Below are 72,089 nucleotides of genomic sequence, written 5' to 3' on the forward strand. Positions count from 1 at the left end.
AATACATTAATTATTAGCTACGCAAAGCATTATAGTAGCCAAAAAAACTAGATGATCTACATGGTTTAAGCAAAGACTCAATAAAATTTGTTCATTGGTGATAACTGTTGAATAACACTGACCTCAGTGTGAAGTGATTTGCTCAGGATTGAAAGCCATTTTCCTTATTTAAAAAAGAAAAAGTAAGCACACACAACATACACATGTTGAATGGTTTCCTGTTTTCGGAAGACATTCAGACTTTTGTTTTTCAGAAGGGAACTACATACTCTTTTTTTTTCAGATGGGTCTGTCACTGCGGTAAAGAGCAGGTTTTTGTACAGCTATTCTAACTCACAGAGGAGATTTTAAAACCACATCCGTCTTGACAAAAGACTGTCTTCTGCTTTCTCGGGGGGGGGGGGTAAATAGGTTGAAGGAAAGGTGATTTAGTCTAGGACTAGCAGGATTTCAGTTAAGTGAGTGGTGCCAGGTAGATCCAGTTAGAGACAGTTAGGTGTTAATTGGGGGCAGTTAGACAAAAGGGGACTTAAAGCTGCTGTTGAGCTGCACTGTTTCTCTGTGACATTCAGTTGACCATGGACCAAGAGATACTTGAAAAAAAAATACTTGCAAAATTTAGAAGCATGTGGCCACTACAGTTTTATGTTTTCAGAATGATTGCCATCCTGGATGAACTCATTCAAGAAGATTTAATTTGTGAACGTTGTTAGCATGTTGAAATCCTAGAGATCAAGGTCTATGATCTTGAGGCTCAGATTGTTGTATTAGTGATATGGAAGAATTAGTCAATCAGCCTATTAGAGAGATGGTGTGCATGCCAAAACCTAGGAGAGTTGAGACCTTAGAGCAGGAAAGTGTACAGAACTGCAAGGGTTACAGTAGGTCGTAACCGCAGAAAAGGGCACGGACAACCCTTAGAGACATCCCAAGAACTAGAAATGCCCAACAGGTTCCAACAGCTGGAGTTGGCCCACAACTGAATATTATCTAAGTCCCTGTGATGGCTCCAAGGGTGATGGAAGGGCAGTTGAGCACCAGAGCACCATGGTGCCCACTCCCCCCCAGAACAGGGAGGTAGTTATAGTAGGAGACTCGATTCTTAGAGGCGTAGAGCACACAGTGTGTTCTAATGATAAGGAGACCAGCATGGTATCTTGCCTGCCTGGTGCTCAGGTTGCAGACCTCCCTAAACTAGTAGACAGGCTACTGGCCAAAGCCGGGGGGAATCCACTGGTCATGGTCCACATTGGAACCAATGACATAGGAAAAGGTAGGGCAGAGGTTCTGCAAGACAAATTTAAAGAGTTTGGAACAAAACTAAAGAGCAGAACCTCCACAGTAGTTTTCTCTGAAATACTTCCGGTACTACTTGCATGGCCAGGGAGACAGGCTGAGATTAGAAAGTTTAACATGTGGTTGAAATCTTGGTGTAGGGAAGAGGGTTTTAGGTTTATGGAGCATTGGTCTTTCTTCTGGGATAGATGGGACCTGTACAAACCAGACGGTCTACATCTAAACAGAAGGGGGCTATTCCCCTTGGAGAGCGTATGTGCAGAGTAATTGAGAATCTTTAAAACTAGGGACCAGGGCTGACAATGGGAGATGTTCCGCTAAGGAAAGAAAACAAAGGGAAACTGCAAGTAGGAAGGTCCTGAAATGTTTGTACCTCAATGCCAGGAGTATAAGGAACAAGATGTAGAAGCCACAGTGCTGGCATGTGACTAAGATGTAGTAGGAGTGACAAAATATGACTTACAGAAAATGATGGGGATGAATACAAGTTGAAAGGATACACACAGTTTAGGAGAGCAAAACTGAAGAGGGGGTGGGGTAGCATTATGTGTGAAAAATGACATTGAGGCAGAAGAACTCAAATTAGATCCCAGTAACGGAAAAGAATCTTTGTGGGTCAAACTTTTGAAGAAGAGATCCAGAGGATTAGTGGTAGGAGTGTTTTACAGACCTCAGATATTAAGCAAGATGTTACATTGTACAATGTAATCAGGACTGCATGTAGCAAGGATGTGGCTGTTATCATGGGGAATTTCAATTTCCCAAACATAGACTGGGAAAGCCCCGTCGGGACTATAGAAGCAAAAATAGAAATGGTTGAGATGGTAAATGACTGCTTTCTAACTCAATTTGTCAGGGACCAAAAAACATTGGCCAAAATGGTTTAATAGAAGCATGCAAAACAATGGGATAGTTAGCAAACTTGTCAAATTTGCAGATGATACTAAAATAGGTGGCTCAGCAGATACAATCTTGGCAGCACAGGCTATTCAAAGGGACTTAGATAATATTCAGTTGTGGGCCAACACCTGGTAGATGAAATTCAATGTGGACAAGTGCAAGGTAATACATGCAGGTAACAAAAATGTCCACTATAATTACACCATGGAAGGAATAGAACTAAATGAAGTAACGCATGAGAAAGATCTAGGAGTCTACGTGGACTCCTCACTTTCTCCATCCAAACAATGTGGGGAAGCAATAAAAAGGCAAACAGAATGTTAGGGTATATTGCCAAAGGTGTAGACATTAGAATAAGGGAAGTAATGTTAAGACTGTACAATGCACTAATTAGACCTCATCTGGAATACTGTGTACAGTTCTGGGCTCCACACTTCAAGAAAGATATCGCTGCTCTAGAGGCAGTTCAGAGAAGAGCAACCAGACTTATTCCAGGTTTGAAGGGAATGTCCTACTCAGAGAGACTGAGGGAACTGAACCTTTTCATCCTGGAACAGAGGAGACTACGTGGGGACTTGATTAAAGTCTTCAAAATCATGAAGGGCATTGACCACTTCAAACCAGAGGAGCTTTTCCAGATCAGCAGGGACACACGGACCCGGGGACACAAATGGTAATTGGGCTTCAAGGCATTCAAGATGGAAAACAGGAGAGACTTCTTCACACAGAGAGTAGTCACAATCTGGAACAAACTCCCCAGTGATGTGGTTGAATCCAACAATTTGGGAACATTCAAAAATAGACTGGATAGGATCCTTGGATCACTTTGTTACTAATGGACACCAAACGAGCACAATGGGTTGAATGGCCTCCTCTCATTTGTAAACTTTCTTATGTTCTGTTCTACTTTATCAGTGCATCTGTTTCAGATGACTATTTCACATTGCTATCAAAAACCTCACTTTGTCTATACCAAACCTGTGTTTGTTTGTTTTTTTGTGCTGTTAAAATCTTTCATTTGAATGTTTTGGTTTGAACTGAATGGAATTGTTAATATCCATTAACCCTCCTAATGTCATCCATGCCACATCCCTTCCCCATTCTCAGATTTACAAAATACCTTTGCTGATTTCAACAACTCAAATTTTTTTGATAATTTCCCCCCTTCTTATGACAAAGTTTTAAACCATTTTTAAATGTAAACATGATTGTTATTTCAGAGGCTATTGAAACTTGCTTGTACTAAACAAACATCATAGGAAGAAACCTTGCAACCTCTAGTGCAGACAGAACAGTGGTCTAGATTAGAATATATATTTCCTTCAACTTCAATAACAGCAACAACAACAGAAAATGTATAAGTATAATGGTTGCTTCTGCACTACTGTACTTTCAGGAAAAGCAAGAATTGAAAGTTATGAATTTAAATATGCATCTTTACATTTATAAATAATTTTAAAAATACAATACAAGTTTTAGGAATCATATTTTCATTTGAGGATCCTGATAAGTCAGTAAAGGTATTTATTAGTATATTGATAGGTAAATATGAACCCTTTAATTATTTTGTGTATATCTACCTCTTATATATGTAGTCCCCTATAATTGACTATAATCAGGGATGGGCAAAGATCAAAAATAAATACAAAATACAGCAGCCACACCATGTATCAAAATAAACTACTGTATTTTTGTATTTTAAAAATACTAAAAATACTTTTACAAGGGAGCATGAAATCACTTTGCAAACCTTCCATCTATCGGCCTATTTGATCTATCCCTTCACCAGTACATTGACTCAGTTGATTAAGTAGACAATGTTTGATAATAAACAGCTTTTCTCTGCCTAACGAGTCATGTGATAAATCTGACATATGCAACCAGTTAACAGATCAAATATTCACATATCCCTGTGATCGCCCAGATGAAGGTTAGTTTTAAAGTAACCAACAGTTTAATGTTAAATTAACAGTTTGCTTATGACTCATAATTGTATCCTAATTTAGTTACTTTGTGTTTGGTAATGAAGGGCCTACTTTGCATCAGCAACACTGACTTAAGGACAAGTCACTCATAAGAAGACAACTGATGGTAGCTTTATTCATAGCAACTAGTTTCTAAGTAATTAATCATTTGATTGTTAATCATAAATATAATAATAAATGATGTGTCAGGCAGTCATTCATGCAATGGTATGCAAAATCATGATCCTACTAAACAGCTACTTCAATTAGGGTACAATCATTTAGCAATCAATTATTTATTTATCAATCATTGGACACCTATTTGTAAGTTGAAAACAAACATTTTAGCACTTTGTCAACAATTATTAAATAATCAATATGTTTTGATTTTAAATGTAGCCAGAAACAAAATCAGAAAGTAGCAATAGAACTTGTCAAGGACTTTTAAAACAACTCCAACCACTGAATCTATTGAGAGCCTCAGAATATAGGTATAGACAACACATACACATTAATAGTGTAGTAAGAACTCCAAGAGAATACTACAGACCAGGTATTGCAAAACATTTCAAAAGTTCTACCAAAAACAGTCAAACTTATGTGTGAGTGTGGGTGAGAGAGTAAGCATGTGATTGAGTGAGTGTGTGGGTGTGTGTGAGAAGGAGTGTATTGAATGAATGTACTGTGGCCTACATTGCAGAGGTCTCTTTAGCTACTGATGCCTTTAAGCACAACTCACTTTTCAAAAAGTGTGGCATTTAGACGTCGTCGATGGAGCTGGTTGATCAGTCCAGCAAAGGAAAATAAACGCTCTGCTGGAGCTGAGGATGGGATGATTGTGTTAAACCTCACAAAAAGGTGCTTGATTAGGGGATACTGCTCCATGATGCCAATTCCCTCCTTTGATCCTCAAAGTAGTGCAAAGACTCCAGCTCTGCCTTGTTCTGAGTTGGCTTCTGGAAAACGTCCACATCCTCTGTGACATGAACTGTAAATAATTTAAGCAATTTATGCTAAAAATGGATGGAAAGCTGGCAACATACATGTTTCTCACCTTGAACTTCTTCGTGTATGGATCAATTTTCTGTTCTGATCGCAACAAGTCTGGGCAAATTACTGAGTAGGCACCAATCAGAGGCAGCATTTTAATGATGTCATCATGTAGGCTTCTCACAAAGTATTTTACAGTATTTCTAAACTACAAAATACAAAACACTAAAGTATTTTGATACAAAATATGAAGCCATTTTCATCAACCCTATCAAATACAAATTACAAAATCCTATTTTGTATTTGAAATACGTATTTGAAATACGTATTTGAAATACATGCATCATAAATACTGCCCATCCCTGACCATAATTCACTGCCATCTCCTTAGTTCAGTATAGGGGTTCTTCTTATGAGTGTGTGCATTAAGGATTGGATGACTGCACCTAACGGATACAATTTTAAGAAGCACTTTTCCCATTACATTCCTTTTTTTTTATTTACCAAAGGAATGTACATATTGTTGATATATATGTCTATTTCAGTCATGTAAAATATAAGTATCTTCATTATAGTACATATACAATTTTTATCTCTAATTGGCAATTGTATACAGTCAGTATATTACTGCCAATCAGGATTTTATTTTTTATTTTTTATTTTTTTGGTCAAGATCAAATGAATCTCTAGCCATGACTGGAGAACAATAGAAGCGGAAGCATTGTGCTATTGTTGGGGGCCATTGTAAAGGATTTTCAACTCTGGGTGTATAGTGTGATCTATTTGCTTTATTTACTGTATATGTGTTTTCTGCATTCTGCATTAAAACATACATTATGACAAAAAAAACAAAACAAAAAAAAAACAGTTCAGTCTGTCCTCAACTGCAATGATAAATAGTTGCTCAAAATTGCTGTTTAAACAGCCCTTAATCACATACCAGTTAATGTATTACATATACACATGGTAATTGCCTATATATACTTCTATAATGAACGTTCTTATTTTTGCATCCCCCCAGCTCCGGTCACCTGATCACTGAGTTATTTATACAGGGGGCAGCATAAAATTCGTACCCTGTTATGTATGAGTTGAAACCAGTTACATTCTTTATAAGGGAATAGTTCAGTTAAAGCGTTAAAGTAGCTGAGAACTGGGCTGATTTCAGACTCTTTAAAAAAAAACGATTTAGTACTAGTATGATCGTATTCTTGAGTTTTTTTAGTTGAACTGTATATTTTGAAATAAGTACATCGAATTTGATAATCATATATGTATTGTTTAGATAAAATAGGTCTGTATTATTTTCATATAAAACCATTGACCACCTTGTTCCTCCCTCTCTCTATGTCTCTTAATCCCCACCTCCACCAACGCAGTGAAACCGATTGCCAGACTTTTCGTAGTTTGCGAAATCGTTTTGGAATGTCTTGGGAGCTTTGTCGATAGTCCCTAGTTGAAAGTCTCTTTCGTATTTCCTGTTGTGCAGTGTACGGAACTAGAGCACAGTAACAGCTGATATCTTGAAATATATGTAACTATTATTATTTATGGATAATGGGGATCGTCCAGACGTCTATTGCTTTTATTATCATATTACCACAATTATGCACAGGTAAGCAATGTTTTATTTGTATTTAGAACAATGATGGTGTCAGAAAACTAGTGTTTACTTTCGATTAACAATTTAGTTACATTATGACGAACATTATACAGTTAATATATAGGCCAAACTTACTACTATGATATATCAGATACTAGAATGGTTATGCAATTTTGTATTATTGTGTATTTTTAAATGTATATTTCATGTTCATTGTTTTGCTTTTGGTTATGTGCTATTTAAGCTTGCCCTTGGTGAATTGTTGGAGCACATATAAATGAACGTCATTTAATTTATACATACACAAAGAGCAAGTTGCTTTAAGTGATTAAGTGGTTCCGTAAGTGAAGTTTCTTCGTGCAAAATCTCAGGTTAGGTGTACATAATACAGTACAGGCCTCTACACATTACTGCCTCTTACGTCAAACGTTTCGACGAAACACAGTAGCCAGGATTTGTAGTGTAACCAAGTAAACACCAGGACTAGCGCACCGCAGTAACACAAATGACAACAGACATGCCGTTTATTGGTTGTTATTTCATAAGCTTCTCACTGAATTGTTATTTGTATTTTTATTAGTGGTTTAATATAGAACTATATTGCCTGAAGATGCAGATAATAATTTAATTTCTTCCCTCTATCTGTATTTATCTCTCTATATAAAAATAATAATATAGATTCTGGTGAAATAATTAGTTAAGTTTAAATTTTCAGGCTTCACCTTGGTAGAAATGTTGGACTGTTTTAAGTATCCTGTAAGATTTCTTTGTATAATTACAATAGTTTTATAAAATACATTCTCAGAAAATATATACTTCTGAAAGACTACTAAAAGGGATATCACAACTATAATTGAATGCAAAGCAATGAACATCAGCTTTCTATTTTCTAGCAAATGTATGGAGTCACAAATAACAGACAAGAATTAATTAAATGTTTAAATTATTAAGTATAAATTATACTTCAGCTAGTTATTTCATTTTAGCTTATAATATCACCATGGTGTGAACTGTAGTGTGCTAATGATTTATTTTTTGCTTTTGTCACCACACCTGTAAGCATTGATGGTTGGTCTTGTTTACTTTCAGTAGATTCTACTCCCTATGAAAACATTTAAGATTTGACTATCAATATAAAGAACCAAGAATCTTTTGTACTCTTCTACTTAATTAAGAAAACTGCAAAATCACTGTAGGGGCTAGACATATAACTAGAATGTTAGTGCAAGTCCCAGTGGGGGTAATGTACTAAACAGTTGTTGGTTCAAATAAAGCTGGACAAGAGCATCTTCCAAAGTACTTAATTTATTCAATCTAATGGGTCATTCTCCCAAAACATGCATCACGTGAGTGATCACCAACAAAAACAAAAAACATTAGACCTATAACATATCCAAACATACATTGTTAGCATGCATAACAAATTAATAAATAAATATGATAATTTCAATAGTGAAATCCTTACCGTTTTCATGTAATATTTTAGTTTTTTTTCACTAAAATTGAATTATTGTTTGCCTTATTCATTATTAACAGAATTTAGACTGATATTACAACTACCTGAAAAACGACATAAACACTGCATGCATTCTCATAATTTTTTTTTATTAAACTGACCCTATATTTGTGTGGTTATATGCATCTGATAATATATAATGACTGCATAGTTTCAATTCAATACTATGTAGGGCAATACATTTGTGTGCTTAAAGACACAATGTGGAAAAAGAAAAAGTAAATAGGCCTAACTGAAATACCCAATTTACACTGAAAGAATTGCTGGCTTTTTGGTGCCATTTTGTTGCCGGCAAGGTATGTGTGAATGGATTATTGCCGGCATTTCAATACCATCAATTTTCCGGCAATGGGTCTGAGTTAATGGAGCATGAAAACGAATCCCGGCAAATGACGTGTCACATCCTTGCATTGTTGACGCAGTGCATCAATGAACTGATGTAACCAATCAGAATAGGGGCGTATTTTCACCACCACAACACAACATGGTTAAGCCACCTTTGAACAAGAACTTGTGACCGTAACGATAAACGGACTGGGTCGTTAGAAATGGCAGAGGTTGAAAATAATGTAATCGCAGCAATTCTGAGTGTTATTGATGAACCAGCAGGTTGGTGACGTATGTATTGCTAACTATTGTCACACACATGTCAGAAGCTATATATCAATAAATCATGCAAAATATACCGTGAGGGAAAAAAGTATTTGATCCCCTGCTGATTTTGTACATTTGCCCACTGATAGGGCTGGGCGATATGACTTAAAAATAATATCTCGATATTTTTAGAAGTTTGGTCGATACACTATATATATCTCGATATTTCTTGTTTTTATCCAATCAAGCCACAAAATAAGACCAAAGACATTCAAACTACAAGTATTTCGTTAATCCTTCAATAAGCAAAACTAACAAATACTACATGCAGGCTGTCATGGTAAATATATGCAGAATGCAACACATTACAGTGCAAGTGTTGTGTGATTACTATTACGTGTGTTATGTTGTTATGGGATATATATATATATATATATATATATATATACACACACACATAAGTTTAAAAGTAGCTTTTAGTTTTAATAAATCTTAAATGCGGGGTGCCTTATCCCAGGGATTTTATATAGAACAATTATCTGGTCAGGGAAGGACAGCAGCTCCCATCTAAAAACAGTCCATATTCACCGATGTCTCAAAAATTATTTATTAGAGATAAAGTGAACATCATAATGCTTACGCTTTTCGACTTATCTTCCTCAGAGGACATGTATACATATACACATTATGATTTATTGTCACATAACAACAATAACACAAGTAATAGTAATCACGCAACACATGCGCTGTAAAATGGTACAGATTCAGGAAGATTTACCACATCCGGGTTTATAGTGGCGCATTAACATCTACTAGACAGAGACATTTCTCCTCTGACTGTCGCGTTTCGATTCTACTTACAAGTACAGCACGTTGTTAATACAAAATAGTTATAATAATAGTAATAATAATAATAATAATAATAATAATAATAATAATAATACAACTGTTGAACCACTTCACCATCTTAATAAAAAGAAAATTATACTTTCTGCATGTGTTTGCATTGCTTTCCAATTCATTAAAATGCAAACAAACATTATTATTAATTTTATACAAATGATAATCTAAATTAGCGGGGGTGGGGGGTGCTTGCAGATCGCGTTTAGCCCGGTGACGAGAGCGGGGCGGACCGTGTGCGCTTGTGCATTAAAGTATCTCTTGGTTATGTTGGTTATTGTGTGTCACTTCACTCTCCTCATGTCTGTCTGTGTTTCTGATGCACATTTCTTGCCGCATCCGACACGTGTGGAAGAACCAGGAAGAACGCAAAGCGTCCTAATGACGAAAAATACTGCCGTAAAGATTGCAATTTGCTACACCACGATATAAACGATATAGCATAATATGAAACGATAGACGTCATACGATATATATTATCATATTGCACAGGCCTACCCACTGACAAAGAAATGATGAGTCTATAATTTTAATGGTAGGTGTATTTTAACAGTGAGAGACAGAATAACAACAACAAAATCCAGAAAAACGCATTTCAAAAAAGTTATGTTGATTTGCATGTTAATGAGGGAAATAAGTATTTGACCCCTTCGACTTAGTACTTGGTGGCAAAACCCTTTTTGGCAATCACAGAGGTCAGATGTTTCTTGTAGTTGGCCACCAGGTTTGCACACATCTCAGGAGGGATTTTGTCCCACTCCTCTTTGCAGATCCTCTCCAAGTCATTAAGGTTTCGAGGCTGACGTTTGGCAACTTGATCCTTCAGCTCCCTCCACAGATTTTCTATGGGATTAAGGTCTGGAGACTGGCTAGGCCACTCCAGGACCTTAATGTGCTTCTTCTTGAGCCACTCCTTTGTTGCCTTGGCTGTGTGTTTTGGGTCATTGTCATGCTGGAATACCCATCCACGAGCCATTTTCAATGCCCTGGCTGAGGGAAGGAGGTTCTCACCCAAGATTTGACGGTACATGGCCCCATCCATCGTCCCTTTGATGTGGTGCAGTTGTCCTGTCCCCTTAGCAGAAAAACACCCCCAAAGCATAATGTTTCCACCTCCATGTTTGACGGTGGGGATGGTGTTCTTGGGGTCATAGGCAGCATTCCTCCTCCTCCAAACACGGCGAGTTGAGTTGATGCCAAAGATCTCAATTTTGGTCTCATCTGACCACAACACTTTCACCCAGTTCTCCTCTGAATCATTCAGATATTCATTGGCAAACTTCAGACGGGCCTGTACATGTGCATTCTTGAACAGGGGGACCTTGCGGGCACTGCAGGATTTCAGCCCTTCACGGCGTAGTGTGTTACCAATTGTACCCAGCTGCCTTGAGATCATTAACAAGATCCTCCCATGTAGTTCTGGGCTGATTCCTCACCATTCTCATGATCATTGAAACTCCACGAGGTGAGATCTTGCATGGAGCCCCAGACCGAGGGAGACTGACATTTATTTTGTGTTTCTTCCATTTGCGAATAATCACACCAACTGTTGTCACCTTCTCACCAAGCTGCTTGGCGATGGTCTTGTAGCCCATTCCAGCCTTGTGTAGGTCTGCAATCTTGTCCCTGATATCCTTGGACAGCTCTTTGGTCTTGGCCATGGTGGAGAGTTAGGAATCTGATTGATTGATTGCTTCTGTGGACAGGTGTCTTTTATACAGGTAACGAGCTGAGATTAGGAGCACTCCCTTTAAGAGAGTGCTCCTAATCTCAGCTCGTTACCTGTATAAAAGACACCTGGGAGCCAGAAATCTTGCTGATTGATAGGGGATCAAATACTTATTTCCCTCATTAACATGCACATCAATTTATATTGCGTTTTTCTTGATTTTTTTTGTTATTATTCTGTCTCTCACTGTTAAAATACACCTACCATTAAAATTATACTGATAAAGTTTTTTTACTTTAATGAAAATGATGGTCGATGAATATAAGAATGACAGCTTGACAAACGATGGTACATTCATTTATACTTCATTTACATGAAGCAGTGCATATTATCCTTTGTCAGTTATAACTGTATTAATGCCTAGTATCTAAACTTTATATGCAACAACCAATGAAATATAAAACGTGTAATTGCATAAATGTTAACAACATAACGACACAAACCGCTTTCTGTAGCGTCTTCGGCTAAACTCTAATATAATGTAATAGACTAACTACCTCACAAATACATAACGTATAAATATAAATAATTATGATTATTTCCCACGCTGTCGCAAGCTGTAGTATCCTTGCCATTTGAGGTGCAGGTTTGTTGTCTTCTGATTCGGTATCAGACTCTGGATCAAACAAGTATGGCTGAATTTCACCAGCTGCCATTTCTCAACATCGGAAGTTTTCAAAACAATTCCACACATGTACTGACGGGGGAGTTAGCCAATCATACCAGTGGGCGTTTACTTCCGAGTCTACAATCCGCCACGCCTATTCAAACGGTGTGTTCAAATGAGGGGGGTCAAAACAGGACAGAAAATAGCCTATTACTTCTAAATTATGATGTTTTTTGATGTAAAAATCTTGATAACATTATAAGTGGACCTCGGAGTACAGTACAAAATAAAGAAAAGGCAGTTCATGACCCCTTTAACAAAGAAAAAGTAGTTTTGAGCAATCATTAAATTGAAGATCTGCACACCCAGACTTTTGGTAGATATACACTACTACTTAATTTTTTATTGAAATTTAAGCAGTTCAAGTCCAGTGAATACACTGTAAACAGAGTTTTCCATCTTGAAATTTTGAGCTCTCTACGGGTGTGTGTTGCTTCTACCAAAACATGGATGGTCTTGTTTTGATCAGTAGACTGTCTGGTTCCAGAATATATCATAATTGTCAGTGTTTTCTGAGATTTTGTATTCCTGCTTAGACCAAGTATCCCCCCACCCCCTCATTTCAGAATGTGGGTGTGTCGGGGGGGGGGGGGTGTGTGTATAAAAAACAAATATATCACCTCAGAGAATGCTTCACATCATTAGAAGGCTGAGGGTCTCAGCTTTCATGGGATACCAAACACCTGGCAAACAACACAACAGTGAAGGGTACACATGGGATTAAAAAGAAGCACATGAATTTGGTTCCCTTTTAAGGGTACCAGAGGGGTTTGTCAGCTTAAGGGGTTAAATTGTGTTAAACAAAACCATTCCATTATTTATTTTTCATCTCCAATTGTTTATATGTTCTTTGCTTTAATTTCAGAGTAAATTGAGACATTAAACTGCATACATTTCAATAAAAACTGGAAAAATCGAGGTGTTCAAAAACTTGTGTAGATATACACACAATGTAATGTCATGCTTTTTTATTGTTTATTTTAGTTTATTTAACTTTGCTGCAGTATATGTCAAGACCCCATGCAATGCCTCTCGTTACACGACCATGAAGCGAGAACCGAGAGTCTTATACTGGGTTCACTGGTTCAAATGATCTTTGATCGCTGGGTCCAGTGACCACACCGCAAAAACACACAACCATACAACCTGATAAACTAGCGTGACTATGCACCCTAGATTGATGTATCCTTTGCTTTTCCCTCTTAACTATTTGTTCTTGGTGGTGAATCCAAATCGAACACCCACCCTGGTTAGAACCAATAGCCCAGTAAACACAATGGAAGGAAACTTTTACACTTCTAGATAATTGGTCTGTGTCTCCTCCACATGCTTCACAATCCACATGCTTCTCGTCTTGTCCTGTTCCTCGTTACTCTGTGTTCCTCAATACACTGTGCATACCCGTTCGTGGCTTTTCCTAAGTAAATGTATTAAACATGCCAACAGCTTTTTATCTGCATAAATGTGAAAATAAATAATAATAAATAATAATAATAATAATAATAATAATAATAATAATAAATAAACACATTTACCTAGAATAGCCAAATCGATTGACCAGTCATTTAAATACATAATAAATCAAATATAACATATAATCCTGCCTGCCCTTTATAATACAGCCAGTCTGGCACGTGAGCATCAGAACTGGACCACGGAGCAATGTAAGAAGGTGGCCTGGTCTGATGAATCACGAGTTCAAGGTGTTGACTTGGCCTCCAAATTCCCCAGATCTCAATCCAATCGAGCATCTGTGGGATGTGCTGGACAAACAAGTCTGATCCATGGAGGCCCCACCTCACAACTTACAGGACTTAAAGGATCTGCTGCTAACGTCTTGTTCCAGATACCACAGCACACCTTCAGAGGTCTAGTGGAGTCCATGCCTCGACGGGTCAGGGCTGTTCTGGGACCTACACAATATTAGGCAGGTGGTCATAATGTTATGGCTGATCGGTGTACACTCACCTAAAGGATTATTAGGAACACCATACTAATACTGTGTTTGACCCCCTTTCGCCTTCAGAACTGCCTTAATTCTACGTGGCATTGATTCAACAAGGTGCTGAAAGCATTCTTTAGAAATGTTGGCCCATATTGATAGGATAGCATCTTGCAGTTGATGGAGATTTGTGGGATGCACATCCAGGGCACGAAGCTCCCGTTCCACCACATCCCAAAGATGCTCTATTGGGTTGAGATCTGGTGACTGTGGGGGCCAGTTTAGTACAGTGAACTCATTGTCATGTTCAAGAAACCAATTTGAAATGATTCGACCTTTGTGACATGGTGCATTATCCTGCTGGAAGTAGCCATCAGAGGATGGGTACATGGTGGTTATAAAGGGATAGACATGGTCAGAAACAATGCTCAGGTAGGCCGTGGCATTTAAACGATGCCCAGTTGGCACTAAGGGGCCTAAAGTGTGCCAAGAAAACATCCCCCACACCATTACACCACCACCACCAGCCTGCACAGTGGTAACAAGGCATGATGGATCCATGTTCTCATTCTGTTTACGCCAAATTCTGACTCAATAATGGAGGAAGTGAAACAGATAACTGGCACAAATGGAAGTCTCTTGGAAAATGAACAAGATGTGGCAAATGTTCTAAATGAGTATTTCACAGAGGTTTTTACAAAAGAAAAAATGGATAACATGCCACAGGTTAACATCCAGTCCAGTCAAACCCTAAGAGAGATCCAAGATGCCTCCATTTTTGCCATTTATCTGTTTCACTTCCTCCTTTATTGACCGCTTGCTGTTGTAATATTGAAAAAAGCTCTGCATTGGTTTTAGCTCCCAGAGCTATGTTTCTTTCTATTTCCCTCTTTGCTTTCCTGATCCCTTTAAGATCTTCTTGCAGTTCAACATATGATTTGTATTTTGTTTCGTCACCATCCCTTTTGTATGTGCTATACAACATTTTCTTTCTCTTGATATTTTTTTGCATACCTCTATTAAACCATTTTGGCCAGTGTTTTTTGGTCCTCAATTTGCTAAGTTTTGATACAAATTGCTCCTGAGCCTCAAGTAGTATATTCTTAAAATATACCCATCCATTTTCAACTGACTCTGTATCCAATGTGCTCTAGTCTACCTCTTCTAAGTGCTAAGTTTGCTTTTCTAAAATTGTAGACCATTGTTTTAGACTTGGACCTTGTTTTTTGAAAGAATGCCTCAAAGCTAACCATATTGTGATCACAATTTGCCATTGGTTCTCTAACTACTGTCCCCCTGACTCTAGCTTGGTCATTTGAAAAGATCAAGTCAATACATACACTCTGTCTGGTTGGTTCCCTGACAAATTGAGTTAGAAAGCAGTCGTTTACCATCTCAACCATTTCTATTTCTGCTTCTGTAGTCCCCACTGGGCTTTCCCAGTCTAAGTTTGGGAAATTGAAATCCCCCATTATAACAGCCACATCCTTGCTACATGCAGTCCTGATTACACTGTACAATGCAGCATCTTTCTGAATATCTGAGTTTGGTGGCCTGTAACACACTCCTACCGCTAATCCTCCAGATCTCTTGTTCAAAGGTTTCACCCACAAAGATTCTGTTCCGTTACTGGGATCTAATACTAGTTCTTCTGCCTCAATGTAATTTTTCACATATAATGCTACCCCCCCCCCTCTTCGATGTTGCCTGTCTCTCCTAAACTGTGTGTATCCTTCCAACTTGTATTCATCCCCATCATTTTCTGTAAGCCATGTTTCTGTCACTCCTACAACATCATAGTCACACGCTAGCACTGTGGCTTCCAAGCCTAACATCTTGTTCCTTATACTCCTGGCATTGAGGTACAAACATTTCAGGACTTTCCTACTAGCAGTTTCCCCTGGTTTTCTTTCCTTTGTGGAACATCTCCCATTGTCAGAGCTCCCTGCCCCCCTGGTTCCTAGTTTAGATGATTCTCAATTTCACTGCACATACGCTCTCCCAATGCATTAGCCCCCCTTCTGTTTAGATGTAGACCGTCCGGTTTGTACAGGTCCCATCTATCCCAGAAGAAAGACCAATGCTCCATAAACCTAAACCCCTCTTCCCTACACCAAGCTTTAAACCACGTGTTAAACTTTCTAATCTCTGCCTGTCTCCCTGGCCTGGCACGTGGTACCGGAAGTATTTCAGAGAAAACTACCGTGGAGGTTCTGCTCTTTAGTTTTGTTCCTAACTCTTAAAATTTGTCTTGCAGAACCTCTGTCCTACCTTTTCCTATATCATTGGTTCCAATGTGGACCATGACCAGTGGATTCCCCCCGGCTTTGGTCAGTAGCCCGTCTACTATTTTAGGGAGATCTGCAATCTGAGCACCAGGCAGGCAAGATACCATGCGCGTCTCCTTGTCACTAGAACACACTGTGTGATCTACACCTACACCAGAATTGAGTCTCCTACTATAACTACCTACTTCTTCTTGGGGGAAGTGGGCACCATGGTGCTCTGGTGCTCAACTGCCCCCCCATCACCCTCTGAGCTGTCACTGTCCAATCTTGGATGAGTTCATCCAGGAAGGCAATCATTCTGCAAACCTGACACTGTAGTGGCCACATGCTTCTAAATGTTACTTTTTTGTTTAGTTTTTTTGTTTCTTTATACTTCTCTTGGTTCCTGCTGCTAGTCAACTGTCTAACTTTTGTCAGCGAGAAACAGCACAGCTCTTTCTCAACAGCTGCTTTAAGTAGCTTTTGTCTACCTACCCCCAATTCACACCTAACTGGCCCCACCTGGCTCCTCCTGCAACAGAATTCCTGCTAGTCCTAGACAAAATCTCCCTTCTCCAACCCGTTTACTTTCACCAACTCAGCAGCTGAGCTGGATTGACTTCAATTTAGGCAAACTACAGACAATGCTAATGTCAATTAAGGCAAACTTAAAACAAAATGAGCAATGCTAAGACTGGTCTGAAACTAGTCAAACAACAAGATGGCTACCTCTCACCTGTACTCTCCTGTCTCCCTCTGTGGTAACTTGTAAATACTTCTGTTTGGATAATATTCAGTTGTGGGCCGACACCTGGCAGATGAAATTCAATGTGGAGGTAATGCATGCAGGTAATAAAAATGTCCACTATAATTACACTATGGGAGGAATAGAACTAGAAGAAGTAATGCATGAGAAAGACCTAGGAGTCTATATGGACTCCTCACTTTCTCCATCCAAACAATGTGGGGAAGCAATAAAAAAGGCAAACAGGATGATAGGGTATATTGCCAAAGGTGTAGAATTTAAAACAAGGGAAGTAATGTTAAGACTGTACAATGCACTAGTTATACCTCATCTGGAATACTGTGTACAGTTCTGGGCACCACACTTCAAGAAGGATATTGCTGCTCTAGAGCAGGGGTGTCAAACTCGAGGCCCGCGGGCCGAATACGGCCCCCAAGTGGTTTTAATCCGGCCCCTGTAAAGGTGGTGTATCATTAAGTAATTAGGCCCTTGACAGCTTGTGAATGAGGAAATTGCAGGAAACTACAATTCCCATCAGTCATTGCGAATGTCATTGGTGCGAGGTAGGGTTTTAACAGCCAGTCACAGAGTCACTGTCCACGTTCCTGTTCTTTCAGTAATCTGCAATGAACTCAACTCTAAATGTCCAAGAATAGGAAAATCGACAAGGTTAGGTAGTGTTTCAGGAAAGCTGTGAATATCTGTTTGTGGAACAGAGTTTAAAACCTCTATGCCTCGTTTGGAGAGTTTAGCCCTGATTTAAATAATTCTGTATATGGCGGCACTACAAGACTAAACACAAAGAGAAGTATGGGTGTATGGAGAGAGAGCATAGGCTGCACAAAGTGGCTGAATTAAAAAAAAAAGTATTAAACTACAGAAAACCATGTTCAAAAGGGCAAAAACAGAGAGTGATGCTGCCATTAAAGCGAGTTACATCGTATCCCAAGAAATTGCCAAAATGCCATGGTGTTTCTCTGAGGGTGCTTTTTTAAAGAACTGTATGCTGTATTAGCTGCTAATCTCAAAGAACAGCTATCCGAAAAAAGCAAGTAATTTCATTGCCTGCTGTTGACGAGAGTACTGACATAATGGACACAGCCCAGTTATGTTTTTATCCGGGGGTAATTTCAGATCTAAATGTTACTGAAGAGCTTTTGGATGTTAAGCAATGCACAACACCACCACAGCAAATTACACATTTTAGCAAGTTGTGAGATGCGGTGACTGAATAAAGTTGCCGAGGGAGAAATGAGTAGATCTGAGCACAGAAAAACAGGTCTGTTTGCTAGGATGCAACAAAAGCTACGGGAAAAGAGATGTATGACAGTGTGAAAGCATTTCAGCTTAAATTACGTTAATGGTAGAAGGAAATGAAGCAAGGAAACCTTTTCCATTTCCTGACGTGCCAAGCCATCTCTAACTCTCTCACAAACGTCACTATTCTTCAGCACAAGGTCTCCTCAACAAATGAACCCCATCAGAGCAGCAGTTAGATCAGATGCGTGTTTTGAATAATCGTGTTAAGTATAATTCAAACAAATTAATTTAAATTTAGTGCTGGGAATTTTGTTGAAACGATGAAATTAATTATAAATAGGGATGAGCAAATATTTATGCGGCCCTCGAATGAAACTTTAAATGATCATATGATCAAATTGAGTTTGACACCCCTGCTCTAGAGGCAGTTCAGAGGAGAGCAACCAGACTTATTCCAGGTCTGAAGGGAATGTCCTACTCGGAGAGACTGAGGGAACTGAACCTTTTCACCCTGGAACAGAGGAGACTACATGGGGACTTGATCCAGGTCTTTAAAATCATGAAAGGCATTGACCACATCAAACCAGAGGAGCTTTTCCAGATCAGCAGGGACACACGCACCCAATTGGAAATTGGGCTTCAAGGCATTCAAAATGGAAAACAGGAGACACTTCTTCACACAGAACAAACTCCCCAGCAATGTGGTTGAAGCTGAAAGTTTGGGAACATTTGAAAATAGACTGGATAGGATCCTTGGATCACTCCATTATTAATGGATACCAAACGAGCACGATGGGTCGAATGGCCTCCTCTCGTTTGTAAACTTCCTTATGTTCTTATATATGAAAATCAAATTCTCCTGTCATGTTTAGCCTTCCTGTTTCTCTTTTCTTCTTCAATCAACTGTCATTGGCTGCTGCTGGTCTCCATGCGACATTGATCACGTCACCCTACACAATTGGTGCCAATCGAGTCATAAATATTAAACATGTTTAATAAAATCATAGGGTCTCCAAATAGCTTACGATTGGATTGGAGGGCACACAATGGAATCATGCACCGTCTCACACTTTACACGACCATCAGCAGCGGGGACGTGCCCCGACCAAGCTGCTTGTTGTGATGATCAGTGCAGATTTGGCGGGAGGGCCAAATCGGGCTAAAAATCATGTAGATTTTTAACGTTTGCAAGTTGTCCTTTTAGTGATATTTCAGTATTCATTTTGAATGTTTAAATGCTGCTTAAATATGTATTTGTTTTGAAAGAGTGACTAAATAAAAGGAAGCAGCATAAAAGTAAGCATAAGGAGTACATATACAAACAATACAGCTGGCATATGCACATCTGGAGGACATCCAAGTTGATTTGAAAATGCCCCTGAAGCGTCTGCAGCAGGACCTACATACAAGATAGAACAGCACACATTACATGGTTGAGAGCCTCCTTGAGTGGCCATTGAGTGCCTATGCAGCTCTTTTGGAGAAAACCATTATGGTTCTATAGCCCTTTTAGGAGTTGACCAGGGAGATAATCTGCCTCTGCAGTTGATGTGATCCCTGCTATCACTGTCCTTAAATCTTTTTTTGCTCGCGACCAAGGAATCAAAAAAATGAGAAGCACCCTTCTGGAAGCGGTGAATAGACGATTCAGCAATGTGGAATCTGACCCAATGGATTTTTTGGACTCTTTTGGATTCCAGATACAAAGACAGATAGGTCTAGTAGTCATATTATAAAATGTAATAATAATAATGACTTGAAGAAACAGCAGTAATGAACATAAGATTTAGACTTACTCTAAATGTTGTTCAATTTTAAGCCTGCAATGACAAACTTCACCACTGGTAGCAGCATATACCACAAACAGCACTCAAAAAAAAAAAAATCCGCCATCTTGGGCATGTACATCGTAAAAACTAAGAACTATCAGTCACTTGCAACAGTATTACAATGGAAAGTATCTGTTTAAACACACAGACACTTCTGCAAGAAAATATAAATAGTGTAAACTGAGTTTTGTTATAGTTAGGGATTGTTTCAGCTATAGAGAAGCCGTGAAGAAATACGAGAGAAAATGAAAGTGAAACTAAAACATACAATTTAAATGTGATTCACAACACACGAATATACAAGTTATTAAAATAAATACATGAATATGAACAGTGGCAATGACATTGCTGAAAGTCATTTCAAACTGAGATCGAGTGCCACCGCGAGTGCATTACATCGTGTTTAATGTTAACGCTGCAACACGGGGGCACGACTTTGTCCTCTTCTCTTTCAGTGAAATCGTATATTATGGTGACATGTTATATACTGAACAATGCAGAATCGCTGGCTCAATAAAGTAGAGTTGAAAGGGTGAACATAAGATGTGTACTGTGCAGGCTACACCCGAAAATACAGACCTACTCTGTCTTTGGCATGTACATTGTAACAGCAAAAGACTCAGTCACAATCAGTCACTTCCAACAGTATTAGAGTGGAAAGTATTTGTTTAAACACACAAACACTTCTGCATGCAAATAAAAATACTGTGAACTGAGATTTGTTTATACTGAGGGATTGTTTAAGCTGTAGAGAAACTGAAGAAAGCAAGAAAAAACGAAAATGAAACTTAAACATAGGATTAAAAGTGATTTACAAGAAACATGAATACACGTCTTATAAAATAAATACATGAAAATGGACAGTGGTACAAGAGCAATGACGTTGCTGGATCTGTAGTGGTGGGTTATTGTTTTAATTTGAAAGTAATTTCAAACTGAGATCACAACGATTGCATGACTTCCTGTTTAATATTAAGGATGCAACACGGGGGGGCACGACTTTGTCCTCGTCTCTCTCAGTGAAATCATAATTTATGGTAACATGTTATATACTGAACAATACTGAATCGCTGGCTCTTTACAGCAGAATTGAAAGGGTTAACATAAGACGTTTACTGTGCGAGCTACACCCAGAAAAACGGACCTACTCATTGAGGCGCTTAATGTTAATTATTGGAGATATTTCCCACTTTATGAAAAACGTTGCATTTACAAGTTGGAATTATATATAACGTACACATCAGTAAACAATGTGACAACCAAAAGAAACCGAAAGTAAGCAACTAAATGAGGTTTAGATGGTAACTGCGAATTGAAAAGTTTTTAGATTGATGTACACAAACCAGACTTGTAGAATAAAGTGTTCACTCATTTATTATGATACCAGAGCTATTTATATTAAAACTAATTTAATTAAAAATGATACATTGAAATCAAATCAGGGTAGTTGATTTTATGAGATTAATACTGGCTTGTACTTTAACATATTTGACCATAAGAGGGGAACTTGACCATGAAAACAGATTTTGTCAAAATTTGCCTTCATCTGATTTATATTATTAGGAGTCTGATACCATACATTGCTTGATTGGAATCACCTGGAAGCCTCAATAGTATTATTATTTTTCTGCCGTTATTTTCAAAATCTTATACAAACAATACACTTCATACAGTGATACACAGCTGTGTAAAGCGATATGATTGATGAAACAAGCTGGTTGCCATGAGACAATCAAATTTCAGCAATGGTTAAATTGCATAAAGTGTCATAAAGAGCAGGTTTGAAGTACATTAGAATGTGTTAGACTGTGTTAGTAGGTGTGTACTCTGCCCCCTGCATTGCTGCTTGCAGCTATATTTTGTATTGTTATTTTCTGTTTTAATGTTAATAGTTATCTTCGTAACATAGAGAACCTATAGGCTGTATTGATTAAATATCCTTATGGTACATTTGCTCATGTGTACAAATAAAGCTTTTTCCTTGGCACTTATTAGATGGACCTGTCTGCCTTTGAATATTATTTGATTAGTTGAATAATTGGAAACATATCAGTAAGGACCACAAGGACATGGTAAGTTCAGATAGTCTACAAGCCAGTTCAACCTGATGTGACCTAAATTTACCATTTTATCCATATCATTTTTGTTCCAGTCATTTTGTATATAATTGGCAGGAGGCTGATACTAACTTGTTAGATGAGCTGGCATTATAGTTAGTTAAATTTAATATCCTAATCTAGGCCTCAGTTTTTCAGTTGTTTAATCTATTGTGACAACATAGCTGACAATTTTATTATTTTGTCCAAAGTAAAGTACACTTTTTTTTCTATTTCTAGATCATGTACTTAGAATTGTCTGCTCTTACAAAAACAGTCACATGGAATCAAACCACAAGAATGAAAGGGGGTGTTGTGCTAAATTTGATTTCCAGTCAAAGGACATTTTTGAAAGGAACTAGCTCTTTGTTTCCTGTGGGTGTATAGCAGAATAACATTTTGAACATGTTGAAATACTAACATTCTTGAATGCACTGATGAAGATTATATTTTTTGAGTGTCTTTCGTGTGACTTTTTGCATGACTTTCCCAACATTTCTTAAAGCAGGGGTGTCAAAGTAATTTAGCCTTGGTGGCCATTTATGACAGCACCTTAGTGCCCAGGGCCATCAAGAAAAAACAATCACACCTGTATTAGCCCTTTATATGTATATATGTGTGTATATATGTATGTATGTATGTATGTATGTATGTATGTATGTATTAGGGATGTTAATGGTTTACCTTAAACAATATCAAATTAATAACCGTACATTACATTACTGTTTGGGGGACATATAGATAAATAAATAAGAGGATATAGAAACTTGGAGTGTCTTCTGAATTATATGACTGTCATTGTTTGTTGTTTGTTATAACTGATGTTTTTTCATAGTGTCACTGTCTTTAATACTAATATAATTTACAAAATGAAAAGACAAATACTTTTCATATAGTTGTGTGCCTGATTAGTAGTATTGCTAAATGTGATTGCTTTATTTAATTGTTTATTAAGTATATGTCCAAAGTTCTAAAGCACATACGGAAACCTACGTCCTGTATCCTTGATTTACCAAGCTGACAGCTTACTGAAATTTTAAACATGAGTTACTGTAACACCTTTATACATTTAAGCTATCAAGTTACAAATGTAAAATTTCATGAACGATAAAATTGTTCGATAAAGATAATATGTTTGAAAACATAGCGACCAGTACTTTTTGTTAAGTTTCAGATTACCATAAAAGTGTTAGTCAGACTTCAAACAATCATTAAAATCATGGATATTTGAGTTAACATGGCATCCAAAGTAATACAAAAAAAAAATGCTGTAAGATTCGCCAATTGCTGAGAAAAGCATTTGACACGAAACAATGTTTTAGTTTTTTCATCTTGTGGTGAAAAAGCCATATGAGAAACATAGGAAGTAAATGCATTTTACTAAAGCTACACTACTACTAACAAATATAAATTACTTTTAATAAGCCTCTACTTGCAGATGGGGATAAGTAATATATGTCATTATAAGTAATATAATGATTGAATGATTGTAAGAAACACAATTCTATTATAATCATAAAAAAGATGCCTTCTTGCATCTGTTCAAAGGACAAAAATGTCCTAAAGCCTTACATCTGTCTTATCAATTAGGTTTGTTTATAGTCAGACTCTTGTTTATTAAAGAAGGAGTTATAAGAATGTTATAATTCCCATTCAAATCAGGGACTTGATTGTGTTTTGTTTTATTAGGAGACCTGCCGAGTCCACAGAATGTCACAATGAAGGCTGTGAACACTCAGTACATCTTGAAATGGGACTGGGACCATCAGGGGATGAACCAGACTGTCACATTCACTGCAGAATATTTATCGTAAGAAACATTTGCTGTTCTTTTCCCCTCAGCTACCTAATCTCAAGGAAATGGGGGAGGAAAGTGCTTCTTTTAACCATTTTCTTAATTTATAACTATAGAATGAGAATAATTTAAACATGACATCCCAACAGAGAAATGTTACAAAGTAAATTAAAACGTAATGAAAATAACAAAAATGGCAGCAGTTTAATCAGTGAATTACTACTTATGTAATTACATATTACACCCCAGATACTAAAATACATGTTTAAGTTGTTGTAAATCTCTTTTAAAATATATGTTTTTATCCAGACGGGATAAAGAGGGGTAGCTTCTCTAGTAGCAGAAGGAAGAGAGTTCAAGATACTATAAGCATGATCATCAAGAGATTCAATATATGTTAAAATATGATAATGGAAGGCAGACCTGGAAGGCAAAAACCAACACAGCGACTAGCCTACTAGTAATATACACTACCGGTCAAACGTTTTAGAACACCTCAATTTTTCCAGTTTTTATATAACTTTACACAGTTTAATGTCTCACTGTACTCTGAAATTAAAGCACAGAGCAAATAAGCAATTGGAGATAAAAAAAGAAATCATGGAATCGTTTTGTTAAACAAAATTTAACCCATTAAGCTTGCAAACCCCTCTGGTACTAAATCTATTTGCTTCTCTTTAATCCTGTGTGTACTCTTCACTGTCATTGCTAAGTGTTTGGTATCCCATGAAAGCTGAGACTCTCGGCTTTCTAACAATGTGAAGCATTCAGTTTGTATTTGTGCAGAGCTGTGTCCTTTTTGTAGCTACTTGTTGAAGTACAGGTACAGAAGCATCTGTCACACTAAACACACTGACAAATAAAATGGGGAGTTTGAATGATCAAATAATTAGGTTTGCATTTTTTTAAAGTTGACTACAGGTTAATTATGCAGACCAACATAAAAAAAGGTACCATTAATACACTAATAATAGGGCCTGACAGATATATTGGAGCACCAATATTATCGGACAATATTGGCCTTTTACAGAAATATTGGTATCGGCACATTTCACAGAGGTTTTTACAAAAGAAAAAAAGGATAACATGCCACAGGTCCAGTCCAACCCTAAGAGAGATCAGGATAAATGAGGAGGAGGTACTAAAGGGACTAACAGAATTAAAAACAATCAAATCACCTGGGCCAGATGGTATATTTCCAACACTACTTAAAGAAATGAGGGAAATTATTTATAGGTCGCTAACTCAAATATTCCAAAAGACACTTGGAACAGAGGATGTGCCAACTGACTGGAAGACAGCAAATGTCATACCAATCCACAAGAAAGGGGACAAAACTGAGCCAGGAAATTACAGACCAAATCAGTCTCACCTGCATTACTTGTAAAATGTTGGAAAAAATGATTAGACAGAAAATAGAGGAGCATCTTAATGAAAACCATATTCTTGGAGATAATCAACATGGGTTTAGACGAGGCAGAACATGTCTTACTAATTTATTGGAGTTTTTTTTAACATGCAATGGCAGCTGTAAAATTGTAGATCATGTGAAAGCATATGATATGAGATACTTAGTGTAGAACCCGTCTCGGAAATAACTGGAAAAGTCGTCGAGATAAAGCAAATAGAACTTTAATCAAACCGGCTTGGATGCACCACGTCAGGAAATTCCTTTAGTGAGAACTTAATGTTTACAAACATGAGTACAACTTTATAGGAAAATGACGTAGAATCTTGTTGCCGTTCATCCAATCAGAAACTTCGAAAGATGCAAGCTCTGCAAAGTTTGTAGGACACTCTTCCGGAGGGAGGGAGTCATCATGGAAGCAGATGTCTTCCTGTTGTGGCATACAAACTTCACGATCTCACAGTTTCTCTTTAACAATGGACAATGAGGTAATCAAACATTATGTAACATCTTTAGCGTTAAAGGAAGAACAGGAAATCTACAAATGGAAACTAAGCAAAATGGCAGATATCTGTGGGCTATACATCCATGGGTTCTCTTATCATAGATAAACAGAAGTGGAAACAGAGAGAATAATTTCAATAGGATGTATCTTGAACAACCACCTTGTTGGTTTTGCTAGGCTAGATACAGCTAATTTGCTCAGTCTGTATACAAGCCATTTCTAATGCTAACATCAATATAAAACATGATATAGTTAATATAAAACACTTTCTTCATCATTCCAATACAGAACCTTCACTTTGTGAAGCTTTTGACAAGGTTCCACACCACAAACTGATCCTCAAATTGGAAGCTGTAGGTATTCAGGGTAATGTAAGTAGATGTATTATGAACTGGTTGATGTATAGGAAACAGAGGGTGTCAATTAGAGGAGTTGCTTCTAACTGGAGTGAGGTTGTTAGTGGAGTTCCACAGGGATCAGTACTAGGGCCTTTGCTTTTTTCTAATCTATATGAATTATCTGGACTCTGGGATAGTTAACAAACTTGTCAAATTTGCAGATGATACTAAAATAGGTGGCTCAGCAGATACAATCTCGGCAGCACAGGTTATTCAGAGCGACTTAGATAATATTCAGTTGTGGGCCGACACCTGGCAGATGAAATTCAATGTGGACGGTATTACATGCAGGTAACAAAAACATCCACTATAATTACACTATGGGAGGAATAGAATTAGATGACGTAATGCATGATAAAGACCTAGGAGTCTAGGTGGACTCCTCACTTTCTCCATCCAAACAATATGGCGAGCAATAAAAAAGGCAAACAGAATGTTAGGGTATATTTTCAAAAGTGTAGAATTTAAAACAAGGGAAATAATGTTAAGACCTCATCTGGAATACTGTCTACAGTTCTGGGCTCCACACTTCATAAGAACATAAGAAAGTTTATTAAGTGTGGAGCCCAGAACTTCAAGAAAGATATCACTGCTCTAGAGGCAGTTCAGAGGAGAGCAACCAGACTTATTCCAGATTTGAAGGGAATGTCCTACTCGGAGACACTGAGAGAACTGAACCTTTTCACCTTGGAACAGAGGAGACTATGTGGGGACTTGATCCAAGTCTTCAAAATCATGAAAGGCATCGACCACATCAAACCAGAGGAGCTTCTCCAGACCAGCAGGGACATACGCACCCAGGGACACAAATGGAAATTGGGCTTCAAGGCATTCAAAATGGAAAACAGGAGACACTTCTTCACACAGAGAGTCATCACAATTTGGAACAAACTCCCCAGCGATGTGGTTGAAGCTGACAATTTGGGAACATTTAAAAATAGACTGGATAGGATCCTTGGATCACTCAGTTATTAATGGACACCAAATGAGCATGATGGGTTGAATGGCCTCCTCTTGTTTGCAAACTTTCTTATGTTCTTATGAGAGTGTGTGGTGGAAGAAAGTTTTGGAGCCAGGAGTTCTAACCAGAATTTATTACATGCATGGGAGGAACTGCGCAACACAGAACTCAGAAGATTTTAGACTAGCATGACACTGATCCCCAAAAGTTTTAAGATAGAACAAAGTTTTATACCCCTTCTGGGACATACCCTCAAAGGGCTTTAACATATTATAATCAGTGTCTGAATGGTCATTTCTAGTAACTATAGCAGTGATTTAATTGGCATTCTAAACTAAGCCTGCCATTATCAATATTATAATCATTACTCATGAATAATAATCATTCACCTCTAAATTGCCAGTTGCATTGGAAGGTAATTTGCAGTTAATATGTTGCAAGAAAGGAATCTGAGCTACTGATAACCAAGATAGGAGTAACAGCACACAAAGCACAAAGGCATGATAGGATTTCTGTATTTTTCCCCCACAAGTGATACATCGGTCCTAAGTGCCTGAAATATCTGAGAGTGACGACAATTTGCTCCTACTTTTACTCTTAGGAGTAGAAGCTATTCATAAAGATTATTTACATTAAAAGTACACCTAACTTGACCAATATTTAGGAGACCTCACAAGTGCGCAAATTTCCCCAAAACAATGATTATCCCTATATAATCAATACTAGCCTAATCAAGGGTTTTACATTAGACTGATTTTATACCCGACTATTTTTAACACAAATAAAAGTGAAAAAATAAGCCAAAAAATTATCCACAAAGCATATTCATAATAAACTGTATGCATGGTGACACATGTTATATTTACTTTAATTTGTCTGAAAAAAGTTTAAAAAATTGTAAAGTGTCTGAAATAGTGAATCGGTGTAAAACCCTTCATGAATATACCCATGTTTCCACCTGTGGACAATTTCGTATGTATAACAGAAGGATACATTTTAAGATATTTTATGTATACTTTATGATTGTGATTATGAATGTGAAAATATTCTAGCATTTTAATACCTTTTAGCAGCTTAACGTCCTTGTAATCAAGGAACGAGGGGGAAACTTAGTTTTTTAATTTGACATAAAAAAATATTTCAAATCCTACATTGTGTTTTGGCTAGGATTCACATTGCAATTGCAGTAAATAAGTTACACTTTTGAGGGAATTTTTAAACACATACATACAAGTACAATAAAAATGGAGCTCCCTTTTGGGAGAAAATGTAGGGAAGCTGTGCTTCCTGCACTAGAAGTATAACCTGCCACTGTTGGATTGGTAGTATTGAGTACTGAGGAGGACTTGTGAACCTGAGAGAACTTGACAAGTGTAAAATACTAATATAAGCTAGACCAGCACTTAATACTATCTTATTATTTGTTCTAATTTATAGAACATGCATATTTTTATATTTTTCCTTTATTCTCCCTTATTTTAATTTATTTAACTTATTTTTGCAATGTTTGATTTGTGGTTATTTATGATGAAGAGTAATGTTATCTCTGCAAAGAAAACTTAGTTTATTATTCAAATGTAAAAATCCTACATATTTGTCTCAATTTCTCTGAGAGGCAAATTTGAGGCATCCATGAAAGCATCTGTTTTACATGCTACCAAAAAAAGTCAATATCGGCAGATATATCAGTTGTCGGGACATTTTGCTCCCCAATTATCGGTTTTGGTACCGGACACAAAAAACAGTATCGGTCGGGCTTATGAATTTACGATACTCGGGTATTGTTTTGTACTAAGCTATATCTAAAATACAAAGTTGATTATTTTCATTGATGGACTGATTCATTTTACCAAAACCTTAAATAACCTTTACCTCTCTTAAATAAAAATGGATGATTTATTTATTTATTTGTCTCTTAATCTAGATTTAGATCTACTTCATTTCAATGGATTAATTGATAGTTTATAATTTTCCAGAAGGCTTCACCTTGCTTGTGTTTTTCCTCTGAAGTAAGCTCTTAACACCACATGCTCAACCTTCTTACTGTCAGCAGAGTATCAGTCAGCTACATTAACCAGCTCCCTGTTGATGTGAAAGAACAAAAAACTGAGCATAAATTCCGGTTATGAAGGAGTTATGAGAGTTGTTTTTCTTGTGTTTTGATATAATGCTTTCACAATTGTAGCCAAGCAGATATATGCAACATTTGCTTGGATTGTTAAAATAGTGATACATTTACATTGGGTAATCTCCACAAGGTCTCTTTCTCAGATCAAAACATTAGACAGTAAAATATGTTTTCAAGATGGCTTCCCAAATGGCTGTATTTTACACTTTTCTACTTAATATATATATTGCTTTCATTAAACGACTACTGACTTTAGTCCTCACTGCTTATCCAGCTCTCCATGGTTGCTAGTATATGTACTTATATGTATGTAACATCACAAATGTTATATAATAACCCTCATGAATTTTAGAAATCTGCACCTGTACAGTATGTGCCTTGGAGCCAAATGATTTATGCCCTTTATACTATTGTCCTTTCCTGTTTTGCAGTGCCTATTTAATAAAAAGCAAAGGAAAAAAGAATTGGACGTCGGTTTGCCATATGATCACAGACACCCAATGTGATTTTTCTACCAGTCTTCAACAATATTATTATGGATTGTTCATTATCCGCTTAAGAGCCAATAGCTTTGAGGAGCATTCCCCCTGGATTAAGAGAGAGTTCTGCCCTGACAAAGATGGTGAGAAATACTTTGTGCTTAAAACTTTGTCCCTGTTTCTGTGCCAGTATAGAATAGATGTTTCTGTCTCTCCAGCATTTGATTCAGATGACCCAATATAAATAAATGAGACAAGCAGAGTGCATGACACATTTAATTTGAGATTTAAATCCCTGTTTCTTCCATATCTAATCCAGGGATATTTATAATACAATTCAATACAGTTGTAAAATGTATTATATTTTGAATTGCTCTGTCTTATGTAAATTGAATTTGTAATGTTTGATGCCTTTACTTAACTGTATTTTTGCACTCTGTTTTGCACTTATGTTGTAAGTCGCAATAAGTCGAAATAAAAAATAAATAAATAATAACAATAATAATAATAATTAATCCCCAGTCATTTTGCACCCATGGCAATTGTTCCCTGCAACAATTAATCTCTGCGACAATCCCTGCTACAATTTGTCCCTTCTTTAATTTGTCCCCTTGACGAATCACCCCCCGCAATAAATTCATCCACCACTACAATTTGCCTCATCATACGTTCTCCAGATCAGCATTTTTAACCGTTAGCGCATGAACTTACTGTTGATCCATGGAACATGTACATATATTGTATTATTTATTTATATATTTTTTGGAGATTCAGCCTACTAAACATAGAGGTGCCATCTTTAGGTGATGTGAAACATGACTTTGACTTTGCATATTGAAACAATAAAAACATGTTTTTTCTACACCATCTTGTGTTATGTGTATTGTGTTACTCCTAGCTATGTTCTGATCATCATTTAACTCAAGCGATTTCCTTTCAACTAATACCATTCATATGCATGTGATGCAAATATTTAAGGGCTTTTATTATTATTATTAGGTTTGTTTGAGTAAATATGATGTATTTTATACCTTATGCCTTGCATTTCACATTTGATGTTTCATGCCTTCTCCATTTCAGTTTAAATTATTTATTTTAGACAAATGCATGTGAGGTATTTAATGTGCTACCAATGATCATATTATGATTATTAATAATAGGTTTGGTTTTTAATACTACCTGCAATATTGCATTACATTCAGTATTAATGAGTATTAACATTTTATTTTATTTTGCAGCTGACTTGGGTCCACCCTCCAAAGTGGATGTAATATCCACCAATGGAATGCTGGAAGTGAGCATATCTGATCCCATGAGCACACAGAACATTTCCATGAAGACTAAAATTGAAATAGCTTACAAAATAGTCTACTGCGAATATTTGCAGTTACAGGTAGGTTATGTTGATATTGGTGCTTTTCCTATTTTTATTTTACTTATTTACTTTATTTAAATGTTTTCAATCAAATTAGATCAGACGGATTTCAGAGCATACATCACCATCAATGTGAAATTTACAAAACATCAACATATAGAAAACATACTGTCACGGCCACCATCTAGCACTTACACTCTATCCCCACTAGATGTTGCCGTCACCCTTCCTTACCAATCACTTCTCCCAGCTCCCTTCATTCAATCAATCAATCAACATTCCTGAACACCATGTGCACTTGTTCTAATCACCCTCTGCTTCCATTCACCCTGCACCTCCAAACTTGGTTCCTTGCTTCCCTCTGCTCCACATATAAACCCCTCACTCACTCTCAATCTTTGCAAAGTTTTGTCAGTTTACACTACAATTCCAAGCATGCTCCTTGATCCTTGTCTAACCTTTCAATCAATGACCCCTTGCTTTACCTCCCGACCATGACTTTGGACTTTCGTCATTACTCTATTTGCCTGATGGCCCGACCCTTGCTTGTGACCACAACCACGCCTTGCCTTGATTGCCCTGTCCTGCTGGTACCTGACCCACACCTGTTTGACCATCCCTCTACCATGCATCGCAACTGGGTTCCCATGTTCCTGTGCCCCGCGGTATGTTACAGAAAACTTTGCCACCAAATGGACCCAGTGGTGGTGACCACCCTAGCCAACCAGAGGGCCACGCTCGGGGAGCATGAGCGGATGGTCCGGTGGATTGAGGCCGCTCTGGACCAGCTTCTCGAGCACCTACCCGAGCAACAGCCTGCGTCCCTGGTGATGATTCCAGTTCCTGCTGTCGGGGATCGGGGATGGGGAGATCGGGCTCTGCTCACTGTTTTCCGTTGGGGACTGGACCACGACCTGCAAGCCGAACTCATGTGCCGAGACGAGGCACTCTCCCTGGAGCAACTCATCCAGCTGGTGGTCAGGCTGGACAATCTGATGAAGACGAGGGGAGCCCGGTCTACTATTGCTGTGTCTTGTCTGCCTGCCAGCCTCAGCCCTTCACCCAGCTCTGTGTGTTAGACGCAGTCCATGTCGCTGGGCAGAACATGCCTGTCCCCTGATGAGAGACAATGGAGAGTGCAGCAGTGGCTCTGCCTGTATTGTGGACAGTTGGGGTATTTCCAGGTTGCGTGTCCGAGTCATCCTGGCCCCTCTGTCATGCCCCCTTACGACTCTGTGAGTGCAACACTGTGCCTGCTCGTCACTCCGGCTCAGTACCATGTTTATGCTCGGATCCAGCTTGGCGATAAACATGTCTTTGTTTATGTGCTGCTGGACTCCGGTTCTGCAGGGAATTTCATCAACCGAGCGACAGTCATTAAACACCACATCCCTCTCTCACCGTGTGTGCCTCCTCCCCGTGTCCAGGCATTGGTTCCGGTCCGGTGTCCCAAAAGACGAGCCCCATCAACATGTCCATCGGTCTGCTCCATTCTGAACAGCTCCCCTTCCTCGTCATTGACTCACCATAACCCTCTCATCTCCTGGACTGATGGGGACATAATATCCTGGGGGCAGAGCTGTTTTTCCCGGTGCCTGTCTCATCCCTGCTGGGTGACACATATAGAGAGTCCCCTTCTCACCGCTCCAACACAGACCCCCCATGAATACACAGACTTGGTGGCAGTGTTCAGTAAGACCCAGGCTTCCTGTTTGCCACTGCACCGGCCTGGGGACTGCGAACCTGGAGTACATCCAGTCAGCCAAACAAACAAACACCCGCCAGGCGCGCTGTGTGCTCTTCTTCACCCGCTTCCACTTCACACTGACCTACCGCCCAGGATCAAAGAATGTCAAGGCGGACTCCCTCTCGCACTAGTTCGACTCCTCTCCTGCCCCGCAGTCCACGGAATCTATCCTGTCTCCCTCCTGCATTCTGGCTCCCATTCAGTGGAACATCTGGGACCAGATTCAGCGCGGACTCACCTCCTTCTGCCTGTGCAGCGAGCCGGACCTACAGTGAGGGGAAAAAAGTATTTGATCCCCTGCTGATTTTGTACGTCTGCCCACTGACAAAGAAATGATCAGTCTATAATTTTAATGGTAGGTGTATTTTAACAGTGAGAGACAGAATAACAACAACAAAATCCAGAAAAACGCATTTCAAAAAAGTTATAAATTGATTTGCATGTTAATGAGTGAAATAAGTATTTGACCCCTTCGACTTAGTACTTGGTGGCAAAACCTTTGTTGGCAATCACAGAGGTCAGACGTTTCTTGTAGTTGGCCACAAGGTTTGCACACATCTCAGGAGGGATTTTGTCCCACTCCTCTTTGCAGATCCTCTCCAAGTCATTAAGGTTTCGAGGCTGACGTTTGGCAACTCGAACCTTCATCTCCCTCCACAGATTTTCTATGGGATTAAGGCCTGGACACTGGCTAGGCCACTCCAAGACCTTAATGTGCGTCTTCTTGAGCCACTCCTTTGTTGCCTTGGCTGTGTGTTTTGGGTCATTGTCATGCTGGAATACCCATCCACGACCCATTTTCAATGCCCTGACTGAGGGAAGGAGGTTCTCACCCAAGATTTGACGGTACATGGCCCCATCCATCGTCCCTTTGATGTGGTGTAGTTGTCCTGTGCCCTTAGCAGAAAAACACCCCCAAAGCATAATGTTTCCACCTCCATGATTGACGGTGGGGATGGTGTTCTTGGGGTCATTCCTCCTCCTCCAAACACGGCGAGTTGAGTTGATGCCAAAGAGCTCGATATTGGTCTCATCTGACCACAACACTTTCACCCAGTTCTCCTCTGAATCATTCAGATGTTCATTGGCAAACTTCAGACGGGCCTGTCCATGTGCTTTCTTGAGCAGGGGGACCTTGCGGGTGTGTTACCAATTGTTTTCTTGGTGACTATGGTCCCAGCTGCCTTGAGATCATTAACAAGATCCTCCCGTGTAGTTCTGGGCTGATTCCTCACCGTTCTCATGATCATTGAAACTCCATGAGGTGAGATCTTGCATGGAGCCCCAGACTGAGGGAGACTGACAGTTATTTTGTGTTTCTTCCATTTGCGAATTATCGCAGCAACTGTTGTCACCTTCTCATCAAGCTGCTTGGCGATGGTCTTGTAGCCCATTCCAGCCTTGTGTAGGTCTACAATCTTGTCCCTGACATCCTTGGACAGCTCTTTGGTCTTGGCCATGGTGGAGAGTTTGGAATCTGATTGATTGATTGCTGTGGACAGGTGTCTTTTATACAGTATTACGTTACTGTAAGACGTTTCCATGTGCAACAGTACATATTTGCTATTTATTATTGTTATTGTTATTATTGTAATCATCATCAAGATATGTACTAGTAGATATGCATTTTAACTTATTACTCTTACTACAGATTTGTAACTGCAAATTACACTTTTTGCCATGTTATTAACCAGGGCAAGTTACAGCTGAAACAAAATACACACGAACGTTTCACAATTAATAATACAGTAACAGCAGCTACAATATAGCAGGTTATAATTTCAGTCATGGTATTTATGGACTTATGGACGCATTTATTAAACCAGTCCTTAATGTTTTAGAGGGAAACCCAGATCTGCTGTATTGATTTATTCATTCATTTAACTTGTCAATGGGCACACGTTAACTAAATTGTGTTCGCCTTCATACTGATCGTCTCTGTGGGGCTGTTATACAACAGACCTGCACACCATTCAAAAAAATGACAGCCTGAAACACCGTCCAGTTGTTCATAAAATATTAATAAAATTGGCTGCTATCGCTCCAATTATTATCCTTCAGTTTATTTTTAACTAATCACGGCACTGCACCGGGTCCTGTGAAATCTGTGTTCGGCAAGTTTTTAATACACTTGGATATTAACTGTAAGCAGTAATTGTTTATGTATGTGGATTTCACTCCATGGTGCTATAATAAAACTGTAATTTCTTAGTGATCCCACTCAGTACTTGAGATTATCTCTTCCAACATAATGTAGCTGATCTCATCCTGTCTGTCTACTACAAGTCAAGCACACATCTCCGCTGCTGAAAGCAAAGTATTTCCTTAGTGGGCATGACGGACGCTTACGGCCACGTCTGGCAGCAGATAGTTAACCATCCACAAAACCTGGATATGTCCAGATGCTTAAGCCAGTGGAAACAGGGCATAAGCTGGAGGAAGGAAGATCTCGACACATTCTGAACGTGTTATTCAAAGGATAGATTATAGTCACAGATGACACCCAGGTTTCATACCATCTCCTTACGGTAGAAATTAAAGTTATAATTTCTCAGTTTAGTCAGTGTATGATGAACAGTCTCCTAAAATTAGGACTTCTGTCTTATCAGAATTAAGCATTAGAAAACTACTTGTCTTAGATATATATTCTCTAATGCCTCAGACATAGCTTTGTGAAAAATTGCAGGGCTTTTGTGAAATCCCTGTGGAAGTCAATTCCATTTATATTGTTCATCTCCAACAGTGAGTGCAAATTTGTCTTGCGAATCTGGGTGCACAGGTAAGCTCCAAAACCCAGTACTAATGTCTAATACAGTGAAAACAACACGATTAGACTGTAAACCATTCAGTATAGTGTTAGGGGTAGCTTCAATAGAATGAAGGCATGGTGTAACTTTATTAAGATGTGTATAATCATTGGTGAGACACCAGGAATCATCGGGTTTATGCACAGGGAGATAGGGGAATTAATAGTTGAAGATGTTGGTCGGACTATATCACTTTCTTGAAGCTGGTGAATTATGCCTTTAACTGCTGTTAAGGCCTCAGGATTAATTCCATATTGTTTATGAGCTTGCCTATGTTTATGTTTATGTTTATGTTTATGTGGGGCCTGTAACCTGTATGGGTGGAATGCAAAGCAAGCACACAATCTTGTTTTTGAGTGGCCCAAACTTTGGGAAATTGGTAACAATCAATACATTGTGGAGTATCTGGCCATTGATGGGTGAGAGGTGTCACATAACAGACATAAAAGCACTGCCTGTAAATGTGTATAATGCCTATGGATTGGTATGAGCATTAATCCATTGTATCTGATTATTGTTTGTGTTTACTATTGCCCCAGCCTCACAGTGTATATCTATTCCTAGAATAGTGCCCTCAATTTCCATTGCCAGAGCCCAGGGCATTATTTATTGCTGCCTTAAACTCATTGTATTTATGTACATGAGAAGTACTTAGAAGTTTTGGCTCCCTATGCCTCACTCAGTGTATGATAGTTTACATCTCTGTGGAGCTTGGCTTTTGACCCTGCTCCTGTGTCCATATCTGGATGGTGTGTAGGAATCTATTGCTCCTGGCCCCTAATTGATCTGTTTGTTTACTGTGTTCCCAGTAGAGCCTGGTCTGACAGCCCTGCTCCTGATGCTATTGATTGACGTTGTGCAGGTGCCTGTTGGTCCTTGCTCCCCCTTATGTGATTGTTTTCTTTACATTAGAACGTGACCTTTGACCCACTCATGGCTTATATTGTGGTGATGTGCAGGCCTCTGTTTGCCTGACCCCTTTTTCAGTTTATTTGCATTCAGTAGACCCTGGCCCTGTGCTTCAGTTTCACTGTTGGTGTGCAGGTCCCTGCCCCCTTTTTGTCTCTTATGCCCCGTTTCCACTAGCCACGTTTAGCTGCACCTCAGCGTGGCCGTGCCGTGGGGTTTCCACTAGGGCTCAGCTGCACCTCCGCCTGTGCATGAACTAGTTTCAGGAGGCAGAGTTTCGTATATCGCATTGGCTGAGTCCCAAACTGGTCTGCGGCACGTACTGTGACGTCCTGACGCAGTCTGAAGCAGCGCGTCTGCATTCTGAAATTGTAACTACAGTAATGGCGGCCGCTCTCGATGCGAGAGATGCGGTAGAAACTTTTCACAAGAAGGAATATGTGTGTTTACCTTGGGAAAACGATTCATCTGGAACAGTTGTTAATGCACGGTGGAAAAGTGACACACAGGATTAATTGCTTGGCACAGAAAGACATTTAAGAGTGTTTGAAAAGATTGCGAAAATCCTGCTGGAGAAAGGACTGCATCGGACTGCAATACAATGTGCTCTGACGAAATACATTGCTTTTTTTGTTTTAACTACCCGCAAACATGAAATATTCGTCCTGGATTTAAATTAAATGTCCCGATGTCTTGTAAATTATCTCAAAATTATTTAAATGTCACGGTTTTTAGCTTCCCCCTGTTTACACTATCTTAAAACTATTAAAATGTTTAAAACAGAGGCTTATTTTTATGAGTTCAATCGCATGAAGAATCGTATATTTAAATTATATTTTTAATCCCCCGTTATCGCTTTAACTATATGTTAATGGTAATCCAAATATAGAACATTTACTGACTGCAGAAATACAAACCATACAACCTTACAAAGCTTAGCGATTTAATACAACTGATCCATTCATTACGGTGTCAAAGGTGTTTTTTTAAAGGAATCCCATTCACATTAAAAGCTGATGCCCCGCGATGTTATTGATGTGACACTTTTATTTCGCGACATTGATAAAGCTGCAGGTATACAGAGAAAACATGCTAACACTGAATTTGTGAAAACTGTTACAGTATGTTAAGGATCCCAGAGTGTTGTAGCCGTATTTATATACACATGTATGAGTTTTGCTTAAGAAACTGGCTGTGACTGTCATACTGTATATTTCATGATATATAGACATGTAGTGACTACACGGGACAGATTTAAACCCAGCACACGGTATTTAAAAATGCAATGCAGTTAATTCTCCCACAGATAAATAATAAGGGCAAATATGTAGGATACTTAAATTAATCTATATTGTCAATGTTAATTGGATCGTGATTTAGGGAGAAGTAACACAGTTATTTACGATGCGCTGGTAAACAAAATAAACTAGGAGAAATTTTAAGTGATGTAATTTGTTTTATATATTGTTTCAATGTGTCCTGGTTTCTACTTTTGGGAATGTCCTACTTGGAGAGACTGAGGGAACTGAACCTTTTCACCCTGGAACTTAGGAGACTATGTGGGGACTCGATCCAGGTCTTCAAAATCATGAAGGACATCGACCACATCAAACCAGAGGAGCTTTTCCAGATCAGCAGGGACACACGCACCCGGGGACACGAATGGAAATTGGGCTTCAAGGCATTCAAAACGGAAAACAGGAGACACTTCTTCACACAGAGAGTCGTCACAATCTGGAACAAACTCCCCAGCAATGTGGTAGATGCTGAAAGTTTGGGAACATTTCAAAATAGGATAGGATCCTTGGATCACTCCATTATTAATGGACACAAAACGAGCACGATGGGTCGAATGGCCTCCTCCCGTTTGTAAACTTTCTTATGTTCTTATGTTCTAGACAAATGTGTTCACTGAGTTCCCATGCTAACAATATTGTCCCACCCTGCTTTGGGTAGTATCCTCTTTCTCAAAATAACATGCTTTTGTAAAGTCTTAGCTTAAAATAAATATTAAGAATGCAATATCAGATCAGTATCTTATTTATGTTTATTTTTCTTGTGATTGGGAAGCATAGAATTTAGAAATTATTGTAAAAGATTGCAGGTTAAAATGCTGTTTATGTATGAAATTAATAATAATGTAAAAAAAATTCTTAATTAAGCCAATTGGTTCCTGTCTCAGTCTGTTTTTATTGCATGTAATGTAGTGTTCTCCTATTAGTTTTAAATATTTTCAATCATATGTTTTTCTTCAGTGGTTTGAGTATTTGCCAAGTTTTAGATATAAATGATCTTGTCCATCTTTTCTTAAATGGAATTTGTTTTTTTTTTTTCCTTTCAGAAATCTGAAAATTGCAAGGCGATTGAGTCAGAAAATAATGTGATAACTTTAAGCAAGCTTAAACCCTGGACAGTGTATTGTGTCAGAGTCCAGGCCCTCAGTGCATACTATGAGAAGAAAAGCCCGTTTACTCCAGTTCTGTGTCGCCAGACTACAGATGACGGTACAGATTCTGTTATCTTGACCTACTTGCCTTTATTTTGTAAACATGTTGAAACATTACTTTCAATCAAAAATTAAAAATTGTGTCCAGTCTCTTTAGAACTGACCTAGCAGTGTGCACTGAAAATTAAATTTACCTTCCACATGAATATGACGAAATCATTCAACCTCTCCACCTTTCATTTTATGGGCACATGTTGTATGTTATTAACCCAGTTCTGCAGTCAGTCAAAAAGGTGCACCAATATTTTTTTTTAGTAATGTCAAGATATTTTCAGTGTTGCAGTCAGAGAAACCAATGAAATAGGAATGATATTCTGTTTTTAGTTTCAAATTATTTTATAAAACACCTGTTTAATATATCAGACTTTAAGTAATTAAGGGGAATCTACAAACTCTCCTAGTTTGAGGCTTTATAGGACCAGGCCTAGAGACACCTAAGTTATACAAATTGTACAAACTACTCTTAGTAAATGACATCAGATAAATCCTAAAAATAATAAAATAGAGACCTTGACTGTTGCCTTGTCTTGTCTTGTCTTTCCAGGTACAACCCCTGTCTGGCTACTTGCACTAACCTTCTTAATGTCTTCAGCACTTTCTGTTTCTGGCATCTTGCTCACCTCCTTCATTTTGTACAAATGCTACAGAATGGTGAAGTACACATTCTTCCCATCATATAAGCCTCCAGCAAACATACAAGAGGTAAGACCCTTTCATATTGGGCAAATTCACTCTTCAATGTATTTGGATACAAAGCATGTAACAACATACTGCTCAGTACTCTAATTCTCAATAAAAAGTAATTTAGTAATATCTTAGCAGTTGTAATGGAATTGCTGTATGTTGTATGCTTTGATTTCCTTTTTACTGCAGTATCCAGCGTTCCCCCTACCATTATACTGGGGTCCCACCCCCTCAAGCTCACGAGCTGCCACCCTTGAACAACACAAGAAAACAAATATGTGCACCCCACTCTTGTTCGCTACGACTAACCGTCTCCCACGCTTTCGTCCGCTATGACTACATCCGCCCAACCCCTGCTAGACGATCGCCAAGAACCCCCCCTCCACTATCAACAATTCGGTACCAGACCGCCCTGCTTAGGCATAACTTTGGGGGGAAACGCTGGTATCAGAGTTTAAATTGCACCTCCCTGAAAAGGGATTAAAAAGTCTTTACCTGTAGACTTAATTATTAGAGACTTGTAAGCTCAGTTAAAAATAGCACTAAAGATTGCAAGTATAACCATTCACTTATTTGTTTGGTTTGGTTGCAAGTAGCTACATGAATCAACATAGTGTCTAGGCAGTTTATTCCATTATTATTATTATTTTTATTTCTTGGCAGACGCCCCTTATCCAGTTTATTCCATGAATCTATAATGCTCTATGTAAAGAAGTCTCTTATCTCCTTTTCTTAATTCATCATTGGTGACCTTGAACTAGTACTTCAGGTTGACTTTGCCACAACCATGGATGATTTTGCATATTTTTGCAGATTTAGGGCCAGATTAAATCAAAATATTGACCCACCCGCTAATAGCAAACTACAAACTTGTTCATCATAGCAGTTACATTTATGATTAGAAGAAAGTGGCATCTTACTAAAAATGAAGCCGCAACTAAGTACAGTTCTGTAGTTTTCTATTAGCAGGTGGATCAAAGTTTTGCTTTAATCCCAGCCATAGTTTTGTCTGTTCAGTACTAAGAAGGTTCAATTCTGTTAATCTGTGTGTGACAATCTATAATTTGACCCACCCGCTAATACCAAACAGTAAACCTGTCCTTGATAGCGGTTATATTTATAAGTTGAAGAAAGAACCACCAAAAAATAATTAAAGCTGTTATACACTTAAATAGTTAGATTATGCTTTAATTTAGATATGTGCAATTCCAAAAAAACGAAATTGTGACTTTAAACCTAATAAATGTCAAATCTTCCATCTTGGATTTTCTTTACCTAGCATCATTAAAATGATGTTTCAAAAAAGTAAAAATATTAATAACCACCACATTTATCATAGTACAAGACCCTTGCCTAATGTTTGGATGTGATAGTTGATGCATTTTTATCGATTTGTGTGAACTACACCACAAAATATCATCAAATGGTGCATGTCCAGTGTTTGGCGAGAAATGGCACCGAAACGCAGCTCCGTGCAGCCGCTCTAAGTGTTCAGATTGGAATGTCGCAGCAAAGAAGACACACTGACCTGTGCATTCCACTACCACAGCCGCCACCATTCACACAGACTGAGCACCGCTGAGCTGCGACTGTGCGCTGTGTGCGCACTGGCACCATACAGCTGTAAGCGTGGACTTCGCAGTGTTGTTAGTATTGCAACACAAATACTGATTTATGCAATACAAGAAAATGTTCCTACAGTATAGTAATTAAATTAGACGAAGTAAAATATAATGTGTAATATTATATTCAGTGCATATTTATTTTCAGTTAAGTAGCGTGAACTGCAACACAAGTTCATTTTTTGAACTGATCAATAAATTAGTTTACTATTGGTTATCATAGTGTCCTGTTAAAACTGCGTATCTATTGCCAGGAGAATTGCAATATGTTTGCAGTGCATTACTGTAACGTGATCAAGTACCAAGAAAAATTATTGCAGGCACAAAGAAAGGCTGTTTTCTACAGAAGCGTATTGCTGCCACATGAAAAAAAAAAATGTAGTCCAAGACCATTTGTAGTTCTTATGGGTAACCTCGTTGTACAGAACTGGATAGGAACTGAAACTATGTGACTCCTGCGAATCGTTCTAAAAATGCTGTTAAATGCAGTTCAAAGTCTGATATATTTCTTTGTGTTGTGTTGTCATTAAACAAAAACCAAATGCTGCCACAAAATATACTAATTAGAAACATGTACCAGACAAAGTGCTATTAGCAAGCGTAGCCGGAGTTCACTGCTCAGGATTCGAATCGCGCACCACAGGAGCCGTAGCCCCTCCAGCACAGTAGAGTGTTAAGCCCACTACACCTAAAAACCTACTTTCACAACATGAATTAACACTGTACTGACTTTTTTGATTAGTGCTTAAGTAATTTCACTAGCTAAACAGGAATTGCAAGTGTTTCAGGCATTTCAGACATTGTCCACTTTCACTTTAACCTTGGTCTAATGCATGAATATATATTACAATGTTTGAATCATGTAAACGGAACTGTGCTCAGTATGATAACTTTCAGAAGGGTTTTAATAGAAAAACATGTCCGCTTTACTTGAAGTAGCATTGTTTGTGATGGCAGAAATAGGTAAACATGGGAAGCTACATGGGTATAAAATGATGCACCTTAAATGCATTTTGTGGAAACTCAAGCCACCAGATGCCTTCTTCACATACTGGAATCCTGAAGGAGTCATGTTACAATATCTCAGACAAGTATCTTAGTAAGTTTATTAAGTTTCTATCCTTTCTATCCAGTTCTGTCATATCGCAAATAGCATTTCCTGTCACTCTTGTCTTCTCTCTCCACAACCGGTAAAAAATCCCCAAATCGCTCTTACAACTGGCATTGGTTTTTGGAGCGGATTGCAGCTTACTGTGCAGCTCTGCTGATACCTCAGCATACCACCCATGCTCTAGGTCAGGGCTTCCCAATGTCTGGTGATGGAGGGCCAATTTCCAGAGGTTGCATGGGATGGGGGTGCCACAGTAGAAAATTAACCACCAATGAAAACTAAATATGTCCCAAATCATACCTTTTTATTTCCTATACATTATGTTAGGGAACATTTATTCAATTGTAATTGTTGTTTTATTTTTCGCCCAAATTACATGTGCATTTTGTAACAGAAAATGTTCAGAATGTGTGAAAATATAGTAAAGGTTCAGAAAAGTGGGGGTTGAAGGTTTGCTTTGGGGGGCCGCACCAAACATCCTTGAGGGCTGCACTTTGGGAACTCCTGCTCTAGGTGATCAGCTAACATCCTGCAGCACACTTTAACAAGACTAGCTGGACTTAACTCCACTACCTGCACAGTCATGCTGTCACAATCTGCAGTTGTCTCCTCTGTAAGTTTCTGAAGGACAGGCTCCACACTCACTTCTACATCTTCGAACAATTTAACATCTCTAACAAAACTCTGGCCGTCTGACCATGCCTTCGGTTTGCGGACAAGTTCCTGATACCTGTCATTCATCTCAAGAACATGCTCCTTTCCTTGACAAAACTCTCAAAAGAGGCTCTGTCACAATTTTACAAATGAACTGCCCTAGAACATAAGAAGAACATACAGTTTACAAATGAGAGGAGGCCATTCGACCCATCGTGCTCATTTGGTGTCCATTAATAACGAAGTGATCCAAGGATCCTATCCAGTCTATTTTCAAATGTTCCCAAACTTTCAGCTTCAACCACATTGCTGGTGAGTTTGTTCCAGATTGTGACTACTCTGTGTGAAGAAGTGTCTGCTGTTTTCCATCTTGAATGCCACCTATTTTAGTATCATCTGCAAATTTGACAAATTTGTTAACTATCCCAGAGTCAAGATCATTAATATAGATAAGGAAAAGCAAAAGTCCTAATACTGATCCCTGTGAAACTCCACTAACCACCTCATTCCTATTAGAAGCAACTCCTTTAATCGACACCCTCTGTTTCCTATACATCAACCAGTTCATAATCCATCTACTTACATTAGCCTGAATGCCTACAGCTTCCAACTTGAGGATCAGTCTTTGGTGTGGAACCTTATCAAAAGCTTTTTGAAAATCTAAGTATATCATATCATATGCTTTCACGTGATCTACAGCTGCAGTTGCATGTTCAGAAAACTCCAATAAATTAGTAAGACATGATCTGTCTCATCTAAACCCATGTTGACTATCTCCAAGAATATGTTTTTCATTGAGATGCTCCTCTATTTTCTGTCTAATCATTTTTTCCAACATTTTACAGGTGATGCAGGTGAGACTGATTGGTCTGTAATTTCCTGGCTCAGTTTTGTCCCCTTTCTTGTGGATTGGTATGACATTTGCTGTCTTCCAGTCAGTTGGCACATCCCCTGTTCTAAGTGTCATTTGGAATAATTGAGTTAGCGGCCTAAAAATATTTTCCCTCATTTCTTTAAGTACTATTGGAAATATATCACCTGGCCCAGGTGATTTGTTTGTTTTTAATTCTGCTAGTCCCTTTAGTACCTCCTCCTCATTTATCCTGATCTCTATTAGGGTTTGACTAGAGTGGTTGTTAACCTGTGGCATGTTATCCGTTTTTCTTTTGTAAAAACCTCCGAAATACTAGTTTAGAACATTTGCCACATCTTGTTCGTTTTACAAGATACTTCTATTTGTGCCCTTTATCTGTTTCACTTCCTCCATTATTGAACTCTTGCTGTTGTAGTATTGAAAAAAGCTCTTTGCATTAGTTTTAGCTCCAAGAGCTATGTTTCTTTCTATTTCCCTCTTTGCTTTCCTGATCCCTTTCTTAAGATCTCTTTGCAGCTCAACATATTCTTTGTATTTTGTTTTGTCTCCATCCCTTTTGTATGCGCTATACAACATTTTCTCTATTATTTTGCATACTTCTATCAAACCATTTTGGCCAATGTTAGTTGGTCCTCAGTTTGCTGGTCCTCAGTTTGCCGAGTTCTGCCAAGTACTGTCTAACATTTAAATCAGCATAAACAGCTTCCACCAATTTCTCTACTGAATTCCAGCAAATCAGAGTGCAGGTTAAAAAAAAACAGCTGCATTGAAAAACGTAACCTTTGAATGGTACCAGTGGCACAAATTCAGATTTATCCTAAACAGAACTGTCTTAAATTGCACTGGTTTTCCACTTTTTTCACAGCCTCTTTCCTGCACTGCCTTGCATACAGTTCTGATCAACCTGACTGTCAACCACTTTCTCCTACTGTTTTGTATACCCTATGTAAGCACAAACTAACTACTTTGTCTCCACCATTTCCTCTCTCAAATAGAAGGGTTACATCAACCTAGTAGGCCAAACCATAAACTAAATGCAATCCACAGAAAAGCTCATGTAAAAGTCTAAGCATAGCCTAATCAGCCTCACTGTGCTATTCAAAGTCTTCAACGATCTCTGGAAGAATATCTGATCTGTACGGAGACAGATGCAGCTCTGTCCCCCACAAGATTTGTAATTGTTGTGATCATTTCACTCACACAAATGTACATTCAAGTCACACACCCCACTTCTGACTATGTCCTGAACCATTTCTCTGACATTATCAAATGTACACTGAGCAGAGCCTAATGCCTGTTCCGAGTCCTAAATACATCCATGTACCATCCATAAAATATACTTGACCTATTTTTGTTGTCCCATCTGTGCAGAGAGTCCATTCATTTTCTGTAAGAAAATCTATTTTCTACATGTGTTTCGGTCTTGTTCTCTAAGAACTTGTCCAACTCTCCCTTCACTTCTTCATACTCGCCCTGCCAGAACAGTACCTCTTCATTTAACCCTGAAACTGTTCTCTATTTTTTCAGTATAATTATCTTCACCTCAGCCTCATACAACCGAACCCCACTCTCTTTCCTCTCTGTGTCTATGCAGTCTCTTTCATCTGCCAGAGCTTTACATTCTGAGGTCAAGTAGTTTACTTTCCTCATCTCTTTTCATATCCCGTCAACTACAGAATCCACATTTTGCAAATTAAGCAAATGGTTCTCTGGGCTTCCTGCACCTGCATCTATAGCCTCGCCATCTCCCAAGTCATGCACGATTCTTGCAAACGGCACTGTGAATCCTGACACCTCTAATTCTGCTCTTCTACTGAACATACTTTAATAGCTCACAGCAACCACCCATATCAGTTATACACCTGCGCTATTGGCTTTGGTTTTTAACAAAACAGATATTAAATAAAAGAAAGACAAATCCACAACTAGGAATCAGTTTATTAGTTTACTGTCTGTCATACATTCATGCATTTTTATCATAATATAGGCAATAATAAAAATGCACACTTCAAATGACTCCCACAGTCATATGCAACAACAACAACAAGCATGCATTGACACTTTAAAAGAGGAAATGAGACATACAACATTAAGATTCCAGTCAAACCTGCAGGTCTGCGAGAATATGTTGAACTGCAAAGAGATCAAGAAAGGGATTAGGAAAGCAAAGAAGGAAAGAAAGAAACAGCTCTTGGAGCTAAAACTAATGCAAAGAGCTTATTTTCAATACTATAACAGCAAGAGGTCAATAAAGGAGGAAGTGAAACAGCTAAAGGACAAAAATTGAATTATCTTGGAAAATGAACAAGATGTGGCAAATGTTCTCAATGAGTATTTCACAGAGGTTTTTACAAAAGAAAAAACAGATGACATGCCACAGGTTGACAATCAGTCCAGTCAAACCCTAAGAGAGATCAGGATAAATGAGGAGGAGGTACTAAAGGGACTAGCAGAATTAAAAACAAACAAATCACCTGGGCCAGATGGTATATTTCCAACAGTACTTTAAATTATTTTTAGGCAGCTAACTCAAATATTTCAAATGACACTTAGAACAGGGGATGTGCCAACTGACTGGAAGACAGCAAATGTCATACCAATCCACAAGAAAGGGGACAAAACTGAGCCAGGAAATTACAGACCAATCAGTCTCACCTGCATCACCTGTAAAATGTTGGAGAAAATGATTAGACAGAAAATAGAGGAGCATCTTAATGAAAACCATATTCTTGGAGATAGTCAACATGGGTTTAGACAAGGCACATCATGTCTTACTAATTTATTGGAGTTTTTTGAACATGCAACTGCAGCTGTAGATCACGTGAAAGCATATGATATGATATATGATAAGACTGATCCTCAAATTGGAAGCTGTAGGCATTCAGGGTATTGTAAGTAGATGGATTATGAACTGGTTGATGTACAGGAAACAGAGGGTGTCGATAAGAGGAGTTGCTTCTAACTGGAGTGAGGTTTTTAGTGGAGTTCCACAGGGATCAGTATTAGGGCCTTTGCTGTTTCTAATCTATATTAATGATCCAGACTCTGGGATAGTTAACAAACTTGTCAAATTTGCAGATGATACTAAAATAGGTGGCTCAGCAGATACAATCTCAGCAGCACAGGCTATTCAAAGGGACTTAAATAATTTTCACCTGGCAGATGAAGTGCAAGGTAAAACATCCACTATAGTTATTAATGGATACCAAACGAGCACAATGGGTCGAATGGCCTCCTCTCATTTGTAAATGTTATGTTCTTGTGTCATCATCGCTTATTACAGAATGGAATGCTGGAATACACGCGTGCTCCTGCTAAGGGGAAATGGCGGTTCGTGTTTGAATTTCTTTTTTCCCCAGAAATATACGGCGTATATTGTGTTTAAAACCTTGTGAATTAGAGGCCAAAAAGTTAGGCTTAAGTCTGTATAAAAATTGAAAGTAGAGGAGTACGGCCAGCTTCCACATGAGTGGCGACAGGCATTTTATGTTCAGACTAGCAGCACATGTGTTCAAGTAAACAAACATTTTTTTCTAACTTCCTGACTTCAGGTACAAAAAGGCTCATAATATATTATTGGTGGGGATGTAACTTATCAAATGACACCTTCATTAGGGGTGTGCTTGAAATTACCATTTGGGCTTGAGCTTTTAGAGAAGGGAAGGGACCGGAAATCTCGGTGCCGCTGTGCCCTGAGAGGCGCTGCTCCCTGTCACTCAATAGGAGAGGCAGGCTTTTCAAGGCTTTAGTTTGGACACACAGTTTTCGTTACTGTATTTGATAGGTTATGTATTACTAATCTATGTAGTATTTGGATCGGATGGTTCTTTTATTTTTTCTTAATAGTAATTTGAAAATGGCACATGTAAATGCTTGAAACCTGTGATAAACACTGTTAGGGAACGTTCAACCTCCCTACTAATATTCATCTTATAACGACATTACATCATGCATCAAGGAGCATTTGTGCTGCTTCTCAGCAAGCAGATTCTTCTACATGTTTTCAAATTAGTTTTCAAATTGTAATGGCACTCAGCAATTGGTATTACTACTGTACAGTATGAATAATAAAGTTTGTGCATGTGGAATATTTTTCATTACTTGAGGTAACAAATGTAGCCAACGGCTACTTACACTTAACTGGAGGACAGTTGAAAGATGATGAAATCACAAGTCAGTGTTAACAAAGTCCCCAAATGATGTCTCCTGATTAAAAGGGGAAACCTTTACCAAGCCAAGTTCAAAAACTGGTGCTGAATGTGTACTAGTGTTATATAAATCCTATAAACTATGTATCACCTTCCTTTGTTCCTCCCCAGTTTCTGTACGAAGTCTCTCCCAGCTCAGACTACCCTAGGCTGCTGACAGTGGAGTCGCAGGTGGAGCTGTGCTGTGAGAAACTCAACGTGATTCCAGAAGAGATCCTGGAAATCTCCCTGCAGATCCAACTTCCCTTGGAAATGGAGATTGTCCCACACAACCAGCAGGACAGTGGTGACTCTGGGTTTTACTGCAGTGAGGAAGGCTCTGGTGGATCTTGTTCCTCATGGCAACAGGAGCTTCAAAATGAATATTTCAGGAAAGGTGAAAATGCCAGCCTCCTGGAGAATTCCAGGCCTTCCCTGTGTGTATCGTTGTGACACATCCACTGTTTGTACATGTGCGTCTCAATGCCCAAAGGAATGTTCTAGCTCCTGAAACAAAAAGATTCTGATAATTATTTTGAATTACATTGACTGTTAGCAGAGATGGCTGCCTGGTGGGGCAGCTCAATAAGTCACCACTCTATGTTCCTAAACCATGTGTAGAATAATACCTATTTGGGTTGGGTGACAATGAGCCACACTGGATTCGTCTACAAACCATGTCTTATAAAGTGTAAAACTTTTCAGATTGGTATTCCTAACCTTAGCTGGTTGTGTCTAGCAGGTGGAGTGGCAATGAAGATGGAGTTTGAATCTCACATGACGTAACTGTAATTTTGACATTTTAAAAGGGAAGTTGAATGGGAATATTTCAGATCCTGAAACAAGAAACAGCTGTCATGTGCAAGATAGTATTCACAATGTGCTAGACAAGTCTGAATGACTGTATACACACTTCTGTGGGCATTGCAAAGGTGTACAGGCTGTTTTCTTTCACTGATTTAATTCTTATAGAATATAGAAAGTCACACAAAGGTCTCCATTCATAACTATTTTCCTTTCTCTTCTGTGTCCCATATCTCCCATTAATCACAACAGTCTGTTTAGCACTATTTGAGATCTTTCTTCTGTTAAATCATATTGTGACCTTTTAGGCACTTTATCATTTGATGAGGCTCTAAACTTTATTATATCTAACAGTTGTCTCTTAGGTATTCTTGTACTTTTTTGCCATTGTGTATACACTCAGTCTCTTAACCAGTAAATCTACAGTTATTACTGTCTATCTTTCTCTGTTTTAAAAGGTACTTTACAGTGATCCAGGTATCACATGGACCACATTTTTCTCTGGTTGATTGTGGTAATGAATCTCAGGTAATGGGGTCCTAATGAAGTGGCTAATTGTAGAATGGTAGACATTTTAAATGCTTTATATTTTAAAACTGGAGACTGCTGGACAATGCAAACACAAAATAAATGTACATAATAGGAAGACAAGCTTTGCATTTTGAACTTTTTCAACAATGCCAAATACTGATGTCAGTTAAAATGTTACTATTTTTCCTTAAATAATCTATATTGTAAGGTTTTAAATGAATAGGTAAGAAACCTTATTTATCTTTTTATGCGAGGTGTACAACCGCTTGTGTATATTACATGGAATTGTAAACCTCTGGAAGTCACCTTGAAGATGCCTTCTTCTTTTAAAACAGTTGCAGAACAAAAATTGAGGTATCTTGGAAAACGAACAAGATGTGGCAAATATTCTAAATGAGTGTTTCACAGAGGTTTTTACAAAATAAAAAAACAGATGACATGCCACAGGTTGACAATCAGTCCAGTCAAACCCTAAGAGAGATCAGGATAAATGAGGAGGAGGTACTAAAGGGACTAGCAGAATTAAAAACAAACAAAACACCTGGGCTATATGGGATATTTCCAACAGTACAACAGTACAGGAAATTATTTATAGGCCGCTAACTCGATTATTCCAAATGACACTTAGAACAGGGGATGTGCCAACTGACTGGAAGACAGCAAATGTCATACCAATCCACAAGAAAGGGGACAAAACTGAGCCAGGAAATTACAGACCAGTCTCACCTGCATCACCTGTAAAATGTTGGAAAAAGTGATTAGCCAGAAAATAGAGGAGCATCTTAATGAAAACCATATTCTTGGAGATAGTCAACATGGGTTTAGACGAGGCAGATCATGTCTTACTAATTTATTAGAATTTTTTTAACATGCAACTGCAGCTGTAGATCACGTGAAAGCATATGATATGATAGATTTCCAAAAAGCTTTTGATAAGGTTCCACACCAAAGACTGATCCTCAAGTTGGAAGCTGTAGGCATTCATGCTAATGTAAGTAGATGGATTATGAACTGGTTGATGTATAGGAAACCGAGGGTGTCGATTAGAGGAGTCACTTCTAACTGGAGTGAGGTTGTTAGTGGAGTTCCACAGGGATCAGTACTAGGGCTTTTTCTAATCTATATTATTGATCTGGACTCTGGGATAGTTAGCAAGATACAATCTTGGCAGCACAGGCTATTCAGAGGGACTTAGATAATATTCAGTTGTGGGCTGACACCTGGCAAATGAAATTAAATGTGGAGAAGTGCAAGGTAATACATGCAGGTAACAAAAATGTCCACTATAATTACACTATGGGAGGTACAGATCTAGATGAAGTAATGCATGAGAAAGACCTAGGAGTCTATGTGGACTCCTCACTTTCTCCATCCAAGCAATGTGGGGAAGCAATAAAATAGGCAAACAGAATGCTAGGGTATATTGTCAAAAGTGTAGAATTTAAAACAAGGGAAGTAATGTTAAGACTGTACAATGCGCTAGTTAGACCTCATCTGGAATACTGTGTACAGTTCTGGGCACCACACTTCAAGAAGGATATTGCTGCTTCAGAGGAGAGCAACCAGACTTATTCCAGGTCTGAAGGGAAAGTCCTACTCGGAGAGACTGAGGGAACTGAACCTTTTCACCTTGGAACAGAGGAGACTACGTGGGGACTTGATCCAAGTCTTCAAAATCATGAAAGGCATCGACCACATCAAACCAGAGGAGCTTTTCCAGATCAGCAGGGACACACGCACTCAGGGACACAAATGGAAATTGTGCTTCAAGGCATTCAAAACTGAAAACAGGAGACACTTCTTTACACAGAGAGTAGTCACAATCTGGAATAAACTCCCCAGCGATGTGGTTGAAGCTGAAAGTTTGGTAACATTTAAAAATAGTCTGGGTAGGATCCTTGGATCACTTAGATATTAATGAACACCAAACGAGCACGATGGGTCAAATGGCCCCCTCTCGTTTGTAAACTTTCTTATGTTCTTATGTTCTTAAATTACATAGATAATGATGAGTGTTGAAAAACTTCAAGTAATTTTTTGGTTTTGTTTGGATATTCTGTGCCATATCTTTAAAAATTAATTGGAAAAAATAAGGTATTTTTGCTGCAATGTTATAATCACACACAATTCAACTTGTGGGAAAATGTATAGTACTCATGTATAATTTCATTTCAGTTAGGGCAGAGTTAGGGCCGGATTAGATCAAAACTTTGACGCACCCGCTAATAGCAAACTACAAACCTGTACATCATAGCAGTTACAGTTATGAATAGAAGAATGTCATCTTACTAAAAATTAAGCCGCAACTGAGTACAGTTCTGTAGCTTTCTATTAGCGGGTGGGTCAACGTTTTGATTTAATCCGGCCCTTAATCATCTAATTCCAAATTCTCAGTGCAACTTGCACTTCAATTATACACTCACCTAAAGGATTATTAGGAACACCTGTTCAATTTCTCATTAATACAATTATCTAACCAACCAATCACATGGCAGTTGCTTCTATGCATTTAGGGCTGTGGTCCTGGTCAAGACAATCTCCTGAACTCCAACCTGAATGTCTGAATGGGAAAGAAAGGTGATTTAAGCAATTTTGAGCGTGGCATGGTTGTTGGTGCCAGACGGGCCGGTCTGAGTATTTCACAATCTGCTCAGTTACTGGGATGTTCACGCACAACCATTTCTAGGGTTTACAAAGAATGGTGTGAAAAGGGAAAAACATCCAGTATGCGGCAGTCCTGTGGGCGAAAATGCCTTGTTGATGCTAGAGGTCAGAGGAGAATGGGCCGACTGATTCAAACTGATAGAAGAGCAACTTTGACTGAAATAACCACTCGTTACAACCGACGTATGCAACAAAGCATTTGTGAAGCCACAACACGTACAACCTTGAGGCGGATGGACTACAACAGCAGAAGACCCCACCGGGTACCACTCATCTCCACTACAAATAGGAAAAAGAGGCTACAATTTGCACAAGCTCACCAAAATTGGACAGATGAAGACTGGATAAGTGTTGCCTGGTCTGATGAGTCTCGATTTCTGTTGAGACATTCAGATGGTAGAGTCAGAATTTGGCGTAAACAGAATGAGAACATGGATCCATCATGCCTTGTTACCACTGTGCAGGCTGGTGGTGGTGGTGTAATGGTGTGGGGGATGTTTTCTTGGCACACTTTAGGCCCCTTAGTGCCAACTGGGCATCGTTTAAATGCCACGGCCTACCTGAGCATTGTTTCTGACCATGTCCATCCCTTTATGACCACCATGTACCCATCCTCTGATGGCTATTTCCAGCAGGATAATGCACCATGTCACAAAGGTCGAATCATTTCAAATTGGTTTCTTGAACATGACAATGAGTTCACTGTACTAAACTGGCCCCCACAGTCACCAGATCTCAACCCAATAGAGCATCTTTGGGATGTGGTGGAATGGGAGCTTCGTGCCCTGGATGTGCATCCCACAAATCTCCATCAACTGCAAGATGCTATCCTATCAATATGGGCCAACATTTCTAAAGAATGCTTTCAGCACCTTGTTGAATCAATGCCACGTAGAATTAAGGCAGTTCTTAAGGCGAAAGGGGGACAAACACAGTATTATTATGGTGTTCCTAATAATCCTTTAGGTGAGTGTATATGTGTTATGTTCTACATTCAGCAGCTCCAAATTGCAATCCTTTTTTATACAGCTGGCATGAACAGTAAACCTCTTCAGTGTTGATCAGCTCATGTGTGGTGATTTGGATCTTAATGGTTCAAAATGCATAAGAAACAGGGAGTTTAACCACTTAATTGTGTGGATGTAAGTAGTTGCAATATAAAGAAAAACAGAGTACAAATGATTGATGATTACCAAATACCAAACCATTCATAATCATTAATAACAATTTTTATTTGAACTGCATATTGCCTCTTCTTTCAATTAATGTTATAAGCTTGAATGCAATAATTTGCTCTAAAATTCTGTGTATAAATGTTCCTTTTACTGGTTTTACTAATCATTGTTATATGCAATATTGTAAATTTAGAGGCTTATTCTATTTTTTTGTTTTTTGTTATTTCCATTAAAATTATATCTTATTGGTAATTCAAACTGGAAATAAAATATGAAATTTGAGTAATCCTCCGTACTGTTATAATACGAATAACTAAATGTTTTGGTTGTAAATATAGTTAATTTTAAATTATTATAAAAGATATGATTTGTGGTTTCTCTGTCACGGTTACCTCGTGGGAGGACCGTAGAGCTGTTAGAGACAGGACCCAAGTGCAGAGCTACTGCAATGAGCAGACAGAAACCAAGGAGAATCCAAAGGCGAAGTCGAGGTCACAGGCAAAAGGTCGAAATCCAGGAGGTCAAGAGAAACAGATACAGAACAGAAAGAGAGAGAGATAGAGATAGAGACAAGGACAGGGCATAAAGCGAAAGAGGAAGGACAAGGAGCGAGAGAGAGACAGGGTTAAAGGGCAGAGAACAAGGAACCAGGAGAACACAGCTTGGTGAAGCAGGGAGAGCTGACAACACTTTGGCAAGAGTGAGGGCAGTGAGGGGTTTATAAAGGAGAGCAGAAACTAGGAAGACAAGAGCAGGATCAATGAGAACAAAGGACAGGAGCAGAAGTGCACAAGGGTGAGGAGGAATGTTAATTGATAGAATGAAAAAAGGAAAGCAATGAAGGGAGCAGGAAAAGGCAAGGGAACATTGTCGGCCTCTAGTGGGGGAAGAGGGTCAGGGTTAGGGAACTGTGACATTCTCATTTATTTTCTCAATTTCTTTAATCACTGTATAAAAGGTGGAACCACCACTAAAACATGCTTTGCTGCATACCTCGGTTGTAACGAGTGGTTATTTCAGTCAAAGTTGCTCTTCTATCAGCTTGAATCAGTCGGCCCATTCTCCTCTGACCTCTAGCTTCAACAAGGCATTTTCGCCCACAAGACTGCCGCATACTGGATGTTTTTCCCTTTTCACACCATTCTTTGTAAAATGTAGAGATGGTTGTGCGTGAAAATCCCAGTAACTGAGCAGATTGTGAAATACTCAGACCGGCCCATCTGGCACCAACAACCATGCCATGCTCAAAATTGCTTAAATCACCTTTCTTTCCCATTCAGACATTCAGTTTGGAGTTCAGGAGATTGTCTTGACCAGGACCACACCCCTAAATGCATTGAAGCAACTGCCATGTGATTGGTTGGTTAGATAATTGCATTAATGAGAAATTGAACAGGTGTTCCTAATAATCCTTTAGGTGAGTGTATATGGTGCACGTCACAAAATAAATTAAGTAGAAAAAGTGCCTATCCAAATTTTTCTAGGCCTATCCAAAAAAAAAAAACTCTGGCTACGCCCCTGACGCATCTGAAACCAAACCTACACCACTGCAGACTAATACAAACTAGAATGCTAAAGTTCCTGGAGCAACTTTGCCTGCATGTAAAAATATACATGTATTTAATGTAGTAGAATCATTAGTAGTAGTAGAAGTGGTATAAGTATTAGAATAATACAGTATTTTAGGCGGAAATCAAATAATCTATATGATATTGTAGTATCCTTGATAATACGTAAAGTACTTACTCGACACGGTATTGCATAAACACAACGTGGTTTATTTTCTGGTGATTGCCATCTTAACTCTCAGTAAACTGAATACAACATCCTTTCTACATACTGTGAGTTCAGGCTATTAATCCTCGTCTCTAATTTACATCTAGTAACCGCTAGATGTCAGTGTCTAAACATTACAGCCTAATACTGTCCAATTATAACGTATACCCAATACATTACAGATATGAGGACCACAATGGGAAATCTGAGTACAACATGCAGAGTCTAGTGAAGACAAGGAGGCAGAATCGAACTCTGGGAACCGTGACCACTGATTGGCTACTGGTTGTGTCATAATTTTCATAAACGCTGATTGGCTACTGGCCGTTCAGTTGGCCTGTTTGTGTGCGAGAATCCGTTCCACCATTGAATTGAAAACCCCAAATTTCCCATCGATCCTAGCCATGCAAAAAGCACAAGCAACCTGAACGGTATCAGGACGAATAAGTGTGTGAAGTTTGGTGTATGTACGTTAAGAATTGTAGGAGGAGTTACAATCCGGACGAATGGCAGAATAATACAAAATAAAAAAATATTTTGTAAGAGAACAGTCTGCATGTTTCCATATGCAGACTAATAACTATAATGCTAAAGTTCTGGAGAAACTTTGTCTCCATGTGAAAGTACATTTCAGTAGTATACAAGTTGTATTTGTGTACAATAATGTGTTGCAATTTACTATAGTACTTACTATAGCAGTACAAGGTACTACAGTATAATATGGTATACATTACACTACAGTATTTGTTGTAGTATCGTAATATATACTATCGTACATTGCAAGGTTGTACAGTATATTATACAGTATCACAGTATTTGAAGTACTAGTAAATATAGTATGTTACATGGTATTACAGTATAATATAGTATAAAACAGTATATTATACTATTTGTTGTTCCATACTAGGAATACAGTACTGTACCACAGTATTTGTTATAGTACTATAGTAAACACTAGCACCTTATACTATATAACATATTAGTACAGTGTATCAGAGCACTATCTGCATATCACAAGTTACCACAGTATAATATAGTATAATATTATGGCATTAACAAGTGTATACTCTATAGTGTATACTATAGTATTTGTTGTACTACTGGAGGAAGTATAGTACATTGCAAGGTATTATAGTATAATATAGGATACAGTAAGCCATAGTATGTATTATAATACTTTAGTAAATACTATAGTATGGCCCAAGGTACTACAGTATACTGTAGTATAGAGCACTGCCATAGTAGTTAGTGTATTACAGTATTTGCTGTACTACTGTATGAAGTACTATTGTACATGTAGGTTGTTGTTCTTAGTATTAATAATAGTATTAGTAATATAAGTAGTAGCAGTACCTTTTGTAAATGATATTAATTGCAAAGTTAGAAAAATAGATTATGTTAATAAATTTAAACTGGCCTCTATTCAGTGTCAGTACTTATAGAGTGGAAATTGTCAGAGGGGACGTGCTTTATGTAGAACACATACATACATGATAGTTTGAATATCCTCTGCTGGATTGTGAAGGAAGGGCACTCTAATGTTATATTTGGCACTATTTTGGGGGAACTTTAAACTATTGTTATATTGTCATGTCCTTTAAATATACCATTACTATGTATATGTTCACAGTTATAGGCACTTCCTAATACTTGAATAAAGGATGGATATTTTCTGAGAAACTATGATTACAATCTGCTTATAATCACTTAATATGAATTTAAGACATGTACCAGCATACAGACTAAGCATTTAAAGTTATATTAAAACATAAATGTCATCTTAAGCTCTATTAACATGGAACACGCTCACATGTACACTAATAATCAGTACTAAAGTCCTGTATGTATGAATTTAATGTAGTAACCCAAGTGGAATACATACAATTATATAAAGCACTATTAAACAAATTTAATTTAGTATATTAGTAGCAGTGTATAATACCTGGCATGGGGCAGAAGTGTAGAACCCAGGTGCGGAGTTGCACAGAGAAGTCATACAGGTGTAGGTCAAGGGCCAGCAAACGGAATCGACAGGACAAGGCAGGAGGATAGGAGACAGGCAAGTGGTCAGGCAATCGTGCAAACAAGTCAGTAAAGGGTAATCTGAGAGCAGTGGTCAAAGGCAGTGACACCCAAAGAACAACAACAATTTAGCATTAACTCCAAAAAGAGATTAACACTTAGCATTGAGTTATAGAAACAGGGGGTTTAAATACAGAACAGAGGAAAGCTGGGAATAGGGATGTGTAGTGTTGGGCCAATGGGAGTGGAGTGTTGATGGTGAATGTACACATGGTGCTGAGGAATGTTAATGGTATTACTGGTTGTGCTGGGGAATTGTGAGTGTCAGGTTCAGTACTGTGGATGACCTCTGGTTGTGAACTGTTGAAGTGTGGAGGGAGGATGACAGTGGAATAAATATTAGTATATAAAACATTATTAAACGAATATAATGTAGTATATGTTACATGATACAGTATTGTATGGGGATAGCATATGGTGAAAGCTTCTGCAAGGTAAAATCAAAGAAAACATGCTATATTATAGGGAAAAACTGAGATACATAGGCTTTTTTTTAACCAACTCTCGTAGCGCAGTGTTGTGACAAGACTGAATAATATGGAATAATAACATTACAAATAATCCATATTACAGCCCTGTATACACATATTTAATGTAGTATAATTATTAGTAGTAGTAGCAGTGGTGTAAGTATTATAATAATACAGTATTTAATACAGAAATCAAGTAATATACGCTGTGAGTAACGCAATGTGAAATCCCAGTATAGCAGAGACAGGGAGGAGGAATCGAACTCTGTGAGCTGTGACCGCTGCATGGCTACTGGTTGGGCCGCAATTTACATACACAACACTGATTGGCTACTGGGCATTCAGTTGGACTGTATGTGAGAATGCGTTCCACTGTTCAAGTCAATGGGAAATATCGATTCTAGCCATACACAAGCAACCTGAATGGTATCAGGACGAATAAGTGTGTGGTATGTGTCGTGTAAGAACTGTAGGAGGAGTAGCAGTCAGGACGAACGGAATAATAATAATAATAATAATAATAAAAATAATAATAATAATAGAGCTTTTGTAAGAGAACAATACTCTGCATGTTTTCACATTAGAACATAAAAACATAAGAAAGTTTACAAACGAGAGGGGGCCATTCGACCCATCGTGCTCGTTTGGTGTCCATTAATAACTAAGTGATCCAAGGATCCTATCCAGTCTGTTTTTAAATGTTCCCAAACTTTCAGCTTCAACCACATTGCTGGGTAGTTTATTCCAGATTGTGACTACTCTCTGTGTAAAGAAGCGTCTCCTGTTTTCCGTTTTGAATGCCTTGAAGCCCAATTTCCATTTGTGTCCCCGGGTGCGTGTGTCCCTGCTGATCTGGAAAAGCTCCTCTGGTTTGATGTGGTTGATGCCTTTCATGATTTTGAAGACTTGGATCAAGTCCCCACGTAGTCTCCTCTATTCCAGGGTAAAAAGGTTCAGTTCCCTCAGTCTCTCCAAGTAGGACTTTCCCTTCAGACCTGGAATAAGTCTGGTTGCTCTCCTCTGAAGCAGCAATATCCTTCTTGAAGTGTGGTGCCCAGAACTGTACACAGTATTCCAGATGAGGTCTAACTAGCGTACAGTCTTAACATTACTTCCCTTGTTTTAAATTCTACACTTTTGACAATATACCCTAGCATTCTGTTTGCCTGTTTTATTGCTTCCCCACATTGCTTGGATGGAGAAAGTGAGGAGTACACATAGACTCCTAGGTCTTTCTCATGCGTTACTTCAACTAGATCTGTACCTCCCATAGTGTAATTATAGTGGACATTTTTGTTACCTGCATGTATTACCTTGCACTTCTCCACATTGAATTTCATTTGCCAGGTGTCAGCCCACAACTGAATATTATCTAAGTCCCTCTGAATAGCCTGTGCTGCCAAGATTGTATCTGCTGAGTCACCTATTTTAGTATCATCTGCAAATTTGTCAAGTTTGCTAACTATCCCAGAGTCCAGATCATTAATATAGATTAGAAAAAGCAAAGGCCCTAGTACTGATCCCTGTGGTGTGGAACCTTATCAAAAGCTTTTTGGAAATCTAAGTATATCATATAATATGCTTTCACGTGATCTACAGCTGCAGTTGCATGTTCAAAAAATTCTAATAAATTAGTAAGACATGATCTGCCTCGTCTAAACCCATGTTGACTATCTCCAAGAATATGTTTTTCATTGAGATGCTCCTCTATTTTCTGTCTAATAATTTTTTCCAACATTTTACAGGTGATGCAGGTGAGACTGATTGGTCTGTAATTTCCTGGCTCAGTTTTGTCCCCTTTCTTGTGGATTGGTATGACATTTGCTGTCTTCCAGTCAGTTGGCACATCCCCTGTTCTAAGTGTCATTTGGAATAATTGAGTTAGCAGCCTATAAATAATTTCCCTAATTTCTTTAAGTACTGTTGGAAATATCCCATCTGGCCCAGATGATTTGTTTGTTTTTAATTCTGCTAGTCCTTTTAGTACCTCCTCCTCATTTATCCTGATCTCTCTTAGGGTTTGACTGGACTGATTGTCAACCTGTGGCATGTCATCTGTTTTTTCTTTTGTAAAAACCTCTGTGAAATACTCATTTAGAATATTTGCCACATCTTGTTCGTTTTCCAAGATACCTCCATTTTTGCCCTTTATCTGTTTCACCTCCTCCTTTATTGACCGCTTGCTGTTGTAATATTGAAAAAAGCTCTTTGCATTGGTTTTAGCTATATTTCTTTCTATTTCCCTCTTTGCTTTCCTGATCCCTTTCTTAAGATCTCTTTGCAGCTCAACATATTATATGTATTTTGTTTCGTCACCATCCCTTTTGTATGCGCTATACAACATTTTCTTGCTCTTTATATTTTTTTGCATACCTCTATTAAACCATTTTGGCCAGTGTTTTTTGGTCCTCAATTTTTCTAAGTTTTGGTACAAATTTCTCCTGAGCCTCAAGTAGTATATTCTTAAAATATACCCATCCATTTTCAACTAACTCTGTATCCAGTGTGCTCCAGTCTACCACTTCGAAGTTCCGTCTCATACCTTCAAGGTTTGCTTTTCTAAAATTGTAGACCATTGTTTTAGACTTGGACCTTGTTTTTTGAAAGAATGCCTCAAAGCTAACCATATTGTGATCACAATTTGCCATTGGTTCTCTAACTACTGTCCCCCTGACTCTATCTTGGTCATTTGAAAAGATCAAGTCAATACATGCGCTCTCTCTGGTTGGTTCCCTGACAAATTGAGTTAGAAAGCAGTCGTTTACCATCTCAACCATTTCTATTTCTGCTTCTGTAGTCCCCACTGGGCTTTCCCAGTCTAAGTTTGGGAAATTGAAATCCCCCATTATAACAGCCACATCCTTGCTACATGCAGTCCTGATTACACTGTACAATGCAGCATCTTTCTGAATATCTGAGTTTGGTGGCCTGTAACACACTCCTACCGCTAATCCTCCAGATCTCTTGTTCAAAAGTTTCACCCACAAAGATTCTGTTCCGTTACTGGGATCTAATACAAGTTCTTCTGCCTCAATGTCATTTTTCACATATAATGCTACGCCACCCCCTCTTCGATTTTGCTTGTCTCTCCTAAACTGTGTGTATCCTTCCAACTTGTATTCATCCATATCATTTTCTGTAAGCCATGTTTCTGTCACTCCTACAACATCATAGTCACATGCCAGCACTGTGGCTTCCAAGTCTAACATCTTGTTCCTTATACTCCTGGCATTGAGGTACAAACATTTCAGGACTTTCCTACTGGCAGTTTCCCTTGGTTTTCTTTCCTTAGTGGAACATCTCCCATTGTCAGAGCTCCCTGCCCCCCTGGCTCCTAGTTTAAATGATTCTCAATTTCACTGCACATACGCTCTCCCAATGCATTAGCCCCGCTTCTGTTTAGATGTAGACCGTCCAGTTTGTACAGGTCCCATCTATCCCAGAAGAAAGACCAATGCTCCATAAACCTAAACCCCTCTTCCCTACACCAAGCTTTCAACCACGTGGTAAACTTTCTAATCTCTGCCTGTCTCCCTGGCCTGGCACGTGGTACCGGAAGTATTTCAGAGAAAACTACAGTGGAGGTTCTGCTCTTTAGTTTTGTTTCTAACTCTTTAAATTTGTCTTGCAGAACCTCTGTCCTACCTTTTCCTATATCATTGGTTCCAATGTGGACCATGACCAGTGGATTCCCCCCGGCTTTGGCCAGTAGCCCGTCTACTAGTTTAGGGAGATCTGCAACCTGAGCACCAGGCAGGCAAGATAACATGCGGGTCTCCTTGTCACTAGAACACACTGTGTGATCTACACCTCTAAGAATTGAGTCTCCTACTATAACTACCTCCTTCTTCTGGGGGGGGAGTGGGCACCATGGTGCTCTGGTGCTCAGCTGTCCCCCCATCACCCTCTGAGCTGTCACTGTCCAACTCGGTGTCCAGCAGTTGGAACCTGTTGGGCAATTCAAGCTCTTGGGGTGTCTCTAGGGGTTGTGCACAACAATACGGGAAATATGGTGGTCATAGAAGCAGGCAAGGGGTAATCCAGGAGACAGTGGTCGTAGAAGCAAAGAAGTGGTCAGTAACGTAGAGACGAACGAAGTAGTGCTTTGAAGTGAAACCATGGGAATACAAGATGTAGTGTAGAAGAAAGGGACCAGGGGGTTTATATAGTGAAGAAGAGGGAAGCAGATAACAGTGGCTGAGGTAGAGTGACAAATGAGAGCAGAGGGTGAAGAGTGAGTGCATGGAGTGTAGAGGGATTTTCATTGACTGGTTAATACTCAGGTGACGACGACTTGTGGTAGTGGACTGGGGTATTGTGGGCAGAAAGTGTTACAATAGGAGTGTCTGTCAGGGCTGGGTTTTTACACACCCTTAGTGTTTTCCTAATGTCAGACTCACAGTATGACAGTTCCTCAGATCACCACCAGAGGTCTCTGTCACACCAGTTCAAATCTCTCCTTCCCTGGTTCTTTGATTCTGTGCACCTCATTATTGAATTATTGCCCGATCTCCTCTAATCATTTAACTCACATCTGTCACCAGTTACCTCTCCCCTTCCCTCAGTATATATACACCTCTGTTTGTAGTAATCTTTGTGAAGTCTTGTCTGCAATCATAGCAACATTTCTGAGCATTTAGTAATTTATTATATATATTTAGTAATTGCTTGACCTCCTGCCTCACGGACCTCCTTTTATATAGTGTTTATCGGCCCCAGACCTTCTGCCAGTTCTTAGATATCACCCATAGCCCTAAACTTGGATACATCATCCCTGCCCCCGTTAATGTAACACCTAATTAGCGTCAGGTGTGCCTGTGTGGAATATTCTATATGGTGGCATAATAGTGCCACCTGGAGATGCAGTTTTTCCTGATATAACTTTCTTCCCACAGCACAGTGCTACACTGTATATTAATTTATTGCTTCTCTTTATTGTCTAGAAAAAGACAATGACAAATCAACACAGTATAATTAATAACTCCCTGAACCCTTATGAACTGCTCTGCTGCCTTGATTGCAGAGGGGCCAGACAACGATTTGTCCCCGGATACTTGAACCTTCTGCAGGAAGACAGTGAAAGCTGTAAGAAAATGAGGTTTGTCGTCAGGCTCTTACAACTCTGAAAGAGGGAATGGACCATTCCTGTATCCAGTCCAGGGTATGTTAAGATGCGTTGCTGACCTCCCCACTAAAGAAAAAAATTCTGTGCTCAGCATAGGGAAGGGGCCTTTATATACGGCTGTGGAAAAAATTAAGAGACCACTTAACATTGATTTCTGAACTTGGAGTGGTCTCTTAATTTTTTCCAGAGCTGTATATATATATACATATATATATATATATATATATATATATATATATATATATATATATATACACACAGACGGGTGACAAATTAAAGGACAAACCAACATAAAGTGTCTCAGTAAGGTGTTGGGCCACCATGAGCCACCAGAACAGCTTCAATGCACTTTGGCATAGATTCTATGAGTCTCTGGAACTCTACTGGAGGGATAGAACACCATTCTTCCAAAAGATATTCCCTCATTTGGTGTTTTTATGATGGAGGTGGAGAGTGCTGTCTAACACGTTGGTCCAAAATCTCCCAAAGTTGTTCAACTGGGTTGATATCTGCTGACTGCGAAGGCCATAGCATGTGATTCACATCATTTTCATACTCATCAAACCATTCAGTGACCACTCGTGCCCTGTGGATGGGGACATTGTCATCCTTCAAGAAATGTTTCACCATAGGATTAAGGTGATCACAGAATAACTATGATTTGCAGTGACCCTTCCCTCTAAGGGGACAAGTGGACCCAAACCATGCCAGGAAAATGCCCCCCACAGTACAACAGAGCCTCCAGACCCCTTACTGTAGGGGTCAAGCAGGCAGGCCTGTACCATTCTCTTGGTATATGCCACACATGTGCCCACTCGAGAATATGGTGAAGGATGACTTATCTGACCACTTTTTTCCACATCTCTGTAAACCAGTGCCTATGTTTTTTTGCACCACTGAACTCTCAAATGTGCATTTTTCTTTGTAATGAGGGGTTTATGCACTGCCATCTTGATCCAAAATCAAGGTCAGCTGGGTCTGCTCAGCATTTTAATACAGTGAAGGTAAAAAGTATTTGATCCCCCGCTGATTTTGTACGTTTGCCCACTGACAAAGAAATGATCAGTCTATAATTTTAATGGTAGGTGTATTTAACAGTGAGAGACAGAATAACAACAACAAAATCCAGAAAACCGCATTTCAAAAAAGTTATAAATTGATTTGCATGTTAATGAGGAAAATAAGTATTTGATCCTCTATCAATCAGCAAGATTTCTGGCTCCCAGGTGTCTTTTATACAGGTCACCAAGAAAACAATTGGTAACACACTACGCCGTGAACGACTAAAATCCTGCAGCGCCCGCAAGGTCCCCCTGCTCAAGAAAGCACATGTAGAGGCCCGTCTGAAGTTTGCCAATTAACATCTGAATGATTCAGAGGAGAACTGGGTGAAAGTGTTGTGGTCAGATGAGACCAAAATCGAGCTCTTTGGCATCAACTCAACTCGCGGTGTTTGGAGGAGGAGGAATGACCCCAAGAACACCATCCCCACCGTCAAATATGGAAAGGTGGAAACATTATGCTTTGGGGGTGTTTTTCTGCTAAGGGGACAGGACAACTGCACCGCATCAAAGGGACGATGGACAGGGCCATGTACCATCAAATCTTAGGTGAGAACCTCCTTCCCTCAGCCAGGGCATTGAAAATGGGTTGTGGATGGGTATTCCAGCATGAAAATGACCCAAAACACACAGCCAAGGCAACAAAGGAGTGGCTCAAGAAGAAGCACATTAAGGTCCTGGAGTGGCCTAGCCAGTCTCCAAACCTTAATCCCATAGAAAATCTGTGGAGGGAGCTGAAGGTTCGAGTTGCCAAACGTCAGCCTCGAAACCTTAATGACTTGGAGAGGATCTGCAAAGAGGAGTGGGACAAAATCCCTCCTGAGATGTGTGCAAACCTGGTGGCCAACTACAAGAAACGTCTGACCTCTGTGATTGCCAACAAGGGTTTTGCCACCAAGTACTAAGTCGAAGGGGTCAAATACTTATTTCCCTCATTAACATGCAAATCAATTTATAACTTTTTTTATAATGCGTTTTTCTGGATTTTTTTGTTGTTATTCTGTCTCTCACTGTTAAAATACACCTACCATTAAAATTATAGATGGATCATTTCTTTATCAGTGGGCAAACGTACAAAATCAGCAGGGGATCAAATACTTTTTTCCCTCACTGTACATGCCACAGTGCATGATAAGATGTTAATTGCTTAATTGTATCATGCAGTACATGCAGTGCAGTTTGGAGGCATCTGCATTCGTTATGTTCCTCCACTCATTTATTCAGGTTTTTCCTTTAATTTGTCAGCCATCGGTGTGTATATATATATATATATACACACCAATCAGCCATAACATTATGACCACTGATAGGTGAAGTGAATAACACTGATAATCTCGTTATCATGGCACCTGTCAGTGGGTGGGAATATTAGGCAGCAAGTGAACATTTTGTCCTCAAAGTTGATGTGTTAGAAGCAGGAAAAATGGGCAAGCATAAGGATCTGAGCGACTTTGACAAGGGCCAAATTGTGAAAGCTAGATGACTGGGTCAGAGCATCTCCAAAACTGCAGCTCTTGTGGGGTGTTCCTAGTCTGCAGTGGTCAGTACCTAATCAAAAGTGGTCCAAGGAAGGAAAAGCGGTGATCCGGCAACAGGGTCATGGGTGGCCAAGGCTCATTGATGCACGTGGGGAGCGAAGGCTGGACCGTGTCGTCCGATCCAACAGATGAGCTACTGTAGCTCAAATTGCTGAAAAAGTTAATGCTGGTTCTGAAGGAAAGGTGTCAGAACACACAGTGCATCGCAGTTTGTTGCGTATGGGGCTGCGTAGCTGCAGACCAGTCAGGGTGCCCATGCTGACCCCTGTCCACTGCCGAAAGTGCCTACAATGGGCACGTGAGCATTAGAACTGGGCCACGGAGTAATGGAAGAAGGTGGTCTGGTCTAATGAATCACGAGTTCAAGGTGTTGACTTAGACTCCAAATGCCCCAGATCTCAATCCATTCGAGCATCTGTGGGATGTGCTGGCCAAACAAGTCCGATCCATGGAGGCCCAACCTCGCAACTTACAGGACTTAAAGGATCTGCTGCTAACGTCTTGGTGCCAGATACCACAGCACACCTTCAGAGGCCTAGTGGAGTCCATGCCTCGATGGGTCAGGGCTGTTTTGGCGGCAAAAGGGGGACCTACACAATATTTGCAGGTAGTCATAATGTTATGGCTGATTGGTGTATATAGTAATGGAGTGTACATTCCAATCATGGGAAACTCTGGGACCCTGGGGGTTGAGGAAGGTGCACTCCATCTTGGGAAAGGAAACTGAAGACAAGGTGGCCATCTTGGTAGAGGCTCTCCAGGCTGTAATTGGTTGTTGTCTGATGGGGTTAATAGGATAATTTAATGCATTTGGGGAGAATTATTTAAAAGCACATAGACAAATAGGGAAATAGACAAGGGAGTACAAATGAGAATTTTAGGGAAAAGAAAAAACACAGTGTGGCTTGGTGAAGAAAACAAATGTTAAACATATTTAGCTGTCCCATGTCAGTTTATTTAATTTGGTGTATATTTGAGGACCCAGAGACGGGTTAGGTTTTTGTTTGTTTGTTTTTTTGACAGTAAATATAAGCCACAGCATTACCACATATATCTGTGTGTGTGTGTGTGTGGGTGTGTGTGGGTGTGTGTGTGTGTGTGTGTGTGTGTGTGTGTGTGTGTGTGTTTCTGGGTTTTGGCAATACAGGGAAGCTGATCCTTCATGATATATATATATATAGGTTGGCCCAAACATCTTGGAGATCTAATCACAGTTCTTCTGTGGATTTAGGCAGCCTCAGTTGCTTCTCTATCTTCATGTAATCCCGGACAGACTCAATGATGTTGAGATCAGGGCTCTGTGGGGGCCATACCATCACTTCCAGGACTCCTTGTTCTTCTTTACGCTGAAGATAGTTCTTAATTACTTTAGCTGTATGTTTGGGGTCATTGTCATGCTGCAGAATAAATTTGGGGCCAATCAGATGCCTCCCTGATGGTATTGCATGATGGATAAGTATCTGCCTGTACTCAGTATTGAGGAGACCATTCATTCTGACCAAATCCCCAACTCTGCAGCCTCAAACTTGGAACCTCCACCATACTTCACTGTTGCCTGCAGACACTCATTCGTGTCCCACTCTCCAGCCCTTCGGCGAATAAACTGCCTTCTGCTACAGCGAAATATTTCAAATTTTGACTCATCAGTCCAGAGCTCTGCAACAGCCAAATATTTCAAATTTTGACTCATCAGTCCAGAGCACCTGCTGCCATTTTTCTGCACCACAGTTCCTGTGTTTTTGTGCAGAGTTGAGTCCCTTGGCCTTGTTTTCATGTTGGAGGTATGGATTTTTGGCCACAAGTCTTCCATGAAAGCCACTTCTGACCAGACTTCTCCGGACAGTAGATGGGTGTATCAGGGTCCCACTGTTTTCTGTCAATTCTGAGCTGATGGCACTGCTGGACATATTCAGATTGCAAAGGGAAGTAAGCATGATGTGTCTTTCATCTGCTGCAGTAAGTTTGCTTGGCCGACCACTGTGTCTACGGTTCTCAACGTTGCCTGTTTGTGTGCTTCTTCAAAAGACCTTGGACAGTACATCTGGAAACCCCTGTCTGTCTTGAAATTTCTGCATGGGAGAGACCTTGCTGATGCAGTATAATTACCTTGTGTCTTGTTGCTGTGCTCAGTCTTGCCATGGTGTATGACTTTTGACAGTAAACGGTCTTCAGCAACCACACCTTGTTAGCTGAGTTTGGCAGTTCCTCACCCAGTCTTATTCCTCCTACACAGCTGTTTCTGTTTCAGTTAATGATTGTTTTTCAACCTGCATATTGAATTGATGATCATTAGCATCTGTTTGGTATAATTGTTTAATCATACACCTGACTATATGCCTACAAAATCCCTCACTTTGTGCAAGTGTACCTAGAATAATTGATGCTGTTTTTTATAAATATATATATACACTCACCTAAAGGATTATTAGGAACACCATACTAATACTGTGTTTGACCCCCTTTCGCCTTCAGAACTGCCTTAATTCTACGTGGCATTGATTCAACAAGGTGCTGAAAGCATTCTTTAGAAATGTTGGCCCATATTGATAGGATAGCATCTTGCAGTTGATGGAGATTTGTGGGATGCACATCCAGGGCACGAAGCTCCCGTTCCACCACATCCCAAAGATGCTCTATTGGGTTGAGATCTGGTGACTGTGGGGGCCAGTTTAGTACAGTGAACTCATTGTCATGTTCAAGAAACCAATTTGAAATGATTCGACCTTTGTGACATGGTGCATTATCCTGCTGGAAGTAGCCATCAGAGGATGGGTACATGGTGGTCATAAAGGGATGGACATGGTCAGAAACAATGCTCAGGTAGGGCGTGGCATTTAAATGATGCCCAATTGGCACTAAGGGGCCTAAAGTGTGCCAAGAAAACATCCCCCACACCATTACACCACCACCACCAGCCTGCACAGTGGTAACAAGGCATGATGGATCCATGTTCTCATTCTGTTTACGCCAAATTCTGACTCTACCATCTGAATGTCTCAACAGAAATCGAGACTCATCAGACCAGGCAACATTTTTCCAGTCTTCAACTGTCCAATTTTGTTGAGCTTGTGCAAATTGTAGCCTCTTTTTCCTATTTGTAGTGGAGATGAGTGGTACCCGGTGGGGTCTTCTGCTGTTGTAGCCCATCCGCCTCAAGGTTGTACGTGTTGTGGCTTCACAAATGCTTTGCTGCATACCTCGGTTGTAATGAGTGGTTATTTCAGTCAAAGTTGCTCTTCTATCAGCTTGAATCAGTCGGCCCATTCTCCTCTGACCTCTAGCATCAACAGGGCATTTTCGCCCACAGGACTGCTGCATACTGGATGTTTTTCCCTTTTCACACCATTCTTTGTAAACCCTAGAAATGGTTGTGCGTGAAAATCCCAGTAACTGAGCAGATTGTGAAATACTCAGACCGGCCCGTCTGGCACCAACAACCATGCCACGCTCAAAATTGCTTAAATCACCTTTCTCTCCCATTCAGACATTCAGTTTGGAGTTCAGGAGATTGTCTTGACCAGGACCACACCCCTAAATGCATTGAAGCAACTGCCATGTGATTGGTTGATTAGAAAATTGCATTAATGAGAAATTGAACAGGTGTTCCTAATAATCCTTTAGGTGAGTGTATATACACACACACACACACACACACACACACATACACACAAAAGTTTTAGAACACCTCAATTTTCCCAGTTTTTATTGAAATGTGCACAGCTTAATGTCTCAATGTAATCTAAAATTAAAGCATAGAACAAATAAACAATTGGAGATAAAAAATAAATCATGGAATTGTTTTAACAAATTTGAAACCCTTAAGCTGACAAACCCCCCTTCAAAGTGCACCAAATCCATGAGCTTCTCTTTAATCCCATGTGTACTCTTCACTGTTGTGTTGTTTACCAAGTGTTTGGTATTCCATGAAAGCTGAGACTCTCAGTTTTCTAACGATTTTCATACCTCCCCTCCACACATTCTGAATGGGGGGTATGGAGATACTTGGTCTGAGTAGGAATACAAAATCTCAGAAAATATTGACAATTATGACATTCTGGAACCAGTCTACTGATCAAATCAAGACCATTCACGTTTTGGTAGAACAACACACACCGGTAGAGAGCTCAAAATGTCTTTAGTTTAGTTTAGTGTACTAACACAGAACAATTTAAAATAATTGGATCTAAACTTTTCTGTGTTTGATAGAATATAAACTAGATTAATCGTTAGATTGTTCTGAAAAAAACAAGCCAATTTGCAAAGAAATCCGATCGAAAGTGACCATCTGAATGCAGCAGCATCCGGCAGACCGTGTTTACCGCCCAGGCTCTGAATTAGGGCTGGGCGATATGACATAAAAATAATAATAATAATAATAATCTCGATATTTTTAGAAGTTTGGCGATACACGATTCTTGTTTTTATCCAATCAAGCTACAAAATAAGACTAAATACATACAAGTATTTCGTTAATCATTAAATATGCAAAACTAACAAATACCACATACAGGCTGTCATGGTAAATATATGCAGAATGCAACACATTACAGCACAAGTGTTGAGTGATTACTATTACGTGTCTTATGCTGTTATGGAGAATATATACAGTATGATTTACTACACATGCGCTGCAAAATAGATTCAGGTAGATTTACTACAGCTGTGTTTATAGTGGCGCATTTAACATCTGCTAAACAGGGACATTTCTTCTCTGACTGTCGCGTTTCGATTCTACTTACTGGTACAGCACGTGTTAATACAAAATAGTTACAAATAATAATAATAATAATAATAATAATAACTGTTGTACCACTACACCATCTTAATAAAAAGAAAATTAAACTTTCTGCATCTGTTTGCATTGCTTTCCAGTTTATTAAAATGCAAACAAACTTTATTCTTTAACGTTATACATATTATAACAATCTAAATTAGCAGGGTGGGGGGTGCGATGGCGTATTGTCGGGGGTGCTTGCTGATCGAGTTCAGCTCGGCGATTAGAGCGGGGCGGAACGTGCTCTTGTGCATTAAAGTATCTTTTGGTTATTTTTACTATTCTGTGTCCAGTTCACTCTCCTCCATGTTTGTTTGTGTTTCTGAATGCACATTTCTTGCCTGCATCCGGCACGTGTGGAAGAACCAGGAATTACGAAAAATGTTGCCATAAAGAGTGTTATTAAACGATAGAACATCATTTGAAACGGTAGATGTTTGTCTATCGTCACACTATATATATCGTCATATCGCACAGCCCTACTCTGAATGATGGCGGATGACACAGAAACTGTAAATCGGATGTGTTTGAGAATGAAACGCGCTGGTAGCCAAGAGAATAAGCTTTCAAACGACGTGTGCATTGTAGGAATACAGTGTAACCTCTATGCGCAGGAGCTGCACGTAACACTGCCAAATAATAAAGAGGGTGTAGTAATAACAGTATCTAACTCTGAAATGTACATTATTTTTCATTTTCTGGTAACCTAAACTTTTTTTTTTTTTTTTTTTTTTTACCTCTGGCAGTTTACCACTTACCTTTGTATCATTTTAGGTTATTCACTGGAAAATAAATAAATAAAATAATAAAATAAAAACTGGAAAAATAGGTGTGTTATCAAACTTTTGACTGATAGTGTATATATAATTTACTACAAATGAAAAAAGTGAAATGAAAAAAGTCTTGCATAAGTATTCACTGAGCAAACAGGCAAGGAGGTTGATGGTCCGAGAAGCCAACAAGAGGCCAATGAAGCTACAGAGTTCCAAGGCCAGGATGGGAGAAACTGTCCATATGTCAACTATTACCCGGGTGCTCCACAAAACTAGGCTACAGGGAAGAGCGGCATATGGAAAGCCATTGCTAAAAATCCATCACATCAAATCCTATTTGGATTATGCTACACGGCATGTGGAAGACAAAGATGAGGCAAAAGGATCTCTGGTCAGAGGAGACCAAAATTGAACTTTTTGGCCTAAATGCAAAATGTTGTGTGGTGCAAAGCCAACACTGCTCATATCCCTGAGAACACCATCCCCACAGTAAAGCATAGTGGTGGCAGTATCATGTTATGGGGATGCTTTTCATTAGCAGGGATGGAAAACTTATCAGGATTGAGGGTGAAAAGTCACAGAAATCCAGAGAGAGATGCACCTCCAATCAAAAGGTTTTTATTACAAGCAGCTGCATGGAAGAGGTGCAAGAGGCATCTCAAGAACAGTCTTAGAGAAGTTAAAAACTACAGGCACTTGTATGCAGACCAGACAGGAGAAAAAATAACAGGGCCCACATCTGTCCCGTGATGAGTGGAAGCTCAGTTTCTGCCTGACAACTGCTCAGGAAGAACCATGGCTAAACCGGGGAAAATTAAGGCATATGTAATGTTTAATATAAGGGAGGTTTGTACGATGTAGTAATCCC

At 39.0% G+C, this 72,089-nt stretch overlaps 1 protein-coding gene across 2 annotated transcripts; it reads left to right on the forward strand.

The window, feature by feature from the left end:
• The first annotated feature begins 6,600 nt into the window (after positions 1 to 6,600).
• On the forward strand, positions 6,601 to 49,903 carry LOC136751452 (interferon alpha/beta receptor 1a). 2 transcript variants are annotated; one of them, XM_066707076.1, is made up of 7 exons: positions 6,601 to 6,765; positions 23,988 to 24,108; positions 29,925 to 30,115; positions 31,211 to 31,365; positions 39,152 to 39,314; positions 39,861 to 40,018; positions 48,581 to 49,903. In XM_066707076.1, exons 1-7 carry the CDS (start codon positions 6,708 to 6,710, stop codon positions 48,899 to 48,901), a joined length of 1,167 nt encoding a protein of 388 aa, XP_066563173.1. In that variant the 5' UTR covers positions 6,601 to 6,707; the 3' UTR covers positions 48,902 to 49,903. The 2 variants fall into 2 exon arrangements, with proteins under 2 accessions (XP_066563173.1, XP_066563174.1); XM_066707077.1 differs by lacking the exons at positions 6,601 to 6,765; positions 23,988 to 24,108 and adding an exon at positions 25,858 to 25,989.
• Positions 49,904 to 72,089: the final 22,186 nt, after the last annotated feature.

The sequence above is a fragment of the Amia ocellicauda genome, chromosome 6 (assembly GCF_036373705.1).
Source record: "Amia ocellicauda isolate fAmiCal2 chromosome 6, fAmiCal2.hap1, whole genome shotgun sequence".
Taxonomy (NCBI): Eukaryota; Metazoa; Chordata; class Actinopteri; order Amiiformes; family Amiidae; genus Amia; species Amia ocellicauda.

Excerpts from the sequence above, each read along its gene's own strand:
- LOC136751452 (XM_066707076.1), top strand. The coding sequence starts at position 6,708 with ATGGGGATCGTCCAGACGTCTATTGCTTTTATTATCATATTACCACAA. Across the intron at positions 30,116-31,210 it reads GTTCTGCCCTGACAAAGATG|CTGACTTGGGTCCACCCTCC; the intron begins GTGAGAAATACT and ends TTTATTTTGCAG. Across the intron at positions 31,366-39,151 it reads GCGAATATTTGCAGTTACAG|AAATCTGAAAATTGCAAGGC; the intron begins GTAGGTTATGTT and ends TTTTCCTTTCAG.